Source organism: Hippocampus guttulatus, chromosome 21 (genome assembly GCF_054856545.1).
Source record: "Hippocampus guttulatus isolate MCC_2025c chromosome 21, RoL_Hgut_1.0, whole genome shotgun sequence".
Classification (NCBI taxonomy): domain Eukaryota; kingdom Metazoa; phylum Chordata; class Actinopteri; order Syngnathiformes; family Syngnathidae; genus Hippocampus; species Hippocampus guttulatus.
The window spans coordinates 1,378,534-1,450,622 of NC_141281.1; the positions used below are offsets into that span (position 1 = coordinate 1,378,534).

Genomic DNA, 72,089 nt, shown 5'->3' on the forward strand with positions numbered 1-72,089 from the left:
ATCTGTTTTTGACCCGATGATGTAAACCAACAAAAGTTAATGGAAAAAAAAAATCTTTTTTTGGGATTCCTTGTCTCACCTGTTACAGAACACTGTTGACAACGTGCTTCAGTGCAATTGTATTGATCTTTATTTGGAAAATGTTTATGTTCCTCTTTGTTTCTGTTCCCTTTACCTTACTCCTTGCAAATGTGTCTCACTTGTCATTTCTCTCCTCCCCTTCCCACAGAATGTTTGTTCCCTGTCTCCTGTTTCCCTATTCATTGTTGCTCCCTTGTGTTGCACATTCAAGCACCTAGCCTCTTTCTTGTAATTTCTTAACAAGCTTTTGGACTTTGTCTCTTGATGCTTTGTTTTTTTTTTGTGTCTTGTCACAGGCATATTTAGCCTCTTCCCAGAAAGAAATAGAAATAAATTTGCCAAAAGAGTCACTGTGTTGAGGATCAAACTAAATTGTCATCTGCAAATAATAAGTGGTGCGTTGAAAGTTGTAAAACAAGAATTTTGCAGAGTCATTGTTTGCGATACTCACACACCATGTTTTAACAGATCATACAACATGAAACTGGTGCAGGGGGAGAGTGGAGTATTGTGAGAAAGTGGGTAACGTGAGATACCACCTGTATCTAAGAAAAAGAGCACAACTGTGTCGCACAACAAACCGACAACATGTCTTCTCTTTCGGATTGGACTCGAGAGGCGTTCAACGAGCGCTTCAGAAAAACGAAGATAAATGATTCGTTCATTGGCACGAAGAAAATTGAACATAAACACCAAAACAGAAAATCTAGCAAGGAAATCACAAAATATATTCAATGGATGTGTTTGTGAACACACAACAAAGGAAATCTCCGTTTAACATCAACATAGACAATTCTGAACCAGTCCAGTCTCCTACAATATATAACACATATTGTCAAATTATCAGTTTATAAGGTGATGTGACAAAGCTAGCTAAAGATTAGCCTGAATTTTGATGAGAGGTTTGTCATGATACATTGGTGGTGGTGGGTTAATTTAAACTCACCACCACCAATTTATCATGTCAGTGATGCAACGCAACATCTTTTTTTGAGTTTAGGTCCACTGGGATTTTCCCATTTAATTGTGACATTTCCACTGATGAAGTATTTACACCATCTATGGCACGGTGTCAAACTCAAGGCCGGGGGGCCAGATCCGGCCCGCCAGGTCATCATTTTATGTGGCCCGCCAGGTCATCATTTTTTGTGTCAACTTGCTAAAATCCGTACTGAAATGTCAAATTGTCATAAATAACGTTGACATTTTGCAATAATTTTGTTACCCAGTTTACACTCACTTGAACAATAATTGAACAAACTATTATAATTGATTTGACTGATTTCAAAACTAATAATCTATTAATTTTTTGTGTAAATTAATAATTTTGTGGTTTTACTGTCATAACGGCCCTCCGAGGGAAGACGTAACTCCAAAATTGGTCCAACACAAAAATGAGTTTGACACCCATGATCTATGGCATCAGACCGGCCAAACTGTGATATGCAGCCTGCCTCAGGGGATAATCTGGATAAACCACCTCCAGAAGATGATATGGAAGGTCCCCACCCTGCAGATGATGAAGAATCCGGGGAATAAAGAAAGTGTGGGAGTCGGAGATAACTATCTTTGCCAAATTACGTGGCACGTGTTTCTAAAAGCGATGTTGTGAGGAAGCTGTCACAACCTACAAGGCCTGGTGGAACCAGACGAAGAGAGCAACTCTACATCTTTCCGTGCAACCTTCAGTGTTGGAATCTAGAACAGGTTTGCTCGAGAGTGAGGGATGTCCGTGTCTGAAGGGTTCTACTCCTGGTTTCTGAGTTGTAGGCTACTCCACTTGTTTTTGTTGGTTCCTTGTCCCGATTGGCCTACCACGGATGTCTCAAAGAGTACTGAGTTCTGACCCCACTTGTGAAAATGGTTCTTGACCTCATTTGAAAGGTAAATAAAACATTTTGAATGATATCTTGTTGTATTTGATGTTATTTAGAGTTACCTTCAAATGTTGAGGCTGTCATGGGCTTTAGTGACCGGACTCTGTGATTCTTTTAATTCCTCGAACTATATCTCTGGAATCAGTGGTTGCCTAACTAGTTGTCAGGATATTGACTTGCACAACATGTGTTGTTAGCAGTGTTGTGGTCCTCGAGCCGGTCCTTGGCCTCGAGGACCGAAGGTCGGTCCTTGGTCCTTGGCCTTGGGAGTCAAGTCCTTGGCCTTGGGTTGCCGATCATCAGACACAATGAGGGATTAGAGCCTCGGATCCCTTGCCCACAGGTATAAAGTGGGTCCAAGGACCGCAAAAATCACAAAGGAATCAAATAAATTCCATCCAGGAAAGACCATATTGATGGATTAATCTGGCGCTTTCAGAGGGCGGGTCTGCCACTGACAGGTGACAGTTAGCACAACGTATAAAGAGCGGCATCACAGTTAGTTTCAATCACGGTTTGTTCCGTTCGCGATAGGCAGTTTAAATAGCGTGTAAAGTCTTTCTGTAACAGTGGTGTCTTTAATGTAGTTATTTTTGCACAGTTGTCACGTTTGTGCGGTGGCACTAGAATGTTTGTTTGAACCAAGTAATTTGCGTTACAGCTGGAGTCAATAATTCACTTTCGGGTTTGGCCGTTGGGATTTGGAGTCCTTTTGCTCGATTCCAGTTTTGTTTGCTGAATGCTTTCTCATGTTTGGAATAATGAATATTGATAATACATAGTTTAAAATCATGGTTGATTTAATTATTTATTATTATTGTGAACTTGAAGGTATTAAATTAATTAATGTAGTATTGGGGGCGGCCCGGTAGTCCAGTGGTTAGCACGTCGGCTTCACAGTGCAGAGGTACCGGGTTCGATTCCGGCTCCGGCCTCCCTGTGTGGAGTTTGCATGTTCTCCCCGGGCCTACGTGGGTTTTCTCCGGGTGCTCCGGTTTCCTCCCACATTCCAAAAAAAACATGCATGGCAGGCTGATTGGACGCTCTAAATTGTCCCTAGGTGTGTGTGTGGGCGTGGATGGTTGTTCGTCTCTGTGTGCCCTGCGATTGGCTGGCAACTGATTCAGGGTGTCCCCCGCCTACTGCCCGAAGACGGCTGGGATAGGCTCCAGCACCCCCCCGAGACCCTAGTGAGGATCAAGCGGTTCGGAAAATGGATGGATGGATGTAGTATTAGTGGTAGTGGTAATAATAGTAGTACTACTCAGAGAAAGTTTAGAGATCAGCCATCTCGTTACCTCTGCGTCCCGCGTCCTAGACGAATAATTTTCCCACGGGACGTACAGTTCCAAATAATGTGCGTTTTTGGGACGCAAGGAAATTTCTCAGTCAAAATAAACAAACAAACAAACAAAAACTACGGCAAGCCTGAGGATTTCACGCTAACAGTCGTTACCGGTAGCGTGTCGTTTCCGTGGCATCATTTTAACGGTACCGAAAAATAGTTGAACTATAAAAGTCATCGCACACGAGTTGACTGTGTGATCAACGCGATTTCACTACGCCTGTATGTGTGTTTGTGGTGTGGTTTGTGAGTGTGTTTCTTCGAATTTACTTTCGTTTTGTTTTGTTTTCAGTGTTGGGGGGACGCAACAGATAACGTTATGTGCGCATGCGGGTTGCTATTTTAGTCTGCAAACTGAGGAATCGCGCGGATGAAAGTTTGAGATAGCGGCGAAAAAAATTCACCAAGGTCTACTAATTACGACATTTAAGAAATGGGAATGCCAGTCTAATTTTTCGGATGAATCGTCCAAAGGGCGTATCACTAAACTCACCTGTGACGTATGCACAGAGCACGAGAGCGAGATACAATGCGAGGCACGATTAAGAGGCAAATTGGTCATTAGATCGAAAGGTAATCGCTATGAAAAATATGATGAAATAGTATTGGTGATTGTATAATTTACTGGTTGTAGCATGGTAACTTTATGAATAAAACATTCGTCACAAGGTGTCGTAATGCTAATGTTAACTGTTGGTAGAACTAATGATGATGTGTGTTAAATTCTTTCGTCAAATTGATAGTAGATTACACATGCATCGTCTTGGGAAGAGGATGTCAAGCCACATCAATACTTAACTGTATTAATGATTACCAGTAAATTAATCTTTGCAGTGTGAGGTTGGAAAAAATACTCTGATGATGCCACATGAGTACACCAGTTTTTGATCCATTTATTTTTTGGAATAAACCTGGAGTACACAGCTGCTGATGTAATGTTCATTGTTGATGCAGTTTTCAAACATTTACCCTTGAAACATTATACTTTTGAGTTTCAGAATTCTTGATGATGAATATTAGTCAAAATAGAAAAATAGGTTCCCATGATGAACGTTTACGGAACCCAACATTAGTTACTGTGGTTTCCCATTGGGTAATCCGACGGAACCGAAAAACGGTTACCATGAATTTCCGAAATCCTCAGGCCTGCTCCTGAATTATTTAAATTTTTGCAGCATTTGTTTATCATTGTATGTACTGTATATGTTGTTGTTTGTGTTATTATCATATGCAATTGAATAAGTAGACTGTTTCAGAATTCAAAATTTGGGACTCTCTCAATGCATAATGGGACTCATACTTTTCTGATCAGTGAGTCCCTGGGACTCACTGCCGGTAAACTGTAAAATTATCACTGAGAGATTACCGCTTTTTCTGCAGTCAGTGATTGACTTCTATGCAAAGTCATTTCTCAACTTGTCTTCCATGCCATGTCATGGCTGTTGAGTGTTGATTTACTTCATATTAAGAAACTACTGCCCTAAAACATTAATTCATAAATGTCTGTCATATGATTTTATTTCTTTTTCTCAGTATAAATAACACGTACCCTGACTGTTCTACTCTTTGAATATAAACACTTCATTCAAGGGTTAGGGAGTGCAAGAGGTTATGATGGAGGGCTGTTGCAAATCATGAGGACCTACCAAGTGGTATGATAGCATTGTTTTATACATGTCCTCGGCTAGGCCTCAGTTTCAAAATCAGTCCTTGGTCCTTGGCCTTGGCCTCGGAGGCAAGTCCTTGGTCCTTGGTCTCGGAATATTTCTCAAGTCCTTGGCCTTGGCCTCGGGTTGCCGGTCCTTGGACACAACACTGGTTGTTAGGCTTAATTCAGAGAGGGAAAAAATTAAGTGAGTGGATCATTTTACCCCTTGCAGGATCACTTTACCACCTAGAAATCTGGGCTTTGTCTATGTTTACCTCGTAGCTTTTTTTTTTAATTTAAACAATCATATTTTCACTGTCTTTTGTCCTGCATACATTCTGATCATTTCCATTTTTGGAAACATGCTAAATTAATGGAAAATGTGTTAATTTTAGTGATGCATTACTTTAGCTTGTAGAGAGGGAGGGGCAGTTAAAAATGTCTCACATTGCCTCATTCTCTCCTGCACAAGGGTGTGCACTGTGTACTGTTATTTGTGGTCTTCTTTCAGCATTGTTTAAATCCCTCCCTCTTATTTCCTCCCCCCGCCATTGTTTTATAACACACCTGAGTTACTTGCATCACGTTATTTTCACAAGCTTATTTTGTTTGTTTGTTTTTACGGAAAATTTATTTTACAATGGACCGCGTTGTGTTGCTGCTTTGGGGTTTTGGTCCTATGGTTTGGAGCTACAGTTCCGGTCAAGTGACAGACAGCTGTGAGAACCTGCACCCCCACCACTCTGGACTTCACGGACAAGGTGACAAAGCACCCTTTACGATCATTACAGATCGTAGAAACTACAGTTTCAAAGAAGAGGTTACAGGTAAATTGTAGAAGTAGGGGTTGTTTATGTGTACCTGTGCATAGTTTTAGATCCATACACTGTATTGCTCACAGGGTTAAACTATATTTTCAAAGTTGCCCCAATCGCAACTTATGTTATTTTCTGTCATTCATTATTGTCAGCTAACGCCACTGTCATTTCGTTGATGGATTGAAATCGTGTCATTTTCTTTCTTAGTTCAACTTCGGGCCACAGGTTCCGAAGCATTCGTTGGCTTCCTATTACAGGCGAGAGTATCAGGGGAGTTGTCTCCTGTAGGTTCTTTCACTCTGAGAACAGGAGATGCTCAGCTCCTGAACTGCAGCCAGAAAACTGTGAGTGTTGGGAGATTCTTACACTGAGGTAGACAAACGTATCGCGAAACATGCTGTATTATTACACATCTTGCAAATCGTTTACTCAGTGAGTCCCACAAAGTGTTTTTCAGCTTCCCCTGTGGAGTGACTTCATACTATTATTTCAGTGCCAGATTCTGACCCAATGTGATCTGTTCGAACCATGTCTGATTGGAAATTGTTGATGTGTCCCTCTCCCAAATGAAATGTACACTACAATTTAACAGCCAATTTGTGTACCATAGTAGATCGATGTTGATGATGCCACAGGGAAATAGATCAGAGCTCACTCTCAAACTTTCAAAGCAAGCTGACATTGAAACACACACAGACGAACAACCATCCACGCTCACACTCACACAGAGGGACAATTTCGAGTGTTCAATCAGCCTGCCATGCATGTTTTTGGAATGTGGGAGCAAACTGGCGTACCCGGAGAGAACATGCGAACTCGACACAGGTAGGCCGGAGCCAGAATCGAACCCTGCACCTCCGCACTGTGAGGTCGACGCGCTTACCACTGTCTCACCCCTACACACGCACGCACGCACGCACACACTTTAGCACATACATTTTGGTATGATGAGTGTCAGGTGAATACGTTTTTTTTTTGTTTTGCTTTTTTTCTGAACCAGCATTCAGCTGTTTCCCATACATCAAAATCACGAAAGACCTCAGTTCAGATGATATGGAGATCAGAAGATTCTGAATTTGCAAAACCTATTCAGTTCCAGTAAGTATGGTCAACTTCAAGGTTTTTCTCAGCTGCATTCAGAAATTCACACATCTCTGTTGACTTCACTCATGTTTTTCTACAATCATTATTGAAAACACAATTGGGTGGCTTTGCAGCGCTTCCTTTGTGCAGAACTACAGGACATTCTGGGTTAACATTTTAAGCCCAATGCTGATCTTCAAAAATGACTCTTTGGATGTATTACATATGGACTTCAGCAAGACAGCAGAACAAGCAGAAATAGTACCAAACTCAACAAATCAATCCCTTTTATCATGGGTAAGTATTTCATATTTCCCTTCAGTAATACGTAAAATCAAAACATTTGCTGGCTCTGCACACATTCATGACAACCATTTTGACTCTATCTTGGAATCGAGCGCCATTTTTGGCCTTTCATCGAGGTCAAACTTGATCAAACTCCTTGAGATTTTATCTGATTGCCTCTAGATTTTTGACACATTGAAGATGAGAAGTTATTGAAGGGCTGATTGTTGGGTAGCACGCACCACTTTCTCTCATGGAGAGCCACGTGGTATTTCTCAGAACATTTATCCCGCTTCCATATTTTTTTCTTAAATGTCCTCCATACTGTACAATTTTAATAGGGGGACTGTTTTAACAGGGAGAAACAATCTTTGAATTTGATACAGAAAAAAAATTGCTTATTTGTCGCACTACAAGGCACACCTAAAAGCCTTCCATTTTCTTAAAAGCTCACAGCGCGCCTTAATATCCGATGCGCCTTGTGTATGGTCATTACGGTTATATTTCGACCCCCAAAATGGCTCCTTGCTCGAGACATGCTGACAACGCAGAGTTCAAATTTAATGTTACACAGTCGAACACGGAAATAGAGCAACGGCAAGAGAGTTCAACGTTAATGAGTCAATGTTATAACTTGCTGTTGGTTAAGTGAACTGTGTCGCTGCTTTATTAAATAAGTTTTACTGACATCTGATCGTTCTCTGTTGGTGTTTCCTTGAGCGTAGCTCCATCTAGTAGAGGCATTGTTGTTGTTGTTGTTTATTGAACATAAAACATACAGTAATAATTTGACAGAAAATAAGGTAGATAAAATAGTAAAAAGAAAGAAAATCAGTCTTCATTCAACACAGTTATTATGTTCAAGGGAGTAGGAAGAAGTAAAAAACGTATCTAGTCCTACCCCGTTATGTGTTTATATCTAATAAATCATTTTTATATCAATCAGATAAGAAAAAAAGTAAGAAGAAAGAAGTCTCCATTAAGGCTCATACTTTACCCTTAACCGTGATATTTTTACAACTTTTGGTTTGTATCGGGATTATATACATCCACACCCTGGCACTCTTGTGTCAATTTTCTCTTGTATTCATAATGGATATTTCAATACCTTTCTCTATTTATCAACTTAGTTCTGATTTATCATTATATTTAATGTTTAGAATTTATTATTTTAACTCTGATTGATGTCGGTTGTTTGTACTATTTTTTTGAATTTGTTTTTGAACTCAGCAAGCGATTTACTCATTTTCAGGTCCGTTTCGAAATTATTCCACAGATTAACACCTTTGATAGATACATTTCTTTGCTTGATGTTTGTTCTTGTTTTGAGTTTTTTGAATAAGTTGGTACCTCTTAAATCATAGCTGCTTTCTCGAATTTCGAAAAACTTCTGAATGTTTTGGCAGAGCAGGTTATTGTGTGCTTTGTACATTAATTGGGCGATTTTAAAGTCAACCAGGTCATAAAATTTCATCGTATTTAATTTGATAAATAGTGGATTTGTGGGTTCCGTATATTTTGATCTATTAATAATTCGAATTGCTTTTTTTTGTAGTTTTAGAATAGGGAGTGTTTTTGTTTTGCAGGCATTTCCCCATATTTCCACACAGTAGGTCATATATGGTAATAATAATGAAGTGTATAATGTGTACAAAGATCTCTTATTTAGCACTTCCTTGGTTTTGTAGAGGATCCCTACGGTTTTGGCTATTTTTCTTTTTACGTTATCGATATGTGGCTTCCAACATAGTTTTGAGTCTATTACTAATCCGAGAAACTTGGTTTCATACGCTCTTTCTATCTCAATTGAGTTTACCATAATTTTAGCTTGGTGTTTGATTGGTCTTGTGCCAAAAACAATTAACTTCGATTTTTTCAGGTTAAGTGACAATTTATTTCTGTCGAACCAGTTTTTTAATTTGTTTAATTTGTTTTCTACGGTTGTCAGGAGCCGTTTCAGATTTATTCCAGAACAGTAGAAAGTTGTATCATCAGCAAATAGGACACATTTAAATTGTTTTGAGACCTTGCAGATATCATTTATATATAAGATGAATAGTTTTGGACCAAGCACTGACCCCTGAGGAACTCCATGAGTGATTTTCAGTTGATTCGTTTTTTTATTGTTGAGCTGCACGTACTGATATCTGTTTTCTAAATAACTTTTTATCCATTTATAAGCTACACCTCTAATGCCATATCTTTCTAGTTTTTTCAATAATATACTGTGATCTATTGTGTCAAAAGCTTTTTTTAGATCTAGGAAAACCCCAACAGTAAATTCTTTGTTGTCTATATTAGTGGCTATTGCTTCCACAAACTCCATAACTGCCATTGAGGTGGTCTGTTTTTCCCTGAAGCCATATTGATTCTTACTTAACAGCGCATGCTTTTGTATAAAGCTATCAAGTCTGCGAGAAAATAGTTTTAATATTTTTGAAAATTGTGGTAGTAGTGATATTGGTCTATAATTTGTAAACAGATGTCTTTCTCCACTTTTATAGATTGGAATAACTTTAGCAATTTTCATTTTTGATGGAAAGATACCAGCTTTGAATGACAGGTTGCATATGTGCGTGAAAGGTCGCACTACATATTCTATAATCTGCTTTATTATTGTCACATCAATATTAAAGCAATCAGTTGACTTTTTATTTTTAAAAGTTTTTATAATATTTGATACTTCTTGTTTTACAGCAGTAAGGAACATCGTGGAGGTGTTTTTTTCTACATATCTATTTCAAACAAGTTTGTTGGATCAGGAATTTGTTGTGCTTGGTTACTGCCGATGTTGACAAAATACTCATTAAATTCAGTTGCTATTTCTGCAGTTTTTTCCAAAATAGTATTTTTGCCTTTGATAAAATACTCTGGATAATCCATTTTTTTAGGACTATTTCTGATTACTTGGTTAAGTTTTTTCCATATTTCTTGTGTGTTACTTTTATTCTGCTCTAATAGTGCATGATAATGATCTCTTTTACTGGTTCTTATAATATTTACTAGTTTATTTTTATAGGTCTTATATTTTTTTCTGCTTCTTCAGTTATCAATTTTAAAAACAATTTATATAAATTGTTTTTCTTTTTACATGCGTTTTCTATGCCTTTCGTTATCCATGGCTTACTTGGGTCTTTATACTTTTTGGAGACTTTAGTTAATGGAAAATGTTTATCATATAAGGAGATAATGGTAGACTGAAATACTTCAAACACTGTATTTGGGTCTTCGTTTGAATAGACCTCGGTCCAGTTTTGTTTTTCTAGGTCTTGCTTAAAAGCATTGATGGAGCGTTGGGTTCTTAGTCTTATTTCTGTTATGTGAGTTGTTGACTTTGCTTTTCTATCAAAATAATTATGAAAAACTGCAAAGACAGGTAGGTGGTCACTTATGTCATTAATGAGAAGTCCACTTTCCATTTTATGATCAATCTTATTTATAAATATGTTATCTATTAATGTGTCCGTGTCAACTGTTATTCTGCTAGGTTTCAGGATTACTGGGGAAAAGCTGTTGCTGTACATAGTATTTATGCAGTCAGTTGTTTTTTTGTGTCCATTTGGGTTTAATAAGTCAATGTTAAAGTCACCACATATTATTCGTGTTTTCTTATCGTTGTAGTATCTGAGCATATCTGTTAGTTTTTTATTGAATGTGTCAATACATGATCCTGGTGTCCTATATGATGATATTTGATGCCTTTTTATTATGTATTTCAATGGTTAGACATTCCATTAGGTCTTCTATTGTGTTTGTCAATCTCTCGATTTTACTGCATTTAAGTGCTTTGTCTACATATATTGCAACCCCCCCTCCTTTTTTGTTTTCCCTATTAGTTGCAAACATTTCATAACCTTCTATTTCCATTTCAGTTGTTTTATCTTAATCAAGCCAAGTTTCTGATATGGCAATTATTTTAAATTTATTGAATTTAGTCAGGTATTCTTTGATATTTTTGAAGTTTTTATAGAGACTTCTACTGTTTAAGTGTATTACTGAAAGTGCATTTTCAAATTTTATATTAGTGTTGAATTGTTCATCCAGGTAATAGTCAGAGTTTGTTACCCTTTGTTTGTTCTTGAAGAAGTTATTGTCTGGGTCCAAATTGTTCTCGGGATCGAATGGCTTATAGTCAATATCTTCAAAGAGTTGGAAGTCCATGTTTTTGGGATGTGAATTTCCCGCTCCCACGCGGTCGTCGCTGGCTCCCTCGCGGTCGTCGTTGGTTCCCTCGCTGTCGTCGCTCGCTCTCTTGCCGTCATCACTGGCTCCCTCGCGGTTGCTGGCTGGACGTCTCCTGGGTCCCTCGTGGTCGCTGGCTCCCTTGCGGTCGTCGCCGACTCCCTCACGCTCGCTGGCTGGCTGCCTCCCGGCTCTCTCACGCGCGCTGGTTGGTTGTCATTGTAGATTGCGTCTTATAATGCAGTGTGCCCATTATATGAAAACAATTACAAAATAGGCCATTCATTGAAGGTGCGCCTTCTAGTGTGTAAAATATGGTACTAAAATTGTTTTGCGATGCATGTTTTTGCTACTGCAGGAAATTTCCAGTGAGGATTGTGGTGTCACTAAAGTGTGTTTCAGGCACCCATCAAATTGTGCCCCAGAACTCACGACCAACTGTTACTTCATGTCCGCCATCATGTTGTCAGCGAGTGACACGGTCATCCAATATGAGATGACAGGGACCTCTGACGGATACATCTCATTTGGATTTTCAGATGATCAGACAATGGTAGGGGAGTGTATTATTTTATAATTTACATTGAGGTTAGCTGTGTTCTTTTTTTTTTCCAGGTTCAGCACCGGCCTGCCATTGTTAAAAAACATGAACGTTAAGATATTTTTTAGGGGCTGCTGTTTCTCACCGAAGAGGAAGGCACTGTTATTTAGACTCCTCAAACAATATTCTATGTATAAATGCCTGCAAAATTCATCAATGTTGAAGGCACACCAATGAATTCATGAATAACACACACACATGCACACAGACACACACACACGTGTGTGTATATATATATATATATATATATGGATGGATGTGTCAAGTTATGAGTGAAGCGAGAGGGTCACGCGTCGTTCGCAACAAATGAGATATTTTGGATCCCCAAAATAGCAGACCCCAACAAGAAAGAACACTGTACAAAAATATATATATATTACAAAAATCGCACCGTAAGAAATAGAAAACAGAAATCGCTGGTCAAAAGTGAGGACCAGGAAAACACACCAAAAAACCCGATAACAAAAAGCGCTTGCACGAAAGACAAGGATAAAAATAAACTCAATACTTTCAAAACGAACACTGTACTACACAAGAGAGAACCAACGTCTAGAACAAGAGCAATAATCACGATAATGAGAGCGAGAATAAATGACACACGGGCAAAAGCAGTGGCACGGCATACAATTCTCCGGCAAAGAAAAGCCAGGACGGACCTAATATCCAAAGTGCATCATGACAGATTGGCAACAGGTGTGCAGCCAGCAATAATGCTCAGCCCGCCACCTGCTGCCAAAACCAGAACATGACAGGATGTATGGATGTATGTGTGTGTGTGTGTGTCTGTGTTTTGTGGAGTAGTTAAATGAACTCCCATTTTATTTCAACGGCCTTTAAGACACGAGACTAAACTACTTTCCAGTTTTGATCAGAAATGGATGGTACTCTCGAGTAAATTCAAACTAAGCAAATTGTGAAAATGACTCTTTGTATTAGATCAAAATCAAAGTGATCAAACTTTCTCTTCTTACTCATTCAATTGTACTTTATTGTTTTGTGTCTTTTTTTTTCTTTTTCAGGGAAATGATGACATCTATGTGTGCGGCAAAGCAAGTAACGACCTCGTGCAGTTGCAGCATGCTTTTTCAGTAGGACGGACAATTCCACAAACTATTCCTCTGGTATGGAAAATATCTTACACATCATATATTCAGTGTTTGGGACCGTGTTGCACTCATTTGGGCATACCAGCACATGAAGCAGCCTCGCCCCCAATGCATCTACAATTTTGGTAACAGAAAGTATAGTCTGTGCAGAAAAACGTGCACATTGTCAATTTTGTTCAAGTGCAATGGTTTAACCTGGCGTGTTTGTGAATTTGGTCCCATCGGGGAGGCATGACAAGGAGATGTCTTCTATGGAAGCATTATTTGCATGTGCATTGTTCTATGTAAACTTTCCAATCTTTCCCCTTTGGTTCAAGTAACCTTTTAAATGCTGTCCACCTGTTATGTTGCACGGTGGTGGTAGACCCCAAAAAGCAGGCAGGAGGGAGGAGCAGGGTGAACTTGACAAATTATATTTAATAAAACAGAGAAAACTGAATCCAAAACAAAGTGCTAACAACCAAAACTAATCCAAAGTAGCAAAATAAAACCATGATTGTGGCAAAAAACTAACAGGAACAGAACCATGACAGAAACAAACATGACAGTTGCAAGCAAACAAACAAAAAGCAACGAACAAACATGACAGTTGCCAAGAGCAACAATGACCCGACCCTGAGTGTTCGGGCAGGAGTCCTTTTATACAACTAATAATTACATAATGACCAACAGGTGTGCAACTGCAGGGGGAGCCCTACATTGCCACCTGTTGGTCCCAAACCAAATCATGACACCACCGTAATGTGTTTGTGTGTACCATGTCCAGTGTCTCGTGATTAGTAGAAGCGTCCCAGACACCTCACGACCAATCGTTTAGTATGGCACACTACACGGGCTACGGCGCGTCAATGAGTGTGCTCCGCTCCCATTAATTTGATTCATTCTTTTTGATAATTTAATGGTCGAGTGATTGCCCGACAATCTCACAGTGCGGAGCTACTGGGTTCAATTCCAGCCTTCCTGTGTGGAGTTTGCATGTTCTCCGCGTGCTGCGTGGGTTTTCTCCGGGTACTCTGTTTTCCTCCCACATTCCAAAAACATGCATGACAGGCTGATTGAACACTCAAAATTGTCCCGAGGTGGGATTTTGAGCGCAGTTGGTTGTTTGTCTCTGTGTGCCTTGCGACTGGCTGGCAACTGGTTCAGGGTGTCACCCCGCCTACTGCCCAAAGACGGCTGCAATAGGCTGCAGCATGCCCCGCGACCCTTTTGAGGATAAAGTGGATCATAAAATGGATGGTTGGATGATAATTTAACTGTCCCCAGTCAGAGTGCCGAGTGTGCGCGGGCACTCTTATTTTGGTGCACTCTGAATAATAGATTGATTATCCTAACTGAACAGTAAATTTGAACGACGCTCGATGTCTCCGAATGGTTCCAGTTGAACCAATGAGCCTTTCGGAGCATATTTCCAAATGCGGCCATAATTGAGTGACTCGAAACGTTGAAACAAGTTCTTTTTTACAGTCACTGATGGAAAACAGTCCACACCACAGATGTTGGCATGGCTTCAAAAGGGAAAAAAACAAAAACAAAAAGCGGGCGACAATTACTCAGGACAACATGTTCATCTTGCAAGTGAAGAGCAGCCAACCTATAGTCGTGCTGGGGCTTTAGATTCTGATTGACTTGTCAGTGATGTGTCAGATGATTTATGTATGGATTTATTTACGCATGTGTATATTTATCTACAATATATTTTATTAATAATTAATATGACTTCTGATAATGTACCTAATAATGATTTCAATTTGTCGTTCGCTGTTACCAACCCCCTGTTTTACCTGGTAACAGTCCAACGGAATCCATCTGCCGGCATAACGTCATCGGAATCCCAAAAATATAACTGTACACCATTACAGTGAGAAAAAAAAATGATGTAATCAGATTACAGGTTGGCTGCCGCTGCTCAACCCGTATTGTTTCGTGTTTTTTGTTATTGTAAAGTGTCCTTGGGTGTCTTGAAAGGCACTTATAAATAAAATGTATTATTATTATTATTATTATTATTATTATGCAAAATGGGGATGATGTCACAGGATTACTATTTCCACACAGATAATGAGACACCTCATTTCCATCAAACAACACCCACCTCCGCCCCACAACACCCCGACCCTCCAGGCACTGTAAAATTTGTGTGTTTAGATAAAATATGTAACATTTGTGAATTTTGACCAAATGGCGACATTTAATAATGTAAGCCGAGCTGCATATAGTTTCCTTTACATTTAAATGTGACTGTGGGGGAAAAAAATGGTGATTGAAGTTGTTGCTCAAAATCTTCCAGGGAAATATTTCGGATTTAAAGGTGTCCATGCACGACAGAGTGATCAGCTGCTCCTTCACCTCGTTCAACCCGATTTCAACTCGAAGAAGCACCGGCGTTACAGATCCACACAGATCCTATTATCTTATGTTTGCCTATGGATCCAGCAGCAGCAATGGTGAGAACATTAACATGATTTAAATGTCGATGTTATGCAGGTTGGAGTCAAATGCAAGTCATTCATATCTTTCGAGTTTCTCACTTTGGAAATGTGAAATTTGTGTCCTTTCCCTTTAGGACATAGGTGTCAAACTCAGGTCCTGGAGGGCCGCTGCCCTGCATGTTTTCCAAGTCTCCCTGTTGCAACACACCTGATTCAAATGAACAGGTTCAATGTCAGGCTTGCGCAGAGCTTGCTGATGATGTGATCATTTGAATCAGGTGTGTTGCAACAGGGAGACTTGGAAAACATGCAGGGCAGCGGCCCTCCAGGACCTGAGTTTGACACCTATGCTTTAGGACATCTTATGAATATTTATAAGGATTTCACACATTTTTAGACTTTATTATCTTTTCCAATGAATTTAAATGGGTTTCAATTATTGGCAAATTTGTGGGAGGGACCGTTCGTAATACCCCGCGGATACAGTCACTCAACAAGTTGTTTCAATATAGATATAAAAATATTGGTCCATCTTTTCATCAGATCAATGATCAGTGAGTCTTTCTTTTTTTTTTTTTTACTCGCTGATTGAGCTCCAAAATCCTACTTTTCTAAAGCCTACTTTGTACTTGGTGCACATTATTTTTGGTGAGATACCTCTTCTGTTCACTGTTAAAAAAACAACAACAACAAAGATCCAGTTCAAAAAAATGTTACCTCATCAAACACGACCTCTCTCTCTCTCTCTCTACAAACTGTTTGAAAAAGGTGATAAAGAAGAATACATAAATAATAGATATGCAGGATACTAATATGGGCTTCTTGTGACGCAGCAATCCCTTAATCCAAGAATTTTGGTGCAATTGAGACAAAAGACCATTTATTTTTGACAGGTTTTGGTCTGACCGCAGACCGTATGAAGTGTGGATCCCACAAACGCAGACTCAGATAAATGGCGATGACAAAAAGGTTTATTCAGGAAAAGCGAGGGACCGACAAAGTACTCAACAAAAGGTGCTGGCAAAACAAGGAGCCAGAGAAACCGAACAAGAACACAAAGCGCTTGCCAATTACAAGGACAGAATGATTTTCGAGAACATCATAAAAATAATAGAGGTTAGTACAATAAAAAGAAACCAAGTACTAGTGATGGGTCCAGCGACACCGATGCGTTGACGCATGCGCCGGGCTCACAGAGCAAACCACGTGTCGGTGCATGTGCTGCTTCATTACGTCACGTGATTGACACGTGAACTGCACCGGCGCAGTTTAGACTGCATCAGCTGCGTCGACACAGTCCAGGCTGCACCACTCAGTCCAGGGGGCGTCAACTCAGTGCAGGGGGCGTTGACGCAGCAAAAGCCCGCCGCACAGTGTTTATAAGGAAGTGCGTCTGGCGACACGATGCCACCTGTCGAAACAAGCCAGACCTCACTCACGCTCGAATAAAAATATATGTTTGGGCAATACGGAAAACACACTGATTATCAGAAAAAAATCTGTCCGTCTGACTTCGCGCGTCATGTCGGCTGTCATATAATAGGCTATTATTATATGAGAAGTGCTTTATGAACGTTTGTACTGTACGTCATACTCCAGTTGATTGAGAGGTCCCGCCTATAAGGGGGAGTTCCAGAAAGTGACTGCGAGTGAGCACACCGCATGTTTGATGACTCTGCCACATTGTTATTAAAAGTCACATAAAACGCGCACACAGCAGAGAGCAGCAGACTATCGACTGCTGAGATGCGCTTCACTCGAGTGATGTTGCTACAGTACGTGCATATTATGGAGCAGCTTCCAGACAAACACAAATTGTCCGCCGTGTAGAGCCATTTTGATCTCCTTTTGGAGACCAAGGTATTTATTAAAATCTCCTTGTCTCACCAAGTGCCTCTCGGATTTTTGACATGTCTTATTCCATTGTGTGTGTGTGTTCTCCACAACAGGGGAAATAGCATGCATTAAACACAACACACTGAAATTTAAAACACCGGAGCATCTTATTTTTCTAAATCAAAATTTGTGAAGACAAAGCCCACAAGCATCCTCATTCACATGATTTTCACATTATTGAACCACATTGAATGATACAGTATGAATGCATGGATGTGAATGATATTGTCAAGGGTCAAGGTCATCTTTATTGTCAAATATGCTTTATGTATGACATGCAGCATAGATGAAATTTCTTCCTCTCAATCCTCAGTGCATATATGCATGCTAACATGCTGTGCATTAAACACACACAGCTAAGAAAGGATGGCAGCTACACTGTATAAAAAAGACATGTAATCTGAACAGTATAGACAATATAAACAATATAAACAGCATAAACAACATAAACAATGGCGCTTGTGGCTATTGTGGGTAGAGTGAGGTAGTGCATTGTATACACTTCATCATCAAATCAGTCTGTTCAGTCTGTCAAGTGGGTTGGCTGCAGGGATTTTGAAGGTCCAGCAGGTGGCAGTGGTCAGCGACACAGTATCAGCACAGTATCAACACAGTGTGTCATTGTGTCGACACGCCTCACGAGGCCTCATGGACCCATGTACTTGTACTTGGCAAGTACAATACCAAGACGAAACAAATACTCACAAACGCGAATGACTATGACGAGGAGGGCGGCTAGAAGCGTGAACGAGAGATAACAAAGCACTTGGGCAAAAGCGGTGATCAAGAGCAATAGTCCGACAAAGAAGATGGGTAGTCGGTGTCTTAAGTAGGCCACCACTCGATTGCCTGATCCAGCACAGGTCCACTGCTGAAAGGTGACGCCCCACACTCCAGCTGGTGCTGAAACACTCACGGAACAAAACAAAGACAAAGCAAAACATGACAATTTTAAATTGTTAGCAGTACTTTTATTTTTGTTTCCTTTTCCCTGACAGGACAAATCCAGGTACATACAAATACATTCCTAAGTGCAAACAAGGTCGATATTTCCAGGCCTCAACTTGTCAGAACAGCTGGATGGCCTCACATCATCAAAGCGCATGGTGAGATCGATTTTTGAGTGGTGGGTTGCACCGTTAATTTCTCTCTGTGAATGTTTAACCAGTTCAAGGTGGGAACGATTCGTTTATAAACTATTCATTTTATTTCTCCGATTTCCGTTATTTAAATTGTCTTCGCCACTTATAGTCATTTAATTAAATAATTTAAATTCTGACATCCCTTTTCTGCATCATTCATGACAATGATTAGAACATTTGATATACAGTGGTATCTCTACTTACGAAATTAATTGTTTCTGGAAGAAACTTTTTAACTTGAAAATTTTGTAAGTAGAGACATGTTTTGCATGTAAATGCCCTAATCTGTTCCAAGCCCCCCTGCCCCCATAATTCAGACATAATTGTCTTCTAAAGCATAAAAATGTATCAAAATATGTAACAAATACATGTTATAATTAAATTATTGCACAATAAATGAAAAGTGTGCATACTGTAAAAAACAACATCAAAAAAAAGAATAAAAATAATGGTCCTTATCGTCGTTTTTTGCCCTTTAGTTCATGTTCTCTCTTAGAAGTGTTTTTTACCTGGCGGTTTGTCAAGAACTGATCCCAGGACGTTTGATTTTGTCGACTTTTAACAATCCTTCGAAAGTGTCCAAGGCAACGGCATCGTGAGCGATCGCCCGACTGGTGAACATTTTTTCTGGGTGATTCACATTTACGTAAAACTATTGCAGCGCCTCATGGCCCGCGGGGCAATTGACGAGGACGCTGCATCGACACACATAGACTCATCTGGTAGAGGTCTCTCTTAGCCAGTGGGATGCCAGGATGGTGCTCGGTAATAGCCAATGGCAGAGCAGCTAGAAGTATTGTTGAGTTCAGGAAACTCAGAGCTGCGAGTCGCAGGCCAAACTGTATTTTTTCCTTTCGCATCTTGAAATATTTTTCGTAACAAGACGCAATATTTTCCTGTTGAGACGTTTCATCACTTGAAAATTTTGTATGAAGAGACATTCGTAAATAGAGTTACCACTGTAATTTATCCAATTGTTTTTTTCAGGTGCGATGATGCTGATAGCCTGGATGACCACAGGATCCATCGGGATGATGGTAGCCAGATATCTGAAAGGAGTGGCCAAGGAAAATCATTTATTGGGCAAAGATGTCTGGTTTCTGGTGGGGATCATTGATACAATGTTGAAAATTGTCTTTTTCAATACAATACAGTGAACATTTTGAAGGCCATCACTTTTGATGTTTTAATTCTGATGCACAACATATAGAAATATACACTGTTTCTATAAATATACACTATTTCTCATGAACAACTCCTTCAAATATAGCATAATTCGCAAGGCAATTACAGAAGCCTACCATTGAAATCACTCCTCTGCCCGTAAATTGTGTTTAGCGGTGGATGCTAAGGAATGTCCAAGTTGGATTGAAATGTGTTAAGTGTCCTCCTTTCTGACACAGATGTAAGGCTGTCTGCTGTAACACTCAGAACGAACCTGTGTACATGATTGAGGGCCTTTACCATCACAGCGTGGTAGAAAATCTTCCGTATCTTTTTACAGACGTTAAACAAAGCTGTCCTTTCCTGTGCTGGGGGTCAGTGTAGGTAGTTCACTGTATCCTTTTATCTACCTGCACACCAAGGTGCACCTTTAGTCAAACTCCCCACTGTCACCAAAACTGGGTCCAGATGAGCTGTGGTCCTCCCGAGTCTGCCACGATTTCCTTGGTCTTGGTGGTATTTAAGCCCAGACGGTTGAAGTCAAACCATGTGACATAGTGGAATCAAATTCATTTGGACCTGCTCTTTGATGTTTGTGTGTAATTGACCCAACACGTTCCTCAAAAATGTTTTTGTGGTGCCCTCCATTCACCTCTTTGTATCGTATCACACCCACGATCGGGGTGTTGTATGATGATTATAATGTTGGCATTGAAGGTGGCAAGATCCAGCAAATTTACCACTGGCAAAATTCAAGGATCTCTCATTTCACCGGCAATGGACCAAAAATAAAACAAAACAAACAAAACAAAAAAACTGTGATTTTTTTTTTTTTTTTGTCTCACTGCTATCATCAAAGCGATTCTGTTTCTGGTTCTGATCGATGGCTTTTGTGATATACATGGGATCCTTTCTTTCACTTTACGGCACATAGCTCACCAGATTGGGACCACTTTGTTCTTGGAAGTGAGTTTTTCGAAGCTTCTTCCAAGTTGGATGTGTCCGGTACACCTCAGAAAGGAGCTGTCCGCAGGGCGTCCTGATGAGTTGCCAGAGCCACCTCATCTGGCTCCCCTTGTTATATATACAGTTGCGAAAAGGTTCTGAACAGAATCAGAGACACGGGGTAGGCTTGGTGGAGAACGGCATCCCCCAAGAATCGCAGGGGCCCAATTTACTTACATGCATTAGCTTTGCACAGGAAACTGTGTTGAGCTTTTAAATGTCATACAAATATTCATCAACTTCTACCATCGGAATGATCAACTCTGTAAGTGGCCAATATAATCCAATAGATTTGTACTTTTGATTTTGCAGGTCCATTTTTCAATGATGGGTGTCACAATAGCAGCCACAGTGATCGCCTTCCCTCTTTCCTTCATATACGTGAAGACCTGGTCTGAGGTCAGTTTACCAGTTTTTTCCATTCTCCAACTGTATTATACTGCCTGACAGAGATCATAGTGAAAAAGATTTGCTTTTGTTTTGACAGTACTGTAACTTCAACAGTGATGGATCAAACTAATATCCTTGACTTCTAACTTTGAAACTAGGATCCATCAACTTGTGTAAATGTAATTCAATGAGATGATTTGGCGAGATTTGGTTTCACCATCAGAATGGGCCTTTGACGGAAGTCTGAACCACAAAAATGAATCCGTGCTAGCTGTTCTGCATCAGAAATTTCAGATTCTGCTGTATAGTGATCCCTCACTTATCACGGTTAATAGGGGACCAGAACTGGCCGCGATAAGTGAACAACCGCGAAGTAGGGTTTGTCTACCCTCCCCTAGGAATTTTTGTGTAAGTGTACTTGGGTACCAGGACGTTAAAAATATGAAAACAGTATTTATACTATAGCTATCTCTCTTTCTCTCTCTGAGATAAATTTTATTTAATATATTTTATATTTTTGGTTGGTTGTATTTTTTGTTACGGGCTGTTCGGTCCCTATACTGCCGATGTCAGAGTTTGGTTCGCGTTGCCAGCAATAACTCGGAATCGTTTCCAGTGAGGGTTGGACTCCGCCAAGGCTGCCCTTTGTCGCCGATTCTGTTCATAACCTTTATGGACAGAATTTCTAGGCGCAGCCGAAGCGTTGAGGGGGTCCGTTTTGGTGGCCTCAGTATTGCATCTCTGCTTTTTGCAGATGATGTGGTACTGTTGGCTCCTTCAAGCAGGGCTCTCCAACTCTCACTGGAGCGTTTCGCAGCCGAGTGTGAAGCTGTTGGGATGAAGATCAGCACCTCCAAATCTGAAACCATGGTCCTCAGTCGGAAAAGGGTGGAGTGCCCTCTCCGGGTCGGGGAGGAGATCTTGCCCCAAGTGGAGGAGTTTAAGTATCTTGGGGTCTTGTTCACGAGTGAGGGCAGAAGGGAGCGAGAGATCGACAGGCGGATCGGTGCAGCGTCTGCTGTGATGCAGACGTTGTATCGGTCTGTCGTGGTAAAGAAGGAGCTGAGCAAAAGGGCGAAGCTCTCAATTTACCGGTCGATCTACGTCCCAACCCTCATCTATGGTCACGAGCTATGGGTCGTGACCGAAAGAATGAGATCCCGGATACAAGCGGCCGAAATGAGTTTTCTCCACAGGGTGTCCGGGCTCTCCCTTAGAGATAAGGTGAGAAGCTCGGTCATCCGGGAGGGGCTCAGAGTAGAGCCGCTTCTCCTCCACATCGAGAGGAGCCAGATGAGGTGGCTCGGGCATCTGATTCGGATGCCTCCTGGACGCCTCCCTGGTGAGGTGTTCCGGGCATGTCCCGCTGGCAGGAGACCCCGGGGATGACCCAGGACACGCTGGAGAGACTATGTCACCCAGCTGGCCTGGGAACGCCTCAGGATCCGCCAGGAAGAGCTCGAAGAAGTGGCTAGGGAGAGGGAAGTCTGGGCTTCCCTCCTAAAGCTGCTGCCCCCGCGACCCGACCCCGGATAAGCGGTGGAAAATGGATGGATGGATGGTATTTTTTGTTTTGTTTTCACTCCTGCCTACTGGTAAAATGTTCTGTACTTCCAATGTACAGTTGATACTGGGGCACTGTTTAGTAATATTGGGGCTCCTTGCCCCAGTAAATGGGGGTCTGGTAACACCCCTGATTTTAGTACTTGTCTGAAAGTACAATTTATCAAGGACAATAAATGGATGAGAGCCTGGATTGTGTTAAATTGCGTTTCCTTTGGCCAGTACAAAATCATGGACATCAAAGGTCTTTTGATATTTTTATTTGCTGATTGTTTTTTTTAGGTTAGCAAGGGGATTGTTCTGCAGTTCCATCAATCCATCCATTTTCTTCCATTTATCCCGGGTTGGGTCATGGGTCCCAGGAGCTTTAGCAGGGAAGCACCGAGTTCCTTTCTCCCAGCCGCTTCATCCAGCTCTTCAGTCATTCACCTGTTGCATGTCTTACCGGCCAAATTCATACAAGGGCGCTTTACACATTTCTGTGTCCAGCAGTTAAGGAAGAAGAGTGACGGCAAAATTGGTTGTTTGTGCCTATCAAAAAGGAAAAAAAAGCATTACATTCACACTCAGACAATAAGAAGGAAACGTTCTGAACACTGAATTATAATTTGGCCATCAAATGAGACATTCACTTAAAATTTCATGGTGTGTGCAGGGGACACATCCTGTCCTGGGATGCCTGGTTATGATTTTGTGTGTACCCCAACTCACACTGGCTTTGCTGCGCTGCGGACCACAAAATCCCCTGTAAGTACTGCTGCATATTGTTCGCCTATGATCGATTTGCTTATTAAAAAATATATTCCATCCATTTTCAACACCACTCATCCTGTTCATGTTTGCAGAGATTTTTCTTTTGAAAATTGTTAGACGTGATACAACCCCCCTCGGTACATATAAAGCTAAAGGGTAGAGGGTGGAGAATGTTCCACATATTAATATATGTATTAATATATATATATATATAGTATATATACAGGTATTGATATATATATATCAATCAGTGGCAGGCGGTGTGTTTTGGACCCGGGTATTTTGTGATCTAATCCACCCGCACGCATTGATAGGAAAGAGGCCTTGGCGTGGCATTAAAGAGCATTTCAGGTATTTGACGATATTACCAAACAATTGTTACCTTTATCTTCCAATAAATCACCTCAAGAACTCCAAACCTCGATCGTACAATAACGTTCTTTACCGTGAAGTTTTTATCAATATGAAAACTCAAAATAAATAGCATTGGCAGAGATGCTTTGCATAACTCCCTGTGGATGCAAAATTGATCATTCACCCCCACCCACTTCCTGCGCAATCCCACAAGTTCCGTTTTTCTTGAAAAATACACCTTGAAAGTGAATTTTCAATCAGCTTCCTCAATCTTAAATCACGGTCCGGTCCGGCCCGCCCATCGAGCTGAACCAATGAGAAGATGGATAAACTCCCTCGTCATGGGGCCTGCGGGTGGCTTTCCGGGAGGCGAATCTCAAATCTGATTGGCTAAAAGAAGAACCAGCCATTTCAGTGTGTGCGTGCGTGTATTTGGGACCATCTCAGCGGTTGTTTCCGAGTTTTACCATTCAATGTGTTTTGATGAGGAGCAAAATGATAAATTTGTCCCACAAAGAGCGAAAGAAGGCCGCTTATTTCGAGCCTTGCATTACTTTTGTTCTATAAATGTTTTCTTTGACAGGAGGCTTCTGTTCAACTGGTCTCATGCTTTGATCGCAGTGGTATTAAAAATTCTGGCGAGTAAGTACTGCGCTTTTACAAATACACATCACAGTCTATTTTCTTTTTTTTTTTTGTACAGTGGAACTGCTGCCGTGGGATGTCTGAACGAATATTGGCACGTTTCTCGGAATATATTGTGTTGAACCCTTGGGCCTAGTTGTTCAAAGTTAATCCAGACAGATTTTGAATCATGGATTGGATAAATTCTTGAAAATGGGCAGACACCAAATTCTGAAATCGGTTTGATGACGGAAGCGGTCGTGATTGGGGAGCCTCCCCTTGGTGCACATTTGTGTCATCATTTCGAAACTTCTAATTATGAATGAGCACACATGCATGTGCTCCATTTGATGGACTCTCAACACCAAAGATAATTAGCACCATTGGTCAGCAGAGCAAGGTACGTGAGCGAGGCACGTGTGGTTTTGTTTAAAACCCACCAATTGCAGCGCACACATGGAGGTGTACAACCCATACTCGCTCACTTCCACACCATCAATGAGCAAGAACTGATCCCACACTGCCCGGAAACCAATCAAGCGAGTGTACCACCACACCATCAGCAATAGTGTAAAAATATTCAATCAACTCTAATTAGAAACTCAATATTTACAGACATCAAAATGTTCATAAAATAATTTCTGACAGTTGCATCCCTTACTACATGTCCAGTCACTCTCTCATCCTGAGAGATTGTCAGGGGTACCTCATGTCTTTCGTGTCAGCTGGCTCAGGTACATAAATTATCTCATCATATGGGGACATCCCACTATGACAAAATATGAATATTTCTGACTGATCCAAGTTTGTTATGAGCAAAGGTGATTAAAGTATGACGGATTAAAACAGGGATTTCAAAAATCCAAATAAATTGTCACCAAATTGCACCTTTTGAACAATTGGGCCTCTAGGTTCCACCACAGTATGTTTCATTTCCATTCAAACATAAATTTCAATATTTGAGACGATAGATGATTGCTCAGGAGCAGCTCTTTAACCAAATTCTTCTCTTTTTGGTGCACAAGTTGCAGCGATATTCACTGGCCTGAAGATAATGGACAACACTATTGATCAATGGCTGATGAAAGTGATGGGTGGGCTGGTCACCTGGGAGGCTTTGTTCTGTATCTTGTTGGAAATCAACTTCAAGCGGAAGGTTGATGCATCAGGTGAATATACTGTACTTTGACTGCCATTTACTTTTTTTTTTTTTTTACCGTATTAAAACTTTGACCACAAAACATATTTAAATCCATGCATCAATCCATTTCCGGATCCGCTTTATCCTTACAAGAGGCACGGCCGTGCTGGAGCCTATCTCGGCTGTCTTCGGGGCAGTAGGAAGGGGACACCCTCAAGTGGTTGCCAGCCAATCGTAGACGTACAAAATCAAAACCCACAGAATTTTTAAGTTTAAAAAAAAAAAAGGCAAATGAATTATTGCAGGGATGAGAGTGGCTAGTGCGGAAAAAAGCGGAAGGGGGCCGGGACGGGGGCGGGGCCACTTACAAAAGTGGCACTAAACATGCTGAAGTGTATTCAATTTACACACTATTTGAAACATTAACAGAAAAAAATCCCAAGATTGTTCACTATTCTTTCAAGTGTGCAATTTTGCTTATGCATTCCTGGTGAGCACCAACATGTAACTTCAAATTTGCTGCTCAAAATCAAAACTAAAAAACGAAACACATTCCCTGCCATATTTAAGATTTGTTCATTACTTGTATTCATAAAGTGTTGTGTAAATGTGATAAAAAGCTGTTGATTCTTACCTCATGCAGTGATAGTGAAGTCCCACACTGTTTACTATATATGGGTTATGAATGTATTTTATGATATAAAGTGGATGCCTATTTACAGTATGTACAACAATATACAGTTTCGTAAGGTACAATACTTTATTTTCTCTTCATTTGAAGCTTTTTAGCAAGCGCTAAAAGCTTATTGGTCCTCTCTGTCTTTTTCCACTCTCTTTTTAGCCAACTCTTCTTGTTTTTACACATGCTCCAGGCTGTCGAAAAGCGCTTGAGATCGAGTAGTTACTTTTCAGTGGAAATGTCTGCTTTCCATCCTCTCGATGCATATAGAATGACATCGTCACACACTGTACACAGAGCTTTACCGGCGACATCGAGCTTTTTCACGAAATCTGACACAAGCACAATGGTTCCTCTTTACTGTTTCCCACTGGGGACACCGTCAGCTTTCTATCCAACCAGTCCCATTGAAACGTGTTTTTCAGATCCGCATCTATCTGACGCACTTTAGCTTCCTCGCGAGTCTCGATAACATTCAGGATTTGCGAGAAAGGGGTTTAGGAAGGCGAACACGGATTGGTTGTGATTTGCATTTGCCGATAGAGCGACCAATCACAACAAGTTAGACCAGTGGCGGGCCGTGCATTTCAACCTTAGCCCTTCAGTGACGTCACATACATGAACACAATAATTTCAGGAGCATTTAAAACCATCAAGGATGCAATTAAGAGCAGGAAACTACATTTACAGATATTGTCAAAAATAAAAATATTTAAAAATACTAAATAAAATGTGTGTTGTGTGATCTTAAACAAGTCTGTCCAATAAATTGCGCAATGTCACAGTTTCATATAAGACACCAACCACACAATAACAAAACAAACTATTCTTTGAAAATAAAGTTAACAGATCATTTGCATTTTGAGAATAGGCTATACAACAGCAAATAACTGACGATGTTGAGCAGCTGAGATTGAACGAACTTTAGTGCACGAAGGTGACTACAATGCGCCATTATAAATTGCAGGTGAGCAGATTTATTTGATACATTTTTGATACATTTTTGTATCATTTTATTTCGTTAACATTAATTTAATACTCACGAAATAAAATGACAAGAAGAAATGTAAAATAAAATTCATTTACTCACCAATGTAATGCCTGTTCACTGAGCTGCACATCTACGCGAGTGTCCCCAAACGTTTTTAAACGCACCATAGCTTGTAAGTGTCCAGCCGTGCTCTGATGTTTCCATGCTGCCTTGGTAAAACAACTTAAATTGGTAAATCCAGTGTGGCTCCAAACACCAAATCGGTCAGTTGCAAGCAATAGGCATTCCCAGCAGCGTTTCTCAGAGGCTGTGAGCCACGGGTACCGTTCATAATTGCTCATCTGAAAATGACGGACAAACCCTTTTCCTTGCTGGGACAGGCTAGCTAGCGCAGGAGTTGGGCGACCTCTTTGCACAATAATCCGCAACCAGATCAACGTCTTCTTCTTCGGCCATTTTGGGTTAAAATGCAGTGATAGCTCTCTCTAGCAGGCGCTAATCCAATCACCGAACACGCACGTCCAGTGTCGACGTAAGCCCTTCTAGCTGGCCTTGGTACGCAGACTCATGATCTGATTGGCTATTGCAAGCTGACTGTGCCGGTTCACTTACAGCGCACAGGGGCCTGCACCGTTTAATCTGAAGGCCCCGAGCAAGTTTAATTTACCTGGCAACACAAGCTAGCTGAAGTATGATTGGTTAAAAACTCTACCATAATAAATAAGTTATTTATCGAGTGGCTTTCAATGTTATTTAAAATAACATTGAAAGCCACTCGATTAAGTGGAAATAATATGACCTAAAGAATACAGAGAATAATTTTGATTACATATTTATGAAAATAAAATAAATTAAATTTATGTTATTCTCAGAAAAGTAAATTTATTAAATTTACTTTTCTGAGAATGTTTAGGCCAGCAGAGAAGGCCTTGCTGGCCCTGACGGAACGCCACTGAGTAAGACATTGTTTTTAGCCCATAGAGGAAGTAACGACAAACTCACGCTTTGCGATAAAAATCGGGATTCAAAATGGATGCTTGCAAATGTTACGTGTAAACATTACGAGCCCCGAATCTGCCGAAGACAAGTCCGGAACCCCCCCACAGAATTTTTTTACGGATTTGGAACAATAGGTACATTTTGACTGGAAAAAAAGCGGAATTCCGCCAAAAAGCGGAAAAAATTCATCACTGATTATGAATTGATCTTGCCACATTGAACCAACTAATGCAACATTTATCGATTTAAATACTACAAAATATATTTTAGATGACATTAAAACTGCACAAATCATGTACAAAATAATTTAATTTGCCGCAAGTACTCGGACGTTGTTCAAAGTCAGAGTTATGATTTGAGGGAAAGAGGTTTTTTTTTTAAACTAATATACTGTAAAGCAGAGGTCCCCAAGCTTTGTAGCCTCACAGACCGGCTTATTGTGTGACAGATAAATACAACAAAATAATATGATGTGACCTGCATGAAAACTTTGGTATTTTCGAAACAAAAATAACCATGAATCATGACACGAGGAACGTCCTATCTGGCCGCAACAGTCTCTGGTCGCTATGGTAACATTGAAATGTGCCTTCAAAATAAGATACACGGCAAATACAAAGTGCATGAAAAATACGACTCACCATCGCCGCATATTTAGCAGAGTGGGCTTGGTGCGTGGGAGTCTCTTCTTGAGATAAATCCATATTTTAAGTATGACTCCTGATACGGTCTATTAAATGTAACCTTCTTTTTCTTGAAAGTCGTAAGCTCCTCTTCTGTCTCTTGGCTGGGCCTTTTCCCCTTCCCATAGACGTTTTTTTTTTTTTTTTTTTTACACATTTTACCAGCTCCTGGGTTTCATTTTGGCGGTAACCTATCACGTGACCGAGACGCATGCCATGACCCACATCAAGAGTAACACACTGTAGATGTATGTAACAGAGAATCTGGTAATTTTTTCAAAATAAAACATCTTTCAGATTTCAAAATAAATAAAACATAAGTAATCTAAGGTCTTTAATTTTCTTTAATCACCAAATGACCCACGGACCGGTACCGGTCCTCGGTCCGGGGTTGGGGACCGCTGCTGTACAGGATAGATGTTTGTGACTTTGTGGAATGGTTAGGAAATGAAGGTTCAGTTACACATTTTAAAAATACCATATGTTTCAAACAAAAATACTAGAAAAATACACACATCAGGCTGAAAAAAACTTGAAAAAATGTACATACTACCTATATGGGGGTGGGGGGGTCGCTACTTCTTGGGGGTTGCTTCTACTTGGAGCTTCACATTAATTGTTGTAAATGCGTGCATCAAGTTGGCTTTTTGTGTGTCGTGTCATTGAACGTTTTGTTGCCATGAAGTGTGTCGAATAGTAAGCCGTTACTTCACCATTTGTCTTTTTCTCTTAGCTTTATCATTGATTGTATTTGTCTGTCGTGAGGATAAACGGATTAGAAAATGGATGGCTAGGTGTATTACCTGATCACATATAGCAAACGAAAAAAAAAAAACAACTGCTGACATTCTCGAACAGAATTGAACACAAAGCTGTTCAAGATTCAAGATGTGTATTTATTATATGCATAGTAAAAACACGATGGTAGCCCCACAAATATTCATGTTCTACTATTTCTTCGGGTCCCCTTCACTCTTTTGCATTGTCCTCACTTAAATTAACTATGATTGTATTTACAGTACATCTCCACAAGATTGTCAAGGTTGCTCGAGAAAAAGTTCTGACTGCTTCTTTCATAAGCCTTTATTATTATTTTTTTGTGTATGTACTGTGACGGCTTTTTTTTGTTTGTTTGTTTGTATTTCAGATACTACAATGGTAAGAATCAAATATGTTAATACCAAAAAAGACTTGAATCCTAATTTTTATTTCTGTTTGATGTTCCCTATAGATAAAAGCTGGTGTCCTGCTGGTGGCCTTGTACATCACTGGAAATGTAGTTTTTTTGCTTGCCTTGTTGTTTGGAGTTGGGATGTCATAATTTGAACGAATACACATAAAGAAATTGTAACTAGGGGTGGGTGTGTCATGATCATGTTCTGTTAGTGTCCAGCAGGTGGCAGAGACGTTCCTGGTTTTCCTGCTACTCACCTGTCTGGCATCATAATTAGTGGGACTTTTTTAAGGACCTCATGGAACCATGTCAAGCTGTCGGATAATATCACCTCGATCAAGTCATTGTCCATATGCATTTTGTCGAGACGCTCTCTTGTTCCTCTTCTGAATCTCGTGTGCCTTCTTCACCTACCAGGTCTCCTCCATGATTCGGAGGGCTTGCTGGGTTGCACCACAGTATGTTTCAACTGTTGGGGAACCATACCAGAGGACAGACTGCTGTTGATATGGGCCAAAACCTCCTGAAAGAAATATGGAGGAAAGGGGAGCTCTGAAACAAGAGAGCTGTAGTGTTGATTTTTTTAAAAATGTACACTTTATTAATTCTGTTAAAGGACTTGACAAACACAATGATATCATGTTTAAAAGTTGTATTTTGTGATATGCCTCTTAGAACATTCCTGACCATTCACCTAGCCAGCACCCCCAAATTTGTGTTTACATAGCTTGTGGTCTAATAGGAGTGCAGGGGGGCCTGTTCATCTCGGGGGTTTGTGAGGCCAGGCCTGTAATTTGCATAACCTGTCAATAAAAGCTCGACCGCAGTAAAAGACAATCCTTCCTGAAGCTGAGCCTAATTGTTCAAATATGTCGGGGCCCATCTCTGACAGTTAGCGAGGGTGTGGGTACTCCAGCTTCCAGGGTGTACGCCCCTTTCACCCGCAACCCTAAAGAAGGGAAATGCAGTTGTAAATGGATGGATGGATGTCCAAGTGTTTCTTGACCTAGCAGCACCTGCATTCTTTCTCGCTTTTTTTTCCTTCCAGCACAACTGAGAAATGTGACATCAGATTTTGCTGGCAATGTATCCGAAGAAGACCTCAATAATCTTCTGTACAATCTTTGAGAGGATTGCATCTTAAATGATGGCGAGGTACAGCACTTATGTCAGGCGAACCACACCAGAGCAAACAAGGCACGTGGCCCTATCTGGACCGTGAGGATGAAAGGTGACAAAGCCAGCTGAAAGCTGATCAAACACATTCAAGCCAGAGACACTTGCTTTGCGATGCATCTGGGTCTGAATGCGACTTAATTCGTGGACACGAGATAAGGAGTGAGTATTATTTTGAATCGTGCTCAGAAATACTCACAGTGTATACCACAACCTGTTGCAGTTATACTCACTGTTTGTTCGTTTTCTGATTCCAGACAGTTTCTTCAGACCAGCTGAAAAAAGACCAATCGACAAGGAAATGTATTTTTATTTTGTCAGGTCACTAAAATCCTGGCATGAATTGTAATATACAAGTCACTCAATCGTTCCACTTCTATTTTGTGCTCAACGATCCAAGTATCCAAGCTCTTGGTTCTGGGGGATTTCAACGCGCGGGTGGGCCGGGACCATCAGCTTTGGGGAGGGATTCTGGGGAAGGAAGGCGTTGGCAACTGCAACGAAAATGGAGAACTACTCCTTGGTCTCTGCGCAGAGACGGAGATGGTAATAACCAACACACTGTTTCGGATGGCCAACAAGCACAAGACCACCTGGCAACATCCAAGATCCGGCCACTGGCACCTGATCGAGTACGTCCTTACCCGAATCTGCGACCGATCCGACGTCATGGTCACGAGGGTCATCCGCTCCATGGATGACGGATGGTCTGATCACAGGCTGGTAGCCTCAAGACTTAGGCTGAAGATCGCGCCTGCGAAAAGAAGGAAGAAGATCCCCAAGAGGATACGTTTCAATGTTGGGCTGCTGAGGAATCCCCAAGTCCTCGAACAGTACCAGACGTCCCTCGCGGACAAACTGGACACTCAACCTCGGACCCTTCCTGCCACTGTCCACTCAGACTGGGAGCACTTGAAAACTGCGCTCACCAAATCCGCGGAAGAGGTCCTCGGTGTCCAGAAGAGGAGAAATCCCGACTGGTTTGCCGAAAACCTGGAAGAAATTGAGCCACTGATTTCAAGAAAGAGAGAGGCTCGCATTGCATGGCAGAACTGCGTTTCCTCCAAGAGACTTGAAGAAGCCTACCGGCCACCAATCAATGGTGGGTCAACTTTGCCCACCAAATGCAGAGTTTCGCTGACCGTCACGATACCAGATCCTTCTTCGAAGCAACGAGGAAGATCATCGTCCGGCTCACAGTCCTCCAATGGCTGTGAAGGCAAAGGACGGCACAATCCTGCAGGAAAAGGAGGATACTCACCAGCGATGGAACCGTCCGACATGTGCAATAGACGGCTTCCTCGATCCTGTCCCCCAGCTCCCCGTGCAACACTGGATGACGGAGCTGCTGACTCTCCGGGAGATCTCCGGAGCCCTGAGGAGGATGAAGAAGAACAAAGCTGCTGGAGTCGACGACATCCCCGTAGAACTTTTACAAGCTGGGGGTGCACATCTCCTCACCCGCCTCCACAGCTTCATCCTTCAATGCTGGGTCGAGGAGACGGTGCCTGGGGAACTGAAGGACTCCGTCATCGTCACGATATTCAAGAAGGGCGACAAACTCGACTGTGGAAACTATCGTGGAATTTCCCTGCTGTCAACTGCTGGAAAACTCATCTGTCGTATACTGGCCGACCGACTCACCTGTCTCGCTGAGTGGGTTCTTCCGGAGTCCCAGGCGGGCTTCCGTCCAGGAAGGGGAACCGCGGACATGGTGTTCTGTGCCAGACAGCTCCTGGAGAAGTGCCGGGAGCAGCGGAGGGAGTTCCACGCCATCTTTATGATCTGGCCAAAGCGTTTGATTCTGTGCCCCGAGCAGCACTCTGGAAAGTGCTGGAACGTCAAGGCTGCCCCCCCAAATTCATATCCCTCATCCGGATGTTTCACGATGGCATGAAGGGTTGCGTCCTGACTCAGGGCGAAATGACTCCCCCATTCCCGGTTCGGACCGGAGTCAAACAGCGCTGCACAGTGGCGCCGACGTTGTTCTGCCTTTACATCGCCGCGCTCATCCACCACGTCACCCCTGTCCAGGAGCACGGAATCACTCTACACTACCAAACTGAAGGGTCGCTCTTCAACCTCAGCCGTTTGAGGAGCAGGCGGGGGACCATGGTCACGACTGTCAGCGAACTCCAGTACGCTGATGACAATGCTGCGGTCTCCAACTCCTCCGGGGGCCTCCAGCTCATCGCGGACGGCTTCGCCGCGGCGTACAGGACCTTTGGCCTCTCCGTCAACACCAAAAAGACAAAGACCCTCCACCTGAACCATCGTCCACCCCAAATCACCACAGACGACGAACCCATCGAGCAGGTCTCGGCGTTCCCCTACCTGGGCAGCATTATCCAGGAGGACGCTATCCCAGGTTGTCGGACAGGAGGTTTCCAGATATGATGTCACAATTAAATTCATTGTGTTTAAAATCTCAGATTCAAAACAATTCTCTGTTATCGTTCAACTACTCCACCTCTGTAAAGAACCCAGCAAGTTGGATAGAAACCTGATTTCATTATGAAAATACCTTTTGGGCCACGATTAAACATCTGTCACAGAGTGCTGATTCAGACGCGGGTATCCATGCATGCATCCATCCATTTTCTTATCCACTCATCCTCACGAAGGTTGCGGGCGTGCTGGAGCCCATGGCAGATGTTTCCTGGCAGTAGGCAAGGTACACCCTGAACTGGTTGCCAGCCAGGGCACATATTGACAAACAACCATACGCTCTCACACTGTGAACCCGAACATTCAAATTAATTTTAAAAATTGAGTAAACAATTCTCAAATTTTCACAAAAAGTAGTATTGTCTTAACTATGTCAAGTTGGTCGAACTTGACATTTTATGAGTAGTTTGTCCTTTTAATTTTTAATTGACTTGAGCAATACTAGTTTTGGGCTCTGCATTTCCTAAAAACATAAATAAACTTTACCTTCAGAAATTTGAGTTATTTAACTCATTGAATACCACCCCTTTTCACTGGAGCAACAACCTCAATCCCTCACATTTTACTGAATTTTGACTGATTTGCAAGGCCCACAGAATTTTCTGGTGAGACTCTCATCTTTCAGCAGAAAAAAAAGTTTGTTTCTATCTTTCTTCTTTCGTTGGCAATCAGCATTAGAAAATTGCTAAGTTTTATGGAAAAGGCCGATTTTCTCCAGAAATCAAGAGAAAACGAGCTTTTTGTAAAAGCATGCATTTCAAGCATTATTTTAAGTTTGACACTATTTTTTGCTTTGTGACAGCTCAAATACCTCAATAATGTGTTCCTCCTACAAAACATTACGAAAATGTTTTTATAGCAAAATAATTTATTTGCACACAACAAAACTATTGAACTATAGATGAAAGTGCAAAATTGAACAATGAACTAAAGTGCACATTGAACAATGAATAAAAGTGCAAATTGAACAATGAATGAACGTGTAAGTGTTCAGTTAGTATGTGTTTGTGCATGCGTGTCCTCCACCCTACAAATTACATATATTTTTTTTGTGTGTGATAAACAATGAAACATTTTCCCTGATGCAAAGGCACACAACAAGTCTCACACCACCTGGTTGTCTCGCTGCGTATCCCTTGGCGCATGCAAACCCGACACCTTCTTTGAGGCCTCAATTTTGTGGTGGTGGGCGGCAAATATTCAAGCTTGTGCTTTTGTAATTTTCCGAGCCGAATCGGTGGGTCCGTCCTGTAGGGGGCTCGACGACTTTTTCTTACAGCCTGAATATCAAAATCTTGGCCTTCAAATGTGAGGTCCAACTGTCTGCAGCTGCCATCCTAAAATCCAAAAGAGAGAGCCCCTTACCTGGGTGTATGGCTTTGAAAATAACAAAAGCATTGAACAAACTCAACTGAAATAAATAATAAACTTTTTGGGCCAGTTCAGGGACCACCGCATGAAGGGGTAGTAGGCAGTGTTTTGATCTAAGCGGTCCAACCCATTCGTGCGTGAATTGTAAACCACAACACACTCCGGCTTCATCATGCTGATTTTTTTTCCTCTCCCCTTTCTTCCACACTTGTACCTCCTGGATGGTGTGCTTGTGGCAGGTGGTCACCATTTTCACAGTTCTTTTATCCTGCCATGCAAGCACCATCACGTTGCCGTTATGGCATGCAAGTGTTCCCCCTGGCCCCAAGTTGCTCTTTGTGGCCTCCTGTACCATTTGAGGTTCTCCTCTGTGCTTTCTGAGTGTTCCACACACATGAGTTTTTGCTTCGAGCAGCTGGGTGCATAAGGTCAAAGAATTGTAAAAATTGTCCATGTAGAGGGTATACCCTTGTCCAACAAGGCGGTCCAGAAGGCTGAAGACAATATTTTTTACTGTACAAGTTTCCCCTTTGTACAGCTGCAAATTGAAACAGTATCCTGTTTCAGAATCACACAATACGTATGATTTTATGCCATATTTTACTGGCTTTTGTGGGTTAAAAACCCCGAAAGGAAAGCCGCCCCCGCCACTTCATCATACCCTCATCTATGCAGATGTCTTTGTTTGGCTGGTACACGGTCTTAAACTTGTCCAGAAGGTAATGCAGTACCTGTTTGACCCTGTACATTCGATCATGTTCATCAAATGATGTGTCGGTGTTAAAATGGAGGAACCTCAAAATGTTTTGATACCTGTTCCTTCCCATCGGTTGACCAAAAATTGGATTTGTGTGTAAATGGTGCATTGACCAGTACATTGATAGAGTTGGTTTTTTCACAAAACCTGTCACAAAACTTAGTCCATAGAATTTGTTTAGTTCATCAACAGAAACTGATCTCCACCGCAATTTCTTGCGATGAAGACGACCCCTCGGGTTTAAATCAAAAAACTTGTCTGCGAAGAGATTGGTGGCATCCGCGATATGCTGGAGGAGCTCATCTGTTATGAACAGCTGGAGGAAGTCAACTGGATCTTCAGACTCCAGTTGTGCAGCAACATCCAAAGGCCCAGGGGTCGCTGTGAAGGGGATGTCTTTTGGCTTCCATCCAGTTTGCCGCCACATTGACTCATCCCCACCACGTCCAGTTGCACGACCTATAAATTATAAGAGATAAGAAAACCTTTATTAGTCTCGCAATGGAGAAATTCACGATTCACAGCAGCAAAGTTATGAAAGGAAGAAGTAGAACAACAAAATATAGGAGCTGCTGGAAAGGCAGCCACTCACGCGGCGCCATTTTGAAGTCAAAATAACCCAACACATAGGACACAGACAGTCGTGCATTCTTCACCACTTTTCTGCATACACTTTGTTGTCTGAAGCAGTTATAGATGAAAGAGGAGAGGATCAAAGCGTCCTTTCACCAGTGGATCAGAGACGTCATGCTGAAAATGTGCACACGTCTGCTACAAGCTAAGTTTTGAAAGCAAACACGAAGCTGTAGCGTCCATTGACGAAAAAGAGATTGGCTCACATCTCCTGTCCCATGTAAATCCACTTGAATTCCAAGCCGCGACTCCCAGTTCCACATCGGTGCTCCGCGCTAACGCTCCTTTCTTCTCATCGTCGGCTCCTCAAGCCTTACATCCATCCAGCCGCAGACCGTTCAACAGCACCGATCTCTCCGCTGAACAAAGTGGGGCTGTGAAAAATGCTGCCCATAACAGGCGCAAGACACAAGCGCCAAAGGACTGTCCAGCAACGACAATCAAATGGCGCCGACATTCCTCCCAGGCAAAAACAGTGCTGGGCTGGTATACCCATGCTGCCGAGAAGGCGCAACCACCAAGCACAGAGTTTCCTCCTTGATGAATGTCGTGGCCAAAAAATGCTGAAAAAAGTCCACATCAGGTCCACACGATGTAACAAGAAACACAAAGTGACAAAACAAACCAAAAAACAACAAAAAAAAAGCAAGGCTCATGAGAGCACTTGCCGACGGCTGCCTACTCGGGCGCCATCTTGACTTCAAAGCTATAGAACCATAAAAAGTTGCAAATATATATATTGCTGCAGAGTGAGGTACAATACTTTTATTTACCTTTCCTTCCACCACCAAAACAAGGAGTCCGCGTCTTTTGTCTTCTGGTTGGATTTATAGAAGTGTGTACAATGACCACACTTTTATATATATTTTCTTTTTATTGTTGCTATACACTTACATTTCACCATCTCTCACACACGCATACATGCTCGCACACTGCTATTTACACCATTCATTCCACATTGTTCAGCATCCAATTTGAAATGAAATGGAATATGAATTGAACACAAGTGGTTTTAGCATAGCTGACCAAATGTGTCCTGTATTTTTGTTTTCAACCTAGAATGGCGACACGCAAGTCAGCACATTTACAGCGCATATTTTCATCCACATCTACGAGACGCATCAACCGTACATAAATGATTGGTGCTACTGGCAACTTTATAGTATAGTGGGGGGTGCATAAAACTGACTGATGAGAGCATAAGAACTGACGAAGTTTTGAATGGGAACTTGCAAGCTAGTCAGCACTTACCTCCTCGTTCCAGCGGCTCTGCCGAGGACTCTCGGCTGCTTTCAGAGATCGCTCTCAAATTCGTCTTCGCTGCCGTCATTAATCTATGTTTCCGGCGAGTAGCTGGCGTGTGTCCGGCGTCGGCTACGCGAAGCACATGCAGCCTCTTTGCCCTCATCGCTGCGAGTCGCCGGGGAGACGATTTGTGCGCGATGTGCGCCACGGCGGGGACGAGATGCTCTGCCACGCGATGGTCCGGGAAGAGGAGCATGCATGTTCATCCTCGTCAGACGAAATCGCAACTCGGCGTGAGCTTTGTGGGCCACGTGTCGCACGCGGTGTTCGCGGAGGCGGACTGTCATTCGAAGGCTGCTGCATTCGACTACGTGATCGAAGCAATGTATTCTCTTTCACACAATCATAATTTCCTTTTTTGTCTTGTTTTGAGGACACTTTTTTACCAAAAAAACAATGCTTGAGTGTGAGTTGTTTTCTATTCTCCATGCTTGCTAACGTGCTAATTCCTATCCACATCTGCCACTCCGCCACTCCTCCACTATCATACCCGCCCCCACTACTTCTACTGCGGCATGATACTGGTGGCCTTTTGCACCACTGCCACCTGATGGCCATTTTTTACTATTTAACATTGCAGTAAAGCCTGCTCCTTCGGTGGGAAGTTGCATCAGACTCTCTTGCACCCTCCCCCAGGAAAAAACGTGATTGACGTATTAATACGTCATGGGGAGGGAGCAGCTATGCGCTAATTGACGTATTTATACGTCAACGGGTGTAAAAGAGTTAATTAAAAAGTCCCTTTTCTATTGTCTCAAAATAGGTAAAGTTTACAATTAAAATTAATTTATACAACACATGCTAAAATGCAATTTAATCTCAAAGTGCTTCACCAAATTGCGAAGTCATCAATCCTAAAAATGAGATTGCAATTAATTCTTTTTCCAATAATTTTTAGTTTCGGTCAATGGAGATTTGAACAATCATCTACTCGCATTTAACGGCCTTAAAAAAACCTCAAGAATGAATTAATGACTGCCAAGATTCCTCTTCTTGTCATTGGTTTGTCAGGCAATTTGACACGGAAGACGAAAGTGTCTTTTTCTGTGTCCCACTGTATGCCGAGCGCTCTGTCCACTGATAGAGCTTCAGAATTGAGATCCGTGTTTTTCCTTTGACCTCTGTGTTTTACGGGTCTTGACTGAAGTACTTTTCTGTTATGACTTGTCCAGTTAGTCAATGTAAAACCTCCTTTAGACACAAGATGTGAAGGTCTTTAATCCGTGTCACGGCTGCGTCTTCGGTAGCAAGACTTTTCAGGCAGTCGTCGACATAAAAATTGTACAGGACTGTCCACACAGCTTCTGGTGGCGTGGTGATTTGGTTATCTTTAGTGCATACGAAGCAATGCTCGGTGAGGAGGTTGCACCAAAGAGGTGTACCGTCATTCTGGACTCTTCCAAGGGTTCGTTCAACTTGCCGTCAGGCCACCAAAGAAATGGTTGGAAGTCTGCTTCGTTTTCTTCACCTGATAAAACATTGATTCAATGTCGGCCATCATCACAACTGGTTCCTCACAAAATCTTAAAAGGAGACTAATTAGGGTATTGGTCATTTCAGGGCCCTGTTGCAGTCTACTATTCAGAGACTGGTCTTGAAAGATGCGGCACCATCAAAGACCACTCGTATTTTTCTTAGGGTGATACACCTCATGGTGCGGTATGTATAATAATCTGTCATCGTCTCTGTTCAGCTGATCAGTTGGGGCTCGAATGGCATATCCCTTTTGAATGACGGTATCCATGCTGGCCTTGTAGTCTTCATAAAACCTTGGATCCTTTTTGAGCTTCTTGTGCAAACTAACCATGCACTGTTTTGCCATACATCAGTTGTTCGGAATTGGCAGTTTGTCGTTCTTGAATGGCAATCCAATGCAGTAGTGTCCATTCACGAAGGTACCGTATTTCCATGACTATAAGGCGCCATTAAAAGTCTTAAATTTTCTCCAAAATGGACAGGACGCCTTATAATGCAGAGCGCCTTGTGTATGCGCCAAGTTCCAAAGCCTGACTGAGAGCCGACACGCTGTTTATATAGAAAAAAGGCGGAAGTGAGTGAGGACAGGCATGCGGCAAAGAAGACCGCCAATCAGTGAAGGGTGGGCGTGTAAGTGGACGCTAAAGGCACGCCCCTAGCTACCTGTATATAGTGAGGGTATGTGCATTATTACAAAATAACTTTGGTTTTGGTTTCTAAGAACCCCCGAAAATGAATACTACAAAGAGACACGCTTACGAAGCTCAGTTCAAACTTCAAGCCATCGGTTATGCGGAGGAACATGGGAATCGAGCAGCCGTGAGGGAATTAAAGGTCAACGAATCCATGGTTCGCAAATGGAGGAAGCAGGAGAATGAGCTTCGCCAAGTCAAAAAGACGAAGCTGAGTTTCCGTGGAAATAAGGCGAGGTGGCCCAACTTGGAAGACCAACTGGAGCGGTGGATTCTTGATCAAAGAGCAGCCGGGAGAAGCGTCTCCACAGTCACCATTCGACTGAAGGCAAAAACGTTTGCCAAAGAAGTGAAAATTGAACATTTTCAAGGAGGTCCGCCTTGGTGCTTTCGCTTTATGAAACGGCGCCATCTAACCATCAGAGTGAAGACGACCGTGGCTCAGCAACTTCCAGCGGACAACAAAGAAAAGCTAGCCATTTTCCGCACCTACTGCAGTAAGAAGATTGTCGACAAACGCATCCAGCCTAACCACATAACCAACATGGACGAGGTCCCGCTGACTTTCGACATCCCATAGTTCAAAGGCAGCGTGTAGACTCTACACGCTGCCTTTGAACTATCAACTAAGTTGAAATGAGTCCAAATTTCACTGTGTTTCCCTATCCATTTTCTCACCTTTCCACTTTCCACCGTGTTATTTTTTCTCTGTAGCGCTAACGAGCTCTCTCGTCTCCCTGTCTCTCCTGTTCGTGTGCTGCTCACAGTGTGCTGCTGTGAATGTCTCTAACTCCTCCCCCTTCTCTTCACTGCGGCGTGTGTGTGTGTGTGTGTGTGTGTGTGTGTGTGTGTGTGTGTGTGTGTGTGTGTGTGTGTGTGTGTGTGTGTGTGCGTGTGTGTGTGCGTGTGTGTGTGTGTGTAACCCTCCCTCCCTCTTCTACTACGGATCTTGACCAATCACGTGCAGCTTTAACCGAAAGGGGGAAAAAAACAGGAGAAAAAAAAGTCGGCTCCTTACGACACATCACTAGTCGACAGAGCAAATTGTCCATTGAGCACTCGCCAGCTCGCAACAGGTCCATTTCCAGTATAAACAAATTAAACATGGATAACTCGAACATACCAAAGACAATGCCTTTAAAATATGCCTTAACGAATGTTTAACAAACAGTAATGCATAAATATTTTTGCATGCATAAAATGCATAATTTTTTTTTTTTCTGCTTGGCTCTCGACGAAGGCGGACGCTTTTTGCACAGCTCCTGCCCTCACCCCCCACCCTCTCCCTGCTCGCCACTTAGTCTTTGTGCTGTCTTTGTCTAACTTTTTCCTAGCCTCCTACTGTATTTTCATCCGAAGAACTAACCATGGAATTAGTTGGCTGGTCTCTCGATGCAATCGACAAAAATTTTTCTATGTAAAGAGCAGGCAGTGGGAGCCTGCTTGCCCCTCGGGGACATTTGCTGCCGGATACACCCTGGATCCATGGAGAAAGTGGAGACCGGTGTGCCTGGCAATACTGTCCGTGGAGGATGTGGAAGACATCTACATTATTGGCCTTTTGATAACAGGTATGCTGCTGTTTGGTGTAGGCAGCTTTCTGTTCTATCGCAAAATTCAACCGACGGGAGCGGCTTTATTGGAAGTGAAGAAGCTGCCGGTCATTCTGGATGGTTTGGCGCGAATGTCCAACACTCAGACTCAAGCGGGGACTGAGCTCAACCGCAATATTGATGCGGTTTTGGAGCGACTCCGCGCGATCGACAACAACATGGAGAAGTTGGAATCCGCGCTGCGGAAAGAGTTTTCGGATTCGGCTGATCGGCGCCAGTGAAGAGATACAGACCACGGACTCAAGGCTGTCTGAAATTGTTGCCGGCCGTCCCTCCAAAACAAACAACGCTATCTGGACCCTTTCCCCTGGATGGAAGTATGCATGGAAGCTAGTGCCCCCCACCATCACCCCCCTCCTTCTCGGCCATGGACTAATAAGCCGGGACTGTCTTCATGATGAGCAGACCTCGACGAAGCAGCTATGACCTGTACACGCATACACATACACAACTGGACAACCACACGCGCATACACATCCTTGTTATCACCGTCTTCATCGCTCCGATTCTTTTTCCCCCGTGACGTGGTTTGATCTGCAGAGCGCACGTGTGTCCGTGCAGCTGGTCAGGACGGCCGCGTCGCGGTCACCCCCCTTCCCATTCATCCTCCCCCTTATTACATGTTATGTCTTGTGACTTGTTGTAACTGTCATATGCTTATTTATGTGCTAGGGTCTTTTTTGTATCCTGGACTTAAATTATCTTCAGAAGAGGATAGCTCGAGCGTGGGTTTTTTTCCCTCTCCCTACCCAGTGTTTTCCTTTCTGAATTCTGATTGTAATTTCCCCATTGCGGGACAAATAAAGGATATCTTAATCTTAATCTTAAACTGTGCTTTACAACTGGATTACACAGTTTTACAGGGTTTACTGTTAAATAAAAATAAGAATCATAAAACAACAGTTATTTCTTGAATGTTGTCTTGAAATGACAACATGGTATCATTCATTTAATTTAGAATAGTTTTGTGTTTAATAACAATGGCAATAACAAGCAATTGCAGACTGCACAGTGAGACGTGAGAGATCATCGTTCAATCACTTCCGGAGTGAACGCTGGCGGATTTTTAGACGCCGCTTCTCCCCGTGATTTTTTATATTTTTTATTTTTAAGTCAATTTTTTGATCTTTTAAAGTCGACATATTTTTTGTCGACCTGCTTTTATGGTCACTGAGTGAACAACAATCAATCCACACTCGATCGGTCGAACTGTCATTACCTGTCATCGAGTGTTGAGTTGTCGTCGAGTTGCGGCTAGCGGCTAGCTTACCTGCTACCCAGTGGCGGTTCTGGGGGGGGGGGCCAACGGGGGCCAGTGCCCCTGTAGCACCGATTCTGGCCCCCCCTGTGCCCCCCCCCCCCTCCGAGCGCAGATTACACAGTCGTGCCGAGTCGCCGACGCGAAAGGTGGAACCAAAGTGCGTGATTTAACATTCTAGTCGGACCCTTTAGTGCGCTGTGCCATTTAAAAATGAGCGGGAAAATGAGAAGCAGTCCGCAGAGAAGGAAATTACCACGACACGAGTGCTATTTGCTTGTGTGTGCGTGTGCGCTTGTGTGTGTGTGTGTGTGTGCGTGTGTGTGTGTGTGTGTGTGTGTGTGTAAGTTTTTTAGTCTCCCTTTTTATTTTAATTTTTATTTAACAGGATCAATATATAAGACATTGCCTTTTAAAATTTGGATAATTATATGCATGTAAAACATCTAGCTTCAGTGTATTTAACTTAGCTTGTAGCAGACGTGTGCACATTTTCAGCATGACGTCTGATCCACTGGTGAAAGGACAGTTTGATCCTCTCCTCTTTCATCTATAACTGCTTCAGAGAACAAAGTGTATTCAGAAAAGTGGTGAAGATTGCACGACTGTCAGTGTCCTATGTGTTGTGTTGTGTTATTTTTGTTATTTTGACTTCGCGTGAGTGGCTGCCTTTCCAGCAGCTCCTATATTTTGTTGTTCTACTTCTTCCTTTCATAACTTTGCTGCTGTGAATCGGGAATTTCTCCATTGCGAGACTAATAAAGGTTTTCTTATCTTATCTTATCTTATTTGCAATTTTTGTCCCCGGCAGGCTGGTACCATATCATCCCCTGGCTTGAATATTCTCAACAGATGGACACGGCGTATTGTTACGCTTGCAGACATTTTAGCCCTCCCAATACAGTTTTTTTCTCATCACTGTAATGTTATGACTACAATTTCAAAGTCTGAAGAAATAAAAAGTCAAATAAGATTTCGAATCTGTCTTTTTAGCCCTGGGTTGAATGTGCCCCCCCATCAAAACCCCTGGCCCCAGCCCGGCCCCCTCAGTGAAATTGATCCAGAACCGCCCCTGCTGCTAACTGTTGCTGCTTCCCGACTTCATTACTCCAGTCCAGCTATGTCGATCAGCTGTGAGTGGCTTGCTTTCTGCTGGTTCGTCCTGTCTGTTCTCCACCACCCATTGGAAGCGCTTCACCAGTATGAAGCCACTGAGCTCAAACTCTATTTTAATCCACACGGTCCACCACCGCCTGCTCTGCTCCAACACCCGGACATCCTTTACATGCCCCGGCGAAGGTGCACTCACCGGGGCTCACGCCGAAACTATCAATACGACAACTCCAGCTCCATCAGGTCGTTCTGGTCCACCGCTCGCCGCCCACGGAAGAACACCGGTCGCCATGCGGATGCCTCTGTGTTGACACGCGTCCCGAGGTCGGATAGCATCGCGGTCGCTCTCAGCTGCACTGCTGTCAACGTCGGCCTACTGAACATCTGCTCCCTTACGAGCAAGGGCCAGTTCGTCCACGACCTCCTGACAGACCATGAGTTTGACATTCTGTGTCTGACTGAGACCTGGCAGCAACCAAATGATTATGGTACTCTTAATGAAGCTACTCCACCGGGCTTTGTTTATCACGCTGTGCCTCGCACGACTGGGAGGGGAGGTGTCCTCGCGATGATTCTGCGCGAGGATTGGAAATTTGCACCCGTAAATGTGCCTGCTTTTTTATCTTTTGAAGCTACAGTTATAGAGCTCTCTGGATCCACTCCCACACTGATTGCCACTATTTACCGTCCACCAAAACCAAACAAGAAATTTATCACTGACATTACTACACTCCTCACTCATCTGTATTCACTATCACCAAATGTGATTCTCTTAGGAGATTTTAATATACACATGGACAATATCAATAACTCACTCACCAAAGACTTTACCTCCTGTCTGGACAGTTTTGGTTTTCAACAGTTTGTCAACTTTTCCACACACAGTAAAGGACATATTCTGGACTTGATCTGATGTATAGGATTATCACCAACAAACTGTAAAACCGATCTCCTCCCATACACAGATCATCTATTGCTTTCATTCAATGTTAACCTGTCCTTTTTCAAATCCAACCCACAACGCATTATACATTTCCGTAAAATCAAGGACATTAACCCGGACAATTTAGAATCACTTATCAACAACCTCCCCAGTACTGATTGTCTTTCTACAACAGATGAGTTTTGACACACTACAATACAAACCTCCATAACATTCTCAATACCCTGGCCCCACTCAAAACCCAAACTGTCTCCTTCAACCAAACCCCTACCCTCAGACAACTTAAATCAAAAGGCCGTCAACTTGAAAGATTATACAGAAAAACTGGACTCGCTATTCATAAAGAAATGTACACTACCCACTTCCTCCATTACAAGGACTCAATATCCAAAGCCAAATCAATCTTCTACTCTGGTTTAATCAGTTCCAATGAAAGTAACCCCAGATCACTCTTTTCACTCATTTCTAAACTCACTAAACCTGCCTACACTCTTCCCTCACATCTCTATTCCACTGATTTTTGTAATACTCTGGCCTCATTTTTTACATCCAAAATCCAACTTATCCACCTTCATCTGCTCCCAACCCTCCTTCTCCATTCTCCCCGGTTCCTACCCACCTGTTCTCTGCATTCACCTCCCCATCTGTCCACCAAATCTCCATCTTAATCTCCCAAATCTCCCTCTCCCTACTGTTCAAGTCAAAGCTTCTCCCCTCTCATCACTAACATTATTCAAACTTCCCTCTCTACTGGCATTGTACCCTCCCATCTCAAAACTGCTGCTGTCACTCCCATACTGAAGAAACCTGGCTGTGATCCCTCCGACTTGAACAACTTTCGTCCCATATCAAACCTCCCGTTCATCTCCAAACTTCTAGAAAAAACAGTAGCTGCTCAACTTCACATCCATCTTTCCTCCAATAACCTCTACGAACAATTTCAATCTGGCTTCCGTCCCCTCCATAGTACCGAAACTGCCCTCCTCAAAATATGCAATGACCTTCTTCTCTCTGTTGACTCCGGTTCACTCGCCATCCTCCTCCTGCTTGACCTCAGTGCAGCCTTTGACACCATCTCTCACTCCATCCTCCTCGACAGACTCTCCTCCATTGGCATTACCAGCATCCCCCTCTCCTGGTTCCGCTCCTATCTTTCTGACCGCACCCAGTTTATCCAGCTCAAATATTTTAGATCTCACCCCTTTGCCCTCACTTCAGGTGTTCCTCAGGGTTCTGTCCTTGGCCCCTTGCTGGTTCTAATCTATCTTCTCCCCCTTGGTAATATCTTCAGGAAACATCACATTCACTTTCACTGCTATGCGGATGACACCCAGCTCTACATCTCTACCAAACCTAATACCATACTTCCACCATCCTCCCTAACCAACTGCCTGCAGGAATTAAAATCTTGGTTCACCTCAAACTTCCTCAAGCTGAATAACAATAAAACTGAACTCCTCCTCATTGGCACCAAATCCACCCTAAACAAAATAAACAATTTCTCCATTCCCTTTGAGAGCTCTTCCATCTCCCCCTCCCCTCAAGTCAAGAGTCTGGGTGTCATCCTTGATAGCACCCTCTCCTTCACCTCACATATCAACCACATCACTCGTTCTGCATATTATAATCTTAGAAACATCCACCGGCGCCGCTCTTGTCTCACTCCTCAGTCCACTGCTATACTTGTTCATACCCTCGTCACCTCGCGACTCGATTACTGTAATTCCCTCCTGCTCGGTCTCCCTCAAAAAACCCTCCATAAGCTTCAGCTGGTCCAAAATTCAGCCGCCCGCATTATCACACTCACACCATACATAAACCATATTACACCTGTCCTCCAACATCTCCACTGGCTCCCCATTTTACACCGCATTCAATATAAAATCCTGCTCCTCACATTCAAATCCATCCATAACCTAGCCCCTCCATACCTATCTGACCTCATCCAAATTCCTACACCTGTCCGCTCTCTTCGTTCCTCCTCCTCTCTCCTCCTCTCTGTCCCCCCTGCTCGCCTCATCACCATGGGAAACAGAGCCTTCAGTCGCTCTGCTCCCCAGCTCTGGAACACACTCCCCGCTGACCTTCGTAATACAGACTCATTAACACATTTCAAATCCAGCCTCAAAACACATCTGTTTAGACAAGCCTATTCACTCGGACCATAAAGCCATTATTTTTATTTATTTATTTTTTGTTGTATTTTTTCTTATTTTATTTGATGTTGTTTTTAACATTGTATTCGTGATTTTAACTGCTTGTTGTAAGGTGTCCTTGAGTTTCTAGAAAGGCGCCCACAAATAAAATGTATTATTATTATTATTATAACAAACGCAGCCAGATATTTTTCACAACACGGGACTTTTCACTATAGCAAATTTGATCCCAGAGACACTTCATAGAAAGAAAAAAGGGACAGAAATTGCGAAATTTACGATCAGCATTAATTTACATCAATTTCTTGCATGTGTTTTACTTTGCTTCCTCCATCTTTCCTCATTATTACTTTTATCCTGTCTTCAAGCGTTAAAGCTTTTCTTGTCTTCACTCCTTGTGAAGAGCCTTGGTCTGCAAAGGTCCGTTTTGTAGCCATTTTATACCAAGCAATCCAACGCTCGTACCATGTCTGAGACTACGAGTGATGACGTTTCTAACCATGTGCTAACAATAACAAATACTTCCTGTACTACTACTGCACATGTGTAAACTAGTGTGGTGGTGGTTGGTGCCGTTTGCTAGTTAAGCAGTAGGAGTAGCTGTGGCAGGCTGAGGTTGGATTATTTTGGATTGGATTGTTTTTGTTGTCATGAACCTCATTGCGAGGCGAGGGTAGAGAAAAGGATTTCGCATTATGCAACAGGGGGGCTTTTCATTGTAGGGGGAAGCAGAAAGGAGGGAATGGCTTTCATGCATCAAGATTTTTTCACACTAGGGGGTATTTTCGCACATGTAGGTTTCATTGTAGAGGGAGTTTTACTATATGCAGGGATGGCAATTTTCCGCGGATTCGTGGAAATCCGCTGTTTTATTTGTTAAATTGATTATTTTTGTGAATTGTCTAAATCCGTTGAGAAAATTTTAGGGCGGGTCAGGTACCTTATCGTCGAGTTTTCACGAGCTCTCCCGATCAGCCTTTCCATCTTCCGATTGTAAACAGACCTGCGATTGGACGTGTATGAAAGCTTCAACTAATCAGATCACTGGAAGCATTATTTGTTGCGGAAGTCTTCGCTCGATTGTATACGGCCCAGCGATTGGTTAACTACAAGCGATTGGACCAATCAAATTGCATGTATCATATTTTTTTACCTAATTCATGGCGGCCTGTTCGTCTCGCAAATTCATTGTTCTGGGATCGTTTTGAGCGGAATTCTGAGATTTTTGACGAAAGATCAGGAGTCTTCAATCCTAGAAATTGACTCAAATGTCAAGAATAAATTCCGATGGGACTGGCTTGAGAGAAAAGTCACTGTCAAGGTTAAAATTGGTTACAAGTTCGACGAAGTTACAGAAGCTCTTGGACAATTTTTGAAGAAACCAGACGTAGCGGGCAAAGCTTATTGTTTGTATTGTAGTGACATCATTAATTATGGCTCCCGTAGATGCGTGGCACTGACAGATCATGCAACAAAAGTGAAAAAACATGCAGACAAAATCGCCATTCGACGGAACAATTATTCTTTGGGATCGGCATTTTCCAAACAAACTTCGTCAGCGGATACAACGAAAGACGTTAACGCAATGGGGTACTTTGGCTGAACCAAGCAACGAATCTGCTCCACTGACGTCCCTTGCCGATAGACAGGTCCACTCCGAGGTATGTACTTTTTTATTCAAATATACAAGGATGATATTTGCAATTTTATTTGGTATGCATTTGTAGCAACAGCATGATAACATTTCTTTGTTTTTACTTGCGTTTTATATTCATATTGATAATTCACGTTTTGTCTTGGATAATAAAGCACGGTTATGCATAATAAATTGTATTATCTGAGAGCTAAGGAATGTTGTTAAAATGTTGATGTTTTTCCTGCATTTGAATACATGATATCATCAAAATGATTAACTGCATGTTTCAGGAACACAAAGTGAGTATGATTGTAATATTTGAATGTAGTATTTTGTGTGACTGTATCATGTGTAGATGCTTTCCAATTTGTTGCCTGCCTGCACTAACTTCTAACTTGTGTAGAAAATCTTGGCGATTTGAAGTTACATATGGTTATGGTCTTGCTTCATAACTCACTGTAAAAATATTAACAAATCACCCTCTGTATTTTTGTCACAAACTAATATGTTACTAAACTTTTACTTCAGGGGTCCCCAAACGTTTTCCTGTGAGGGCCACATAACTTTTCCCTTCTCTGATGGGGGGCCGGTGTCAGTTTGTAACAGAAAAAGTGTGACGATCGTAGGGGAGCTTAAAATTTTTATTGTTTTCCAGAAAGCCACACATAACCAAATAACCCTTTCCAGGTTCTTTACAGAAAAAAAGTCAGGAAACAAATAATAACACTATTAATGAAATAAATAATAACTAAATAACCCTCTCTGAGTTCTTCACAGAAAAAACAGGAAATAAATAATAACTAAATAACTCTCTCTGGGTTCTTCATAGAAAAAAAGCCATGGAACATTAACTTTCTGTTGTGCCATGCACAATCTTAACAGATAAAAGTTCAGCTCAGTTGTCAGAGCAGAATCTCTCTGACACATATGAGCAGTCTCTTAAAGTTCTTGTGTTCCTTCCTTATAATCCTTTTGTAGGTTCCAGTAGGCTTGTAGACACCGCTGTTTGCAGCTCTCTCTCATCAACTTCCCTGTGAAAACCACAAAGGAAGCAGGTTGAGAAACTGAACTAAGTGATAGAGCACCTACACAGCACAATACATTTCACTACCAGTATGGTTGTAAAGATGGATTTTACCCCAGTAGATTTTATTATGATTATATTTGTTTATGCTCAGAACGACTCATTCAAGTCAGAAAAGTGAGCTTACCTATGTATGTTCATCAGTGTGAACTGTGGGCCTGCATCTGGCTGATGAGAAGTTGAATATCAGGTTCCATTCTAGTTACAGCCAGTCTCAAGCACTGATGCAAATGTTCATCTGTCAATCTTGATCTCATCTGAGTTTTCAGCAGTTTCATGCGAGAAAAGGTTTTCTCGCAGATATACGTGCTGCCAAAAACTGTGGACATTTTCATTGCATGTTTTTTGATGTTTGGATATGTGTCGTTTGGGAGGGCGGCATAGAAGTCAATGAGACTGTTGGGCTTGAATGCGTTTTTCAGAACATCACAGTTCTGTAACTTCATCAATGTCGGATTTCTTTTGCATGAACATGTAGTTCACTGAATCGCACACCGAACTCCGCCTTCAGCATTTCCAGTGCTTCCACGCACTTTTCAGCTGGGAACGGAACCGCTGGGTTCTCTGTCGACAGATTTTGGGTAGCAGGAAGATGGACAAAGTTTCGCTTTTTCACTTGTTCCAAAAGCAGCGCTAATTTCACCTCAAATGCTTTTATGTGTGAATACATGTCGCAAATGAGTTTCCCCTCGCCTTGGAGCTGCAAGTTAAGGCTGTTAAGTATTTCTGTCACGTCTGTTAAAAATGCGAGGTGCCATTTCCATTCTGGGTCGATCAGCTCTGGGACCGTTTTGCCTTTTAAATGAAGAAATGCGTTAATTTCGGGTAACAGCTCGTTAAAACGCATCAAAACTCTGCCCCGGCTCAGCCATCGGACCTCTGTGTAGTACAGCACATCTCCGTGCGTAGACTCCAGTTCAGACAGGAATTCTTGGAACTGCCTGTGTTAAGTCCCTTTGCTCTGATGAAGTTTATGCACGACACCACAACCTTCATTACAGAATCCCACGTCAACACTTTGCAGCACAGTGCTTGCTGGTGAATTAGGCAGTGGACTCGTAGCGGGGTGGTGAGATTCCTTTTTTCCAACTCCCGGTTCATGCGTCCTATTAGACCGCGAGTTTCGCCCACCACGCTAGGAGCCCCGTCAGTCGTGATGCTAGCTAGCTTTGACCAGTCCAGGTCCAACTTCTCCATGGTTTGGCACACTTTGTCAAAAATATCCTCTCCCGTTGTAGTCCCTTTGAGACTTTGGAGGGCTGCCAGCTCCTCGCATATCTCAAAGTTTGCGCTAACTTCACGAATAAAAATGAGCAGTTGCGCTGTGTCTTGCATGTCCGTGCTCTCATCCAGTGCTAATGAAAAAAAGTCTAATTCTTTCGTCTTCTGCTGCAGCTGGGCATATACATTACTCCCGATTTCTTCAACGCGTCTGGTGATTGTACTCGCCGACAGACTTACGGCATTAAATGCATCTTTCTTCTCGGGACACAACTCCTCCGCGACAGCATCCATACATTTCTTAACAAACTCTCCGTCAGTGAAAGGCTTACCGCAGCTTGCTATCAGTTTAGCAACCCGAAAGCTGGCCCGAACGTATGCCTGGTTCAGCTGAGCTTGGTGTACACATGTCTTCTGCTGAGATAGTAGTCCACTTTTTAGCTTTGAGAGTTTGTCTGCTCGTATTTGGCCTTGCAAGCTATCGTATTTGTCTTTGTGACGGGATTCATAGTTTCGGCGAAGATTATATTCTTTGAATACCGCCACCGTCTCTTGACAGATGAGACAAACAGCCTTTTCTTTGCATTGAACAAAAAAATAATCGTTTGTCCACTGCAGGTTAAATACCCTGCATTCTGAATCAATTTTTCTCTTACCTAACCTTTTCGCCATTATTCCGTTCTCTTTGACAGGGCCGGGCCTAGGATTTTTTTTCTGGAGGCCAAATAGGAAAAAAATCCGATAGCGTCTCTGGTATTGTTTAGAGGCCAAATGTGCTGACGGGCTGTATCCGGCCCGCGGGCCGTATTGGGGACCCCTGATTTACTTCATTTATTGTGATTAATTCTTGTCATCAACCCTGTCTATATATCACTCTTTAATATGTTAATTGGTTCAGTGTAAATTAAATATGTTTAATACTACCAGCAATAAATAAATACAGTATGTAAATAAATATACACATATATGAAAGAGGATCAGTTCAACGAATGCAATTTTTAAAATATTTTCTAAAAATCTTACTGCATATTGTATTTAATTTTCCAATTTCTAATATATAAATGAATACATAAAGATTGATTTAAATTCTGAATGTTCAATAATATGCATGAATGAATTCTGTTGCAAAGACATTTCTTTAACTCATTGAATACCACCCCTTTTCACTGGAGCAACCCCCTCAATCCCTCACATTTTACTGAATTTTGACTGATTTGCAAGGCCCACAGAATTTTCTGTTCTACGGCTATATATACATGCAACCTGTCAAAAGAAAGGTGAGACTCTCTTCTTTCAGCAGAGAAAAAAGTTTGTTTCTATCTTTCTCCGTTCATTGGCAATCAGCATTAGAAAACTGCTAAGTTTTATGGAAAAGGCCAATTTTCTGCAGAAATCCAGAGAAAATGAGCTTTTTGTAAAAGCATGCATTTCAAGCATCATTTCAAGTTTTACACTATTTTTTGCTTTTGTGGCAGCTCAAATACCTCAATAATGTGTTCCTCCTACAAAAGAACATTACAAATAATGTTTTTGTAGCAAAATAATTTATTTGCACACAACAAAACTATTGAACTATGAACAAAAGTGCAGCTGTGGAGAAGATGGTTTTTGGCTTCCATCCAGTTTGTCACCATAGATTAATCCCACCACGTCCAGATGTACGACCTATAAATTATAGAAACATACAAAGTTGCAAATATATCCTGCTGCAGAGTGAGGTACAATAATTTTATATACCTTTCTTTCCACCACCAAAGCGAGGAGTCGTCATCTTTTAGCTTCTGGTTGGACAATCTGTAATGTATAGAAGTATGTACAATTACCACACTTTTATTTTTCTATTTTTTTTATTGTTGCTTTCCACTTACATTTCAACATCTCTCACACTGCTATTTACACTATTCATTCCACGTTGCTCAGCATCCAATTTGAAATGAAATGGAATATGAATTTAACACTAGTGGTTTTAGCAGAGCTGAGCGGACCAAATGTGTCCTGTTTTTTTTTTTTTAAACCTATGGCGACATGCAAGTCAGCGCATATTTTCATCCACATCTACGAGACGCATCAGCCGTACATAAATGATTAGTGTTACTGGCAACTTCATAGTATAGCGGGGAATGTAGCGGTACATAAAAGTGACTGAGGGGGCATAAGAAGTGATGAAGTTTTGAATGGGAACTTGCAAGCTAGTCAGCAGTTACCTCCTCGTTCCAGCGGCTCTGGCGAGGACTCTCAGCTGCTTTCCATTACGTCCGAAGGCACATATTCGTCCGACATATCGGGATCCAAATCGCTCTCCAATTCATCGTTTTCGCCGTCGTCTACAAGACGATTCCAACGAATCGCTGACGTGTGCCCGGCGTCGGCCATGCGAAGCAATGCAGCCTCTTTGCCGTCATCGCTGGAAGTCGCCGGGGAGACGATTTGTGGGCGATGTGGGGCATCGGGAGGCACAAAATGCTCGGCCAAGCGATGATCGCTGACGTGGAGCAAGTTCATCTTCATCAGATGAACTCGAAACTCGCCGTGAGCTATGCGGGCCGCGTGTAGCACGCCATGTTTGTGCAGGCCGACGTTCGTTTGACGGGTGCCGCTTTCGATTAGTGACCGAAGCGTCGTTTTCTCTTCCACACAAACACCATCTCCTTTGTTGTTTTGTTTTGAGGACGCTTTTATACCGAAAAAAAATCTTTTTTAGTTAGTTATTTCCTTTTCTCCATCGTTGCTAGTTGCTAATGTTCCAATCCACTATCCACATACGCCCCTCCTTCACTGTACGCCCTTTCTACTACTTCTGCGGCGTGATCCTGGTTGATTTTTGCACCACTGCCACCCGATGGCCATTTTTTTGCTATTTAACATTGCCGTCAAGCCTAATCCTGTGGTGAGAAGTTGCATCGGACTCTCTTGCACCCTCCCCCTTGAAAACACGTGATTGACGTATTAATACGTCATGGGAAGGGAACGGCTATGCGCTAATTGACGTATTTATACGTCAAAGGGTGTAAATGAGTTAATGGAGTTAAAAAAATTTCAGGCACTGGTTCTTGGAGTTCTTGCTGAGCACAGCCTTCCCTTGTCATTGGCGCCTGTTATTATCCATACTGCAAAGGAGCTAGTAAAAGACCCAAGAGCACTCAGTACTGTGAAACTTGAAAGGAAAACAGCATCCTACAAAATGACACATGGACTGGGAAAAACCTTTACGGATGAGACAATTCAGAACATGCGTAGTGGGCCATTTTCTCTTAATGTTGATGAAAGCACCAGCATTGCTGACAAGAGGATATTGGCCATTCTGGTCAGTTATCTATCCATGAAACAGGGCGGTATTGTGGTTGAGCACCTGCAGTCAGTTGAGCTCTATAAAGTGGACACGGTCAGTGTGTTTTCTGCTATTGAGAAGATCTTCGATGACAACAATATACCTTGGGAAAACCTTGTTTCCTTGCTCTCAGATTCCTGTTCTGTGATGAGAGGTGCCAAGAATGGATTGGAAGTGAAGATTAGGAAGGAAAAGGCTCTTCAGCTTCTGGACATCAATGGAGATTCCTGCCATCATGTCCATAATGCTTGTCTGAAGTTTTGTGAACCATTCGATGGCTGGGTTGAGAGTTTTGCAACAGATCTTCACGACATCAAATGGTCTGCCGATCTGAAACTACTCTTGAGAGAGATTTGTGAAATTATGTCAATTCCCTTCACCACTCCCTTGAGGTTTCTCTCTCACAGATGGCTCTCCTGTTATGATGTGACTGCCCCAAACATGGTCATGATGGATGCATTTAGTGTCATGTACTATGGATTAATGTGCCTTGAAGATCGTGCCTTGTACAAGAGTCCTATCATGCAGACTTTAAGTGAACGTGGGGTCTCTTCAGATGGCAAAGAAAGAGTGAAGGAAATGTGGGAGACAATGTCAAACAAGAATATGACACAAGATGGCCGAAGTAGGAAACAGAGGATAGTGGGAAAGATCATTGTCAAGCCCAAAATGACTGATTTGATCAGTTCCTTCTACCTGGCCGTACTCATCTCCTGAAAGACTATGTTCTGCTATTCCAGAGTAAGTCCCCCCTAATACACATCCTTCATGACAAACAAGAAGAACTCATGAAAAGCTTTTTTGCGTCATTTTAATGTTACCGAAAAATAGTTTAACCATAAAAGTCACCGCACACGAGTTGACTGTGTGATCAACGCGATTTCACTGTGCCTGTATGTGTGTTTGTGGTGTGGTGTGTGAGTGTCTTTCTTCTAATTTACTTTAGTTTTTTTTTTGTTTTCAGTGTTGGGGGGGGGGGTGCAACAGATAACGTTATGTGCGCATGCGGGTTGCTATTTTAGTCCGCAAACTCAGGAATCACGCGGATGAAAGTTTGAGATGGCGGCGAAAAAAACTCACAAAGGTCTACTAATTACTATATTTAAGAAATGGGAATGCCAGTCTGATTTTTCGTTTGAATCGTCCAAAGGGCGTATCACTAAACTCACCTGGAATGTATGCACAGAACACGAGAGCGAGATACGACGAGAGGCACGATTACGAGGCAAGTTGGTCATTAGATTTGTAGGCTAATCGTTATGAAAAATATTATGAAACAGTATTGGTTATTCTATCATTTACTGGTTGTAGCATGGTAACTTTATGAATAAAACATTCGTCACAAGGTGTAGTAATGCTAATGTTAACTGTTGGTAGAACTCATGATGACGTGTGTTAAATTCTTTCGTCAAATTGATCGTAGATTACACATGTATCGTCTCGGGAAGAGGATGTCAAGCCACATCAATATTTACCTGTATTAATGATTACCAGTCAATTAATCTTTGCAGTATGAGATTGGAAAAAATACTCTGATGATGCCACATGAGTACACCAGTTTTTGATCCATTTATTTTTTGGAATAAACCTGGAGTACACAGCTACTGATGTAATGTTCATTGTTGATGCAGTTTTCAAACATTTACCCTTGAAACATTATACTTTTGAGTGTCCGAATTCTTGATTATGAATATCAGTCAAAATAGAAAAATGGGTTCCCATGATGAACGTTTACGGAACCCAACATTAGTTACCATGGTTTCCCATTGGGTAATCCGACAGAACCGAAAAACGGTTACCATGAATTTCCGAAATCCTCAGGCCTGCTCCTGAATTATTAAAATTTTTGCAGCATTTGTTTATCATTGTATGTGTATGTTGTTGTTTGTGTTATTATCATATGCAATTGAATAAGTAGATCATTTCAGAATTCGAAATTTGGGACTCTCTCAATGCATAATGGGACTCATACTTTTCTGATCAGCGAGTCCCTGGGACTCGCTGCCGGTAAACTGTAAAATTATCACTGTTGTTGAGTATTGATTTACTTCATATTAAGAAACTACTGCACTAAAACATTCATTCATAAATGTATATCATATGCTTTTATTTTAGTTTTTCTCAGTGTAAATAACACGTACCCTGACTGTTCTACTCTTTGAATAAAAACACTTCATTCAAGCGTTAGGGAGTGCAAGAGGTTATGATGGAGGGGTGTTGCAAATCATGAAGACCTGCCAAGTGGGATGATAGCATTGTTTTATACATGTCCTCGGCTAGGCCTCAGTTTCAAACTCAGTCCTTGGTCCTTGGCCTTGGCCTCGGAAAATTTTCCAAGTCCTTGGCCTTGGCCTCGTAGTCAAGTCCTTGGCCTTGGCCTTGGCCTCGGGTTGCCGGTCCTTGGACACAACACTGGTATTTTTTCCCAAATATGGCACTTTTTTCACTTTAGAACTTTTTTTCACTTTTAACTTTCAAAATGTTCAGTGGCTAAGGCCAAGACATACATATGTGTATTTATTTATTTATATATATATATATATATATATGTGGCCTCCTCTATGAGCCACAGCAGCAGGAGTGTGTCAAAAACACAGTAACTATGCTGCATTTGTAAATAAAAAAAACACCCAGTCCAAATATTGCATATGACATAAATAGAGCCTTGAATATGTCACCAAACCGCAGGAACAGAATTGTTCTTCATGCCTGCTTTTTTCTGCAATGGCCATTTCAAAATAATGTGACCTAATGCATATTTGTCCCATATTTGACTGCGCTTTGAGGTGTGATAACTAAGTCATTTTAGAATTTTTTTTTCACTTTCAACCCCCAAAATGTTCAGTGGCATCAGACCTAGCCATACATACAGTATATAGTTTGTATTGCTTTTTTCTTCTGTTTGAATAATAAAATGATTATGTGCTATGACTCTATATAAGTCACTCTAACTCTATTTGTGCAATATTGTGTATTGCGTGTATACAGATATCAGAGTGAAAAAATGTTGTACATGGTAATTAGAACCTTGAAAAAGTAAGAGTCACAAAAACCATGAAAAATGTTGAAGTAACATACTTTATAACAAACAAACAAAACAAAACAACCAGCAACTAATATACAAACTTGACAACAAAAACAAAGAACAAACACAACACGCAACTTTTTTTTTTAACACTCTTGACAAATGTTTGTCGTGTGTTTGTGGCAGATGGCCTTTCCACATCTGCGACAATAATTTGAAGCGCGAAGTGGATTCTCACAAAAGCTGCATTGCTTTCTCCTTCTTGAGTCTCTTCCCTTAGCTGCTGCCCCGACCTGCTGTGCAGCTGCACCAGGAGCCCTCTTTGCCCTCCTCGGGCATTCGGGCTCGGTGAGGGCGACTCCCACCTCGCTCAGGAAAAGCCTCCTTTTGAATAGTTTTTTTTTCATTCCATTTGGGATTGATAGAAACAAACAAAACAAAAGCATTGAACAACGAAACGTCCAGCATGTGATAAAAGAGGCAGATGGGCCACCTTTGGGTTCGCCTCCGGGTAGTGTAGGCGGCGCAGGCCTGCAAAACAAAACAAAGCAAAACATCAGATGACAAGACAGCTTTATAGAACACATGCTGGAGACTATCCCAGACAAAACTTGTACTTACTTGGTCCAGGTGATCCACTGCGCCTTTGCCCTTGTTGTACGCCAGGATGATTTGTGGTTTCTTTTGTGGACCCTCCTCCAGCTGTGGTTCCCGGTGTTTTGTGCTGAGGAGCACAACATTCTTCCCCTTCTTGGGGACGTAGGAGACCAGGGCCATGGTTTTGGTGAAGGCAAACACGCTGGACTTCACTTGTCGGTGACGAAACTGGAGCACTTGTGTGGGGAGCTCTGGCTTGTTTTTTCTTATTGTCCCAACTAGTGCATTTTTTTTTCAGCAGCTCAAGAACTAGTGGGACTGAACAAAAACAAATGTCCATAGTGATGGTGTGCCCCTCCAGAGAGTCGCACAGTCTGAGGACGGTGTGCATGCCAACATTTTTTGAGCGCTCTCCTCCTGGAGGCTTTCCAACATACACCTCCAGCTTCCAGGCGTACGACGTGTCAACATCGCACAGCGCTCATATTTTCAATCCGTATTTTGCCTGCTTGGAGGGGATGTACTGCTTGAAGGAGCAGCGGCCCCATCTGATGACCTTCGGGTTGAGTGAACGCTGGCGCGTTTTGGCTGCCGCTGCTCAACCCGTATTGTTTTGTGTTTTTTGTCATTGTAAAGTGTTCTTGGGTGTCTTGAAAGGCGCTTATAAATAAAATGTATTATTATTATTATTAAAGGCGACCAGCTGCTCATCTACGCAGACATCCCTCCCCGGGTTGAAGCATTTTTGGAGCAGGCTGCTCCATTTGCCCCACAGCTCGGCAATTGGTGACAATTTGTCATTATGGTGACGCCGAGGCATGCGTAACTTGTCGCCAAAACGCACAGCGCGGTTGATGTGACAAAACCGGCCGTGCGTCATGGTTTGCGCAAACCTCAGACGCCCCATTTTCGCGTCCCAGAGGCTCATCGTCGCCTCATTGTGGGAGCGATGCACCCCAGCCAAAATTAGCAGCCCCAAGTAAGCCCGGAATTCTTTTTTTTTGACAGAGTTGACCAACCTGTTATGCTCCGGCGTCGCTGTAAATTTGTGTTCTCGACGATCAGGTCAAGGAATTCCTCAGGAAAAAAAAGAGAGAACGCCGTGGCAAACAATGTTGAGCCCGGCGAGGGGATGGAAGGTGGGACGTAATGTGCCGCAACGTTGTGGCTTGGCGACCACAAAAATTTGTGGTTCTTGGATGGCCACTTGTTTGCTTGCTCCTCCTTCCTTCCTGGGCAATCGGCCCCCGTCAGGGACTTGCCCCCCCTCCCGGGTCCCACACCCGGTACGACTCTCGCTGGTGCCCCGCGAGGTTCACACTCAGTGCGGGCCCCGGAAGGGCCCTCGCCTGATTTTTGTTTAAGGAGGGTTGTGGGGCGGCTACTCCCACTTCCCTCCGTTCCAGCGGGGTGAGCCCTGGGCGCCTCACCTTCCGGTGAGGCCCCACCTCCTCCCCCGCCGGCTGGTGGGCATTTAGCCGCAACTGGGGCCCAAGAGCCCCGGCGTTCCCCCCTCGCGCCACTTGGAGGCATCCCACCACGCGAGGTTGCTTGCTCCTCCTCGTCCTCCTCGTCATCCTCCTCCTCCTCGTCCTCGTCGTCTCCCTCATCAGTGTTGCGCTGATCATCAGACTCCTCATCCTCAGATTCCTCATCCTCGTCGGAGTTGTGAGGAAAAAAGTCTTCATCAAACTCCACCGGGGATGTCACGACGGAGGAGTCAGTTGAAGTGTCGTCCATCATGCTGAGGATAGCCTGTCGTGCCTCTTCAACTGAGTAGCGTTTTGCCATTTCTGATTATTGTTGGTGGGTAAAAAATTTCAACGAGCCGGCTCGTATTTATAAATTGATTCTGGAATACACGGATCCAATTAGATGCAGTCGTAAGGCAAAAAAAAACTCCAACACAGACCAATCAGCGTTAAGATTCAAAACATGATCGGTGTCTTTGAAAACTGACTTTGGAATTGTTGGAGGTGATCAAGCAGGGGGAAGCGTGTTGTTGTGGACACGGCGGGATCCCTTCACCGTCCTCCACTTCCCCCAGGTCCTCCGCGTGTTCGTTTGATTCGGGCTGAATTGATGTGCGAAAATCAGAGGCTGGAAATGGAGAAGTTCTTGCAAGATGTTTTACTGAACGTTCAGGGCACAAGTGTGAAACAAACAAGTGTTATGGTCAAGACACAAATGCGCTCACGACAAAGTTCCTATACCAGTCTTATGTGTTCAAAGCGGGGCGTATCTCCTTGTGGGTATCATCTTTTCCTGTTATGGGCATCACCTTATCAGTTTCGGTATGACGGTTTGGATGTCTTCGGTTTCTTGTCCTTCCCTGGGATGATGGTTTAAATGTCCTTGGTTTATTTTTATTTCTTTTAATCATTTTTATGTTCCGGTGTTCCTGATATTGTGTTCTTATAAAACATATTATAGATGCTTTTACCTTTCTCAGAAGTTAACTTGATGTTCTGGATGGAAGACAGCTGTAAGTGCGAAACCGCAGTCTAGCTACCAGACGCGCTTACGCACTTGTGTGGTCTATGTTCACGAAAGGTGTTAACAGTATTTTCTGTTGCCAAGACAGCTCAAATTAATTAAAAACCCTCATGTTGTCATGTCTACTTTCTGAGTAGATTTATGCGTATTCTCGTCTTTGAATCAAAGACAAAGCATTGGGGGGAAAAAAACACGATAGAGCTGAAATGTAAACGGGGTGTCTAAAATGTCCTAAATTTCATAATGTCACCTGCTGATAATTCTCAGGCATTGCAGCAAAATAAAAATACATTTGATACCTCAACGGACATTATCTACTGTTTCCGTACCATAGAGACCCATTATAATTCATATTTTTGAATGCATCGTAAACCTAATGTTCAAACATGCATTTCACACGATTTTTACGTCAATTGCTTTTTTTACGCTTGTACAGACGTATGCATGCCAAATTTTTGTGTTGAGCTCATGCAACCTTTTTCAACGTTAGATAGCGCCAGAGGATCGCAAAAGATTTTGCCTGTTTGTAGCTACTTCAACCCAGTGCAAAATTGCACCGATACATGAACAATTCCGGTCGGGATTGTTAGTAGGGCTTGGTTGGGACCTCCAGACACAACTTTTTTTTTCTTTTGCAAAAAATGAAGTTATGTTTTGAATTTTGTATGTCTACGCATTCGCGTGGGTGTCTTTATTTCCAAACAGGTGTTCTGCAGAGCGATCGGACCTCTCTTTTTGAATTCCACTGATTGGTCCGTTTCGTGTTTGGTTGTGATTTCAAAATACGGCGCGCGATTGGTCAAGGCGGCGAGGTAGCGGTTATTTGTATTCGATCAACCGGCACAACCACTAAAGTGAGTTGGACGCTGGAGAGGGAGAAACATGGCAAAAAGATTTAGCAGAGAGGAGGTGCTACAAGCTCTTTGGGCAACTGATAGCCAAGAAGATTCTGAATGGGACACTTCCGAAGATGAGTCGTCGGGGGAATTTTCGCCCGAGGACGCTGACTACACGACCGAGGAGGACAGCTCAGATTCGGAAGAGGAGGGCAGCCCCGACTCGGAAGAGGAGGGATCCTCCGGTAATCCTGCGGGAGCGGTCGAGCAGAAGCAGGAGGGACCGGGCGCTACGGAATGGAGCTCAAAAAATAAAGGTGGCTAAATCCGACACATGAGGTGGCTGGACATTACGTCCCCCCACGAATACCCACGCCCGGCCCCACGTTGTACGCGTTCGCCAGGATAAGCAGCCCCGAGTCGGCGTTTGCATTGTGATTGAAAATAAAAAAACAAATTCTGGAATAATGCAACATACACTTTACAATTTTCGTAAATTGTGTATTTTCTATTGCTATTTTTGTTGCAAGCACGAGGTTAAGGTCACCTCATACGTCACGTTCATGACGAGACCACAAGGCCGGGGCATGCATTGCATAACAGCTTGACCAATTCAAAACTCGATTTTCAAAACTTAACACCTGCTTTTCCAAAAAAGACCCAGCTAGCAATGCTCTGCAAACTGCATTACATTGTTTTGCACGTGCGCGCACGTGCAAACCAATGTAATTTATGTGCAACACACGCGGGTCGGACTTCTTAAGCGGTGACACCAGAAAGTTGTGTCTGTCTGGCTGACGTCTCCGCAAAAGACGCGTACGACCTGACAATCAAATGTGCACAAAATGGCGGAAAAGTACTGCTTTGATGTCTTTGCTCATTGCTGTTCTACGTGACGTGCACATACGATCATATCCATACACACAGATGCCATACACCTCTCTCAACAAACAAGACCGTTTATTCGAATGAAAATGACGAAGTGGATGTTTTTGAAATGACGTAAAGAGCCGGCACGAGAATTATATTTTAGGCTCTACCCCCATCTTGTGGACAGTGAGGTAAGAAAATAGTACCACAATTCTCAAGCTTTGATCGTATTGGTGAGCCGCCGGTGATGTGATTTGCGCAAGAATTGAGAAAAATGCACGATAAAACACCAGGTTTACAGTCTATTGAAAATTGGAATTTGTAATGGGCATCAATTTGTCATTTTTGGGAGTTTTACTGAGTCCAAAGTCCAAATTTGTCACGGTGTCATATATACCAACTGTAATGTTCAAAATTGTCCAGCAAGGTGTCATTTGGAACTTTGACCCTTTTTGACGTCCGATGCAAAATTTCAGCTTCGTGGAGTTATTTTCCACTGTTTAGGCTGTGTGTACAACTGTCCAACTGTCCAAAAATATCCCATTTTGGGATATCCTGCATATGGGTGACATGGACGTACAATTCAACACAAATGTACTTGAAGTGATACACAGTAGAAGTCTCTCGAAAAACTTAACCAAAATCAAAGAATGCTTGAATAAATTCACTAAATTTAAAATAATTGCCAGATCAGAAACTTGGCTTGACGATGAAAAAACAAGTGAAATGAAAATGGAAGGATATGAAATGTTTACAATAAATATTGAAAACGAAAAAGGAGGGAGGGGGGGGGGTGCAATAGATGTAGACAAAGCTCTTATATGCAGTAAAATCGAGAGACTGACAAACACAATAGAGAATCTCATGGAATGTCTGACTATTGAAATACATATTAAAAAGGCAAATGTCATCATAAACTGCATGTATAGGACACCAGGATCATGTCAACACATTCAATAAAAAACTAGCAGATATGCTAAGTTACTCCAACAATAAGAATGCGAATAACGTGTCGTTACTTTAACATTGACTTAATACTACAGCCGTCAAACAATTAAAATATTTAATCTATTTAAAAATGCAACTGTCATAATTAACTCAAATTCACTAAAAATTAATCGTGATTACTCACGCATTTTTTTATAATTTCTGAATTTCCTTTTATATTTTTTTGTCCTATTTTTCCCCATTTTAATGCTCTCATCAACATGGAATCATGAATCAGTATTCTATGTGCAAATTGCAAATATTTACTGAAATAACAATTTCGATTTTCAATTTTACATGAACATTTTTCACTTGGAGCAGTTATTCACACATAATATCTCACACAATATTACTGTCCATCAACAACAGTGAAAAACATATTTTGTCACACAACAGCTGCTTCAACAGCTCTTTTTATGGAATCAAAACAGAGCAATATAACATTATAAAGTGCACATCTAAGGTAAACTAGTACTCAGGCTATAGTGGATTTAAGCCATGGTTGCATACTTCGTTTTTCTCAAGTTTGCTTTGAACACAGCAGTCAGGCTATGTTGATTCTGTTGGTTCTTCTTGCGCGGAAGTCTCTCTACGGTTTTGTGTAGACATCATTTCGGATGACTACACTTGGTTCGATGACAACACTGGAGACGTTTTATTTTCGCTAGGTCGCTACCACTGCACCGCTGAACTTTCGTTGTCATGTCACCGCCTCAGGGCACCGTCACTGAACACTGTAACCTTCCACACAAAATAGTTCCAAACAAGTAACAATCGCGTCAGTGGCATACATTGTATACCTGTATGATACAGATAACTTTGGTCTTGTCAGTGGAGTAATCTGGCAATTTTTTAAAAGATAACTTTCCATTCATAAACTCTAAGTATCCGTTTTCGGTGTCTCGCACTGCCGTAGCTCGCAAAACAAACGTGTGTGGACCTATGCAGCGCACTTGTTGTTGTGTTTCTGGTTTATTTGTAGAGCAACATAACATCCGCTGTGACATGTGCCGCGTTAATCTCGCGAGAAAAATTGAATCCCGTTAAAATTCATTTAAATTAATGCCAATAAAAACGCACTAAACTGACAGCTCTACTTAATACCCAAATAGACATTTTTAAAAAACGACTGACTTTATAAATACTACGTATAGCAGCAGTCTTTTCCCAGTCATCCTGAAACCGAGTAGAATAACAGTTGATACTGTTAGGGTGGTTCTGTTTGTGACCAAAAGGTGGCACTGCAGGGCTCCTCCTGCAGTGGCACATCTGCTGGTCATTGTGTCATTCGTTCGTGTTGTGTTGAAAGGACTCCCTGCCGGACCAGTTGGTATCGTATCATTGTTGCGATTGCGTGTGTCTCTGTGCACGTGTCATGTTTTGTTTGCTACTTTGGTTCCTGAGATTTTCTGGACTTTGAGTGAGTTTTTGAGTTAGTTTCTCCAATGTACTTCTGTATTCATTTTTGTGATATACATCTCCGTCAGCCACTCTGCTCCTCCCTGCCTCCCTGTTTTTTAGGGTCCTCCCAACAACGACCACCACGCAAACGGTAACAGATACGGCCACATTAATAGATGACAGTAATAAATTGACCATAAAACGGAAAGTGGACCTCTCATTTCTGAAAAAGTGACCATCTACCTATCTTTGCAGTTTTTCATAATTATTTTGATCCAAAAACAAAGCTAACAGCTCACATATCAGAAATAAGACTAAGAACACATCGCTCCATTGCTGCCTTTCAGCTCGGCCGAGAAAAACAAAACTGGTCCGAGGTCTACTCAAACGAAGACCCAAATACTGCGTATGATGCATTTCAGTCTATTATCATCTCTTAACCTCATAATCATAATCTCTTTACATGAAAAACATTTTCCATTAACTAAAGTCTCCAGAAAGTACAAAGACCGAAGTCAGTCATGGATAACGAAAGGTACAGAAAACGCATGAAAAAGAAAAATAATTTATATAAATCGTTGATAAAATTGAGAACTAAAGATGCTGAAATAAAGTATAAGACCTATAAAAATAAGTGAGTAAATATTCTAAGAAGTAGTGAAAAAGATCATTTCCATGCATTATTAGAGCAGAAAAAAGCAACACACAAGAAATATAGAAAACACTCAATCACGTAATCAGAAATCGTCCTTAAAAAGTAGATGATACAGAGTATTTCAAATAAAGACCAAAATACTATGTTTGAGAAAACTGCAGAAATAGCGAATTAATTTAATGAGTATTTTCTTTATATCGGCAGTAACATAGCAAAACAAGGTCCTGCGCCAACAAACTGGTTTGAAATAGATACAAGGGAAAAAAACCTCAATGTTCCTTAGTGCTGTAAATATTATATATAATATATGGAGTATTACATTTTGTAAAAACATTTAAAAAAAATTTAAAAATAAAAAGTCAACTGATTGCTTTAATATTGATTGAACAATCATAAAATCGACTACCGAGTTTGTAGTGTGACCTTTCACATGCATATGAAACCTGTCATTCAAAGCTGGCATCTTTCCATCAAAAATAAAAATTGCTGAAGTCATTCCAATTTAGAAAAGTGGAGAAAGACATTTGTTTCCAAATTACAGACCAACATCACTATTACCACAATCCCCAAAAATATTAGAAAAACAATTTTCATGCAGAAACGTGCTATCAAGTGAAAATCAAGATGCTTCAGAGAAAAACGGACCACCTCAGCAGTTATAATTTTACAGTTTGAGCACTGCGAGTCCCAGGGACTCGCTGATCAGAAAAGTATGAGTCCCATAATGCATTTAATGAGTCCCAAATTTCGAATTCTGAAATGGTCAACTTATTCAATTGCATATGATAACACAAACAACAACAATATACATTGATAATAGGTTTATTTCTTACAAACAAATGCTGCAAAATTTTAAATAATTCAGGTAGACAAGATTTGCTGAGCAATAGGTTCTTATTTCATCCCATGGTTCAGTCTTTGAGTCCAAAAATTCTGCGCTCTTTACTCTGCTTCCAATGATGCAAGGCTTTCTCAAAGTCAACTTATTATCGCAAAAAACTGTCATGTTCCATATTTGGCAGCAGGTGGCAGGTGCCTGCTGCCTGCACACCTGCTGCCTATTTGTCTGTGATTACACCTGCTATATCTAGGCGCTCCGGCTGTCGACTCCTTGCCGGAGTATTCCATGCCGTGCCACTGCTGTTGCTCATGTATTTGAAAGCGCTACTCGTATACTCTTACATTTTTCGACGTCTCCTTGTTAATATTCTAAGTGTGTGCGTATTCTAGTATTTGCCTAATTTTCCTTGCCGTTTTTTGCAAGCGCTTATTGTTGTAGCGTTATATCATTTCCTGGTTCTCGTTATTTACCAGCATTTTCTGTTTTCAATTCGACTGAGTTTTTGTTGATAAATATTATTTTGTGACGAAGTCCTTGTCAGTGTCTGCTATTTCGGGGATCCACTTATTCTCGTTTTTCTGTTACGTACGAAGCAGTTCCTTTCCCGCTTTGTGTGTAACGTGACAAACTTTAGCTGCTTCCTCTGTGATATCTCTGCAATAAACTTTCGCAACACTTGTTTTAACGTTACACAACTTGGCAATCGTCTGCTTTCCGCGAGGTGAAGCCCGATCTCGCCAATCTCGTCTCAAGCGAGATCAAAACAACAATAGCAGCGATTTTAAAACTGCGATCGTTGCGGGGAAAAAAGATGTACCGTGGCAGGCCTGAGGATTTCGGAAATTCACAGTAACCGTTTTTCGGTTCTGTCGGATTACCCAATGGGAAATGTTGGAGGATGATCAAGCAGGGGGAAGCGTGTTGTTGTCGACACCGCGGGATCCCTTGACCGTTCTCCACTTCCCCAGGTCCTCCGCGTGTTCGTTTGATTCGGGCTGAGTTGATGTGCAAAAGTCAGAGGCTGGAAATGGAGAAGTTCTTGCAAGATGTTTTACTGAACGTTCAGGGCACAACACGAATCGATTCGGGCTCCTGTGAGTCTCAGATTTCATCAGGAAGCCCCGAGCAACTACAGTCACACGTACATATAGGCATAGTATGTTAATTATATTAATTTAGGGGCGAGCAGTCCTTCCCCTTATGTAAAAATCAGAAACAAAGAAAGGTCAATGTAGTTCAATCTTGGCATTCTGACAAAGTACAGACCATATCTCGAGACAAGAGTTCCTCCTCTAGGGACCTTGACAGCCTTCAGGAACTTTCCCAAGGTGGGAGACGCAAAAGAAAACACTTGGAGGGCTGTTAATCACTCAAGGGGAGATAGGACCCCAGCTTCAAACTACATTCTTTGTTTGAAGTAGCGGATGTTCAGGACAGAGACCTAATAGTCAAGGTCGACCTGTCTATGATACAAAGTTTTAAGCTAAACATATAACATAGGTGATATCTTCAATCCCTCTCTCGGGCTCGAAAGAGTCCGAAAACTTGTTTGAAAAAGCTTTCCCTCTCTCGGACTCGTAAGAGTCCGAAACCCTTAAATGCATCTGAAAACATTATGTAAAGGTGATGTTTCAACAGCAAATACATTGGTGAGATAAATTCAAAACGATATGAAATGTGACAATAATAACGTAAACGTCAAAAACACTAATGTGTAATTCCAGCATGCAAAAATGGCGGTGATCATGAAAACATTGTGCATGCGTCAAATTCAAAAGTTATTTGGTTGTTTCCTATCATATGCAAGCAGATGCCCTCTCTGGTGGAGGCTGAGGAGGAGAGTATTCCTCCGTATGCCAAGGTGGTATAAGTGATAGCTTTGGGAGTGGGGCAGCGTTCGTTCGACGAGAGGGGAGTTTCTCGCCTGGTGGATGCGAGTTGCACAAGCAACAAACCGATCAAATACTTGGCGATCATCGTCGGTGGATACTTTGAGTGTGATGACAATTTTAGGGCAGACCACTTGAATTCAGGGTGAGTCGCTGGGAATGCTGTGTGTGTTTTTTTTTTTTTTTTCCTCAAGATGTGAGCTCAGCTGCTGTTGGATTGCAGTTTTCCTGGGTGGAAGTTGCTCCTGCGTTGTCCGTTGCCGGGTTCAATTTGGAGTCGTCTGGCTCTGTTCGGGATTCGTCGAGCGTTGTTTCGAAGTCGTCAGGCATTGTAGTCGTCCCAGGCTGGTCTCCCTGGCTGTTGATGTGATGGAAGCTGATCCCTGTGGGGCCTCGAGCTGGTCTGGTAGACGTCAAGTGGAACCACGTGTGTCCCTTTCCTTGCAGGCGAACCGCTGATGAAGTCCTCTCCGTCACCTTGTATGGACCTGTCCACCTGGGTTCCGACCACTTCCTTTTCAGAACCTTTAACCACACAAGTTCACAAACATTCATTAGCGGTGGAGCATCGGCCTGTTTTTCGGTCAGGCTGGAGAACGTAAAGGTCAGCTGTCGCAGCCCAGGCGGTCCCTCCACCTGCGATTCCTCCAGTGGAGCTGTTGGTGCCGGAAACGGTCTGTTGGTATGACATTCAAATGGTGTCCACCCTTTGGCTGAATTTAGTGACATCCTTACATTCATTAAGGCAATTGGGAGAGCCTGTACCCAATTTAGCTTAGACGATGCTAATGCTTTTGCTAATTTTTCTTTGATGTTCCTGTTCATTCTTTCAACTTGACCTTGGGACTGTGGGTGGTACACTGAACCAAAAGAGTGTTTTAAACCCAGGGCCCTCTCTACTTCTTGTAGATGTTTGTTTTTGAAATGAGTTCCGTTATCGGACCTGATTTTCTTTGGGAACCCATGAGTCGGAATGTAATGATTGATCAAGTGTTTAGCCACAACGTTCGCTGTTTCCGTTTTGCATGGATAGGCTTCTGGCCATCCTGAAAAAGAATCCACAATTACCAACAAATACCTGTATCCTGACACTGGTTTGATCATGTCAGTGAAATCCATCGAAACCACTTGACCAGGAGCAGTCACGTCCGGATCGTGAGTGCCCTGTAGTGGCTTCGTCGTAGGCATGCTGTTGTACCTGCTACAAACACTACAGTCCTGTAGTTCACCTTTTACAATCGTTCTCATGAAAGGGTGCCACCAGGTGTGGAGTCGTCTCAGTGTTTCATCCACGCCTACATGGCACACTCCATGGGCTTCACTTATCAACTGTTTCAACTGTTTTTGTGGTGGGATGCATCTCCCATCCTTTTTCCATATTCCATTATCACTCTTTGCACCCCCTTTCGACTTCCACACACTCTTTTCTTCTGGACTGGCTTGCTCTTGCCACAACTTGACCGTATCCTCATTCACCTCTTCCCTATCGGTTAATTCATTCTCACTGATCATTAGTTGCAATGTGGGAAGATGATAGCCTGCTGCCTCTTTCGCCGCCTTATCAGCCGAATCATTTCCTTTTGCTACAAAGTCTGAGCGTTTGGAATGTCCTTTGCATTTAATGATGGCCACTGCTTTGGGCAGCATTAAGGCATCTCGCAATGCTAGGATGTCTTGATGATGCTTAATTGGCGTTCCTACAGCAGTCACAAAATCATTTCGTTGCCACTCAGCCAGAGCCGTGTGTATTACCACGTGCACATATGCTGAGTCAGTGTAAATGTTGGCAGTTTTTCCCTGGGCTAGCATTAAAGCTGTTTGAACCGCAATCAGTTCAGCTCTCTGTGCTGATTGGGGACCTGTTAGTCTTTTTGCTACTACCGTCGTGAAGTCGTCATCCGTCATTCGTGTCACAGCGAATCCCGACTGGAGTCCTTTTTCTCCTTTGAAGCAACAGCCATCTGTAAACAGTATCATGTCTGGATTATTCAATGGTGTCTCATACAGTTCTTCTCTGAGCGTGTTTTCGTCCACTATCCGCTGTGTGCAGCAGTGTGGTTTTCCTTCCATCATTCCTTCCGCCATGTTGACGCCTTCGTGCGTAAACAAGATGTGGGGTTGGGTTAGTATTGTCTCGATTTTTCTTTGTCTCCCTCCTGTCATGGTGAATGCCTGGCTTGTGACGTATTGTACAGTGCTGTGTGATGTGCGGATAGTGAGTGGATGATGTAAAACTATGTGCGATGTTTTCTGAACGAGCCGAGCAAGAGCTGAGGCAAAAGCCGCACATAAAGGATGTCGTTGTTCATATACGTCAAGTGGAGTGGATGCATACAAGCAAGTGTATCGTTCACCAACTCCCCCTTTCTGAAAAAGCACAGCAGACACACTGCTTGATTTTTCAGACACATCAAGAAAGAACATTGTGGTGTAGTCTGGAATGGCCAACGAGGCCGCAGAGGAAAGAAACTGTTTCAAGCTGATAAACGATTGGTCTGCATCAGAAGTCCAGGTAAGAGAGTGAGTTAAGTTTTGCATGCCTTGGTCATTAACCATGGCGCGCAAAGGACGTGTGAGTTCAATGAAGTCTGGAACATGGTGTCGAGAATAATTACAAAGTCCCAGGAAGGCAAGCATTTGCTTGACATTGGTGGGTTTGGGATGGTGCAAGATGTCATCCTTGTGTGAAGGTGACATGCCTGTCCCGTGTCTCGAAATGAGCCGCCCAAGGAATGAAACTCGAGGGCGTGCGATCTGAAGTTTGCTCTTCGAGCACTTCAAGCCAATCGTTGCCAAGTGAGCAAGCAGAGATCGTGTGGCTTCAACACACACAGTTTCAGAAGGAGCAGCCAGCAGAATGTCATCAACATATTGGATCAATAGTACTCCGGCTGGGAGAATTAGTGGCGCCAAAAGTTGCTTCAAATAGGCATTGAACAGGCCTGGAGAGAGAACAAAGCCTTGTGGCAGTCGGTTGTACGAATAGCACTCACCATTCCATGTGAATGCGAAATACTCCATCATGGAGTCATCAAGCGGGATGCAAAAGAAAGCATTCGCCAAGTCTATACAAGTGAAATGAGTGTGGGATGGTGCAAGTTGAGATAAGGTAGAATGCGGGTTGGGAACAGGCAAGGTAGGTGTCAAGACAGCAGCATTGATGGCGCGTAGATCGTGAACCATGCGGTATTTTCCGGTATTCTTTTTCTCTACGGGTAGGATGGGAGTGTTATATCGCGAACGCGGAATTTTGCATAGAACACCCGCTTTCAGCAACCCATTTATTGTGTCTGTTATACCGAGACGCCCTGATTCTTTAGTTGGATACTGTGGAACATAAATCGGCTCTGGTTTTATTTGAAAAATGACTGGAGTGTCGTTGCATCGTCCCACGTCTGTTGAGTCGGTGGCCCACAAGTGCTGTGGAAGTTGTTCGAGCATGGATGCAGCGAGATCACTATCGGTCATTTCTCTGCCATGATGCCTGTCCAAAAGATTATGTTCAAGAACTGAAAAGGGATAAAATGCATCAGATTGGATCCAGTAGGCATCGAGAGATTTGGAATACAACAAGTTTTCGTGTATTGTTTCATACCAATCAGTCGCCGTTGTACACTCCCTCACGAATGGACCAAGATCCTTGGCTGTGTGTTGTGGAGAAACCATCAGCGAGACATGTGGATGGCAGGGTGGCATATACGGGTCGGACGGATCTGCCATCATGTACCATTTTTGTTGTTCGTCTGTTAGAGAAACCGAAAAGGCTACTCCTGGCTTTCCTACAAACAAATCGCCCATGTTCAATTGCCACGTGTTTCCCTCAACTTCCTTAAATGCTTCACTGTACACTTCATCACTTTTTCTGTCATAGTAGAGTGTGCAATGCATGCAGTCCGACACCATATCATAAGTGCGAAGGTTGCGAACCCAAGGCGACCATTTCGTCCAGAAACTCTCCGCCTTCCTCCAATCAGTTGAATCTGTGTCCACTCTCGCCCAGTAGATGTCAGCTGTGGCACAGGCAATTGCAGGTGAGGTAACTTGTCCCTCGAATAGCTGTAATAGTTGAGCGTCCGTGTAGACAGATTGAGTAGAGCAGTGGCAGGAGTTCCCATCAGGGAACTCCAAAGTGAGTCCATCAGGGCTGCATTTTATGATCGGGGCCGTCTTGATGAGGAGATCACGACCCAACAGGTTCACTGGACAATTTGGTGCAAAGACAAAAGAGTGCATCAACGTTTGTGAGTAACATTGAGTGCGGACAGG

At 42.4% G+C, this 72,089-nt stretch overlaps 1 protein-coding gene across 1 annotated transcript; it reads left to right on the plus strand.

Moving 5' to 3' along the window:
- Window positions 1-5,630: 5,630 nt before the first annotated feature.
- On the plus strand, window positions 5,631-30,543 carry LOC147186622 (ferric reductase 1). The gene is made up of 14 exons (XM_086102559.1): window positions 5,631-5,778; window positions 5,977-6,113; window positions 6,770-6,867; window positions 6,987-7,068; window positions 11,624-11,872; window positions 12,940-13,041; window positions 15,317-15,473; window positions 18,353-18,460; window positions 19,484-19,599; window positions 20,978-21,064; window positions 23,274-23,365; window positions 24,309-24,367; window positions 25,375-25,518; window positions 30,434-30,543. Exons 1-14 carry the CDS (start codon window positions 5,631-5,633, stop codon window positions 30,541-30,543), a joined length of 1,689 nt encoding a protein of 562 aa, XP_085958685.1.
- Window positions 30,544-72,089: the final 41,546 nt, after the last annotated feature.

Excerpts from the sequence above, each read along its gene's own strand:
- LOC147186622 (XM_086102559.1), top strand. The coding sequence starts at position 5,631 with ATGGTTTGGAGCTACAGTTCCGGTCAAGTGACAGACAGCTGTGAGAAC. Across the intron at positions 5,779-5,976 it reads TTTCAAAGAAGAGGTTACAG|TTCAACTTCGGGCCACAGGT; the intron begins GTAAATTGTAGA and ends TTTCTTTCTTAG. Across the intron at positions 19,600-20,977 it reads GCAAAGATGTCTGGTTTCTG|GTCCATTTTTCAATGATGGG; the intron begins GTGGGGATCATT and ends TTGATTTTGCAG.